The 71596-nt window shown below is 43.9% G+C and overlaps 3 protein-coding genes and 1 non-coding gene across 31 annotated transcripts; 2 read left to right on the plus strand and 2 right to left on the minus strand.

The window, feature by feature from the left end:
• Positions 1 to 6204: 6204 nt before the first annotated feature.
• LOC110522642 (transmembrane emp24 domain-containing protein 10) lies at positions 6205 to 21344 on the plus strand. The gene is made up of 5 exons (XM_021601114.3): positions 6205 to 6412; positions 12069 to 12189; positions 12750 to 12823; positions 18677 to 18803; positions 19214 to 21344. Exons 1-5 carry the CDS (start codon positions 6236 to 6238, stop codon positions 19333 to 19335), a joined length of 621 nt encoding a protein of 206 aa, XP_021456789.1. The 5' UTR covers positions 6205 to 6235; the 3' UTR covers positions 19336 to 21344.
• A 619-nt stretch (positions 21345 to 21963) lies between these two features.
• Positions 21964 to 28509, plus strand: LOC110522643 (translation initiation factor eIF2B subunit beta). Its single transcript, XM_021601116.3, has 8 exons — positions 21964 to 22265; positions 23449 to 23569; positions 23966 to 24117; positions 24947 to 25110; positions 25921 to 26016; positions 26119 to 26256; positions 26493 to 26559; positions 28296 to 28509. Exons 1-8 carry the CDS (start codon positions 22094 to 22096, stop codon positions 28451 to 28453), a joined length of 1068 nt encoding a protein of 355 aa, XP_021456791.2. The 5' UTR covers positions 21964 to 22093; the 3' UTR covers positions 28454 to 28509.
• A 509-nt stretch (positions 28510 to 29018) lies between these two features.
• On the minus strand, positions 29019 to 29317 carry LOC149984185 (signal recognition particle RNA). Its single transcript, XR_016495659.1, has one exon.
• Positions 29318 to 32416: 3099 nt separating this feature from the next.
• On the minus strand, positions 32417 to 52969 carry zc3h14 (zinc finger CCCH-type containing 14). 28 transcript variants are annotated; one of them, XM_090233265.1, is made up of 18 exons: positions 52539 to 52969; positions 51853 to 51895; positions 51578 to 51692; positions 51379 to 51419; positions 50596 to 50749; positions 49942 to 50320; positions 49463 to 49668; positions 49039 to 49139; positions 48737 to 48892; positions 47658 to 47741; positions 44537 to 44658; positions 43537 to 43760; positions 41534 to 41757; positions 39176 to 39311; positions 38868 to 39013; positions 34301 to 34380; positions 34005 to 34111; positions 32417 to 33015 (listed from the first exon to the last, which is right to left on the minus strand). In XM_090233265.1, exons 1-18 carry the CDS (start codon positions 52572 to 52574, stop codon positions 33012 to 33014), a joined length of 2358 nt encoding a protein of 785 aa, XP_090089391.1. In that variant the 5' UTR covers positions 52575 to 52969; the 3' UTR covers positions 32417 to 33011. The 28 variants fall into 28 exon arrangements, with proteins under 28 accessions (XP_090089391.1, XP_090089418.1, XP_090089412.1 ...); XM_090233292.1 differs by having other exon boundaries at positions 47658 to 47738; positions 49463 to 49659; positions 49942 to 50317; positions 52539 to 52964; XM_090233286.1 differs by having other exon boundaries at positions 49463 to 49659; positions 49942 to 50317; positions 52539 to 52964.
• Positions 52970 to 71596: the final 18627 nt, after the last annotated feature.

The following is a 71596-nucleotide window of genomic DNA, read 5'->3' on the forward strand; positions in this document are numbered from 1 at the left end:
TTTTAACGAACAAGAACGAACTGGCAACAGACAAACAGAGAACACAGGTATAAATACACAGGGGATAATAGGGAAGATGGGCAACACCTGGAGGGGGGGGGGGGGTGGAGACAATCACAAAGACAGGTGAAACAGATCAGGGTGTGACACACACATCACAACATAACAACTTGTTCTCAACTGGCCTACCTTGTTAAATAAAGGTGAAAGGATTCTTACTGCCAAGGATTCTACTACCAAGGATTATACTGCCAATGATTCTACTACCAAGGATTCTACTGCCAAGGATTCTACTACCAAGGATTCTACTGCCAAGGATTCTACTACCAAGGATTCTACTACCAAGGATTCTACTACCAAGGAGTCTACTACCAAGGATTCTTACCCCTTCATCAATACATGTGTAAATATTGGACTATAAATTGTGCCTTTCTGTATTATACTGATTTCTAAAATGTTTATTATATTTTTACTGAGTCATTTACTTTATGTTCCTATTCTTACCTTTATTATTTCTTATTGCTGTTGCATTGTCGAGAAAGAACCTGCGAGTAAGCATTTAGTTGGACAATGTATACCATCCCGTACATAAGACTAATAACACTTGAAACTTGTGAGAGATGTCATAATCCTCAACATCTGGCTTGGATTATGACATTGGCCATGGAACCAGTAATTAGAGTCGTCATAACAGGTCATAACAGGTCATAACAGGTCATAACAGGTAATACCAGGTCCTAACAGGTCATAACAAGGTTGTAACAGGTCGTAACAGGTCGTAACATGTCATAACAGGTCGTTACAGGTTATAACAGGTCGTAAAAGGTCATACCACGTCAAAACAGGTCAGTAACCAGTCATAACAGGTTGTAACAGGTCGCAACAGGTCATAACAGGTCTATTACCTTATCATCACTCCCAGATGAAGACCAGGTCCATATACTATTTATATAAATATATCTATGGCTCTATAGAGGCAGGTCAGTAGCTTTATCTATGGCTCTATAGAGGCAGGTCAGTAGCTTTATCCATGGCTCTATAGAGGCAGGTCAGTTGCTTTATCTATGGCTCTATAGAGGCAGATCAGTAGCTTTATCTATGGCTCTATAGAGGCAGGTCAGTAGATGTATCTATGGCTCTATAGAGGCAGGTCAGTAGCTTAATCTATGGCTCTATAGAGGCAGGTCAGTAGCTTTATCTATGGCTCTATAGAGGCAGGTCAGTAGCTTCATCTATGGCTCTATAGAGCCAGGTCAGTAGCTTTATCTATGGCTCTATAGAGCCAGGTCAGTAACTTTATCTATGGCTCTATAGATGTAGGTCAGTAGCTTGATCGATGGCTCTATAGAGGCAGGTCAGTAGCTTTATCTATGGCTCTATAGAGGTAGGTCAGTAGCTTCATCTATGGCTCTATAGAGCCAGGTCAGTAGCTTTATCTATGGCTCTATAGAGCCAGGTCAGTATATTTATCTATGGCTCTATAGAGGCAGGTCAGTAGATTTATCTATGGCTCTATAGAGGCAGGTCAGTAGCTTTATCTATGGCTCTATAGAGGCAGGTCAGTAGCTTCATCTATGGCTCTATAGAGCCAGGTCAGTAGCTTTATCTATGGCTCTATAGAGCCAGGTCAGTAACTTTATCTATGGCTCTATAGATGCAGGTCAGTAGCTTGATCGATGGCTCTATAGAGGCAGGTCAGTAGATTTATCTATGGCTCTATAGAGGCAGGTCAGTAGATTTATCTATGGCTCTATAGAGGCAGGTCAGTAGATTTATCTATGGCTCTATAGAGGCAGGTCAGTAGATTTATATATGGCTCTATAGAGGCAGGTCATTAGATGTATCTATGGCTCTATAGAGACAGGTCAGTAGCTTAATATATGGCTCTATAGAGGCAGGTCAGTAGCTTAATCTATGGCTCTATAGAGCCAGGTCAGTAGATGTATCTATGGCTCTATAGAGGCAGGTCAGTAGCTTTATCTATGGCTCTATAGAGGCAGGTCAGTAGCTTCATCTATGGCTCTATAGAGCCAGGTCAGTAGCTTTATCTATGGCTCTATAGAGCCAGGTCAGTAACTTTATCTATGGCTCTATAGATGCAGGTCAGTAGCTTGATCGATGGCTCTATAGAGGCAGGTCAGTAGCTTTATCTATGGCTCTATAGAGGTAGGTCAGTAGCTTCATCTATGGCTCTATAGAGCCAGGTCAGTAGCTTTATCTATGGCTCTATAGAGCCAGGTCAGTAACTTTATCTATGGCTCTATAGATGCAGGTCAGTAGCTTGATCGATGGCTTTATAGAGGCAGGTCAGTAGATTTATCTATGGCTCTATAGAGGCAGGTCAGTATATTTATCTATGGCTCTATAGAGGCAGGTCAGTAGATTTATCTATGGCTCTATAGAGGCAGGTCAGTAGCTTTATCTATGGCTCTATAGAGGCAGGTCAGTAGCTTCATCTATGGCTCTATAGAGCCAGGTCAGTAGCTTTATCTATGGCTCTATAGAGCCAGGTCAGTAACTTTATCTATGGCTCTATAGATGCAGGTCAGTAGCTTGATCGATGGCTCTATAGAGGCAGGTCAGTAGCTTTATCTATGGCTCTATAGAGGTAGGTCAGTAGCTTCATCTATGGCTCTATAGAGCCAGGTCAGTAGCTTTATCTATGGCTCTATAGAGGTAGGTCAGTAGCTTCATCTATGGCTCTATAGAGCCAGGTCAGTAGCTTTATCTATGGCTCTATAGAGCCAGGTCAGTAACTTTATCTATGGCTCTATAGATGCAGGTCAGTAGCTTGATCGATGGCTCTATAGAGGCAGGTCAGTAGATTTATCTATGGCTCTATAGAGGCAGGTCAGTAGATTTATCTATGGCTCTATAGAGGCAGGTCAGTAGATTTATCTATGGCTCTATAGAGGCAGGTCAGTAGCTTTATCTATGGCTCTATAGAGGCAGGTCAGTAGCTTCATCTATGGCTCTATAGAGCCAGGTCAGTAGCTTTATCTATGGCTCTATAGAGCCAGGTCAGTAACTTTATCTATGGCTCTATAGATGCAGGTCAGTAGCTTGATCGATGGCTCTATAGAGACAGGTCAGTAGATTTATCTATGGCTCTATAGAGGCAGGTCAGTAGCTTAATCTATGGCTCTATAGAGGCAGGTCAGTAGATGTATCTATGGCTCTATAGAGGCAGGTCAGTAGCTTTATCTATGGCTCTATAGAGGCAGGTCAGTAGCTTTATCTATGGCTCTATAGAGGCAGGTCAGTAGCTTCATCTATGGCTCTATAGAGCCAGGTCAGTAGCTTTATCTATGGCTCTATAGAGCCAGGTCAGTAACTTTATCTATGGCTCTATAGATGCAGGTCAGTAGCTTGATCGATGGCTCTATAGAGGCAGGTCAGTAGATGTATCTATGGCTCTATAGAGGCAGGTCAGTAGCTTTATCTATGGCTCTATAGAGGCAGGTCAGTAGCTTGATCGATGGCTCTATAGAGGCAGGTCAGTAGATTTATCTATGGCTCTATAGAGGCAGGTCAGTAGATTTATCTATGGCTCTATAGAGGCAGGTCAGTAGATTTATCTATGGCTCTATAGAGGCAGGTCAGTAGATTTATCTATGGCTCTATAGAGGCAGGTCAGTAGATTTATCTATGGCTCTATAGAGACAGGTCAGTAGCTTTATCTATGGCTCTATAGAGCCAGGTCAGTAACTTTATCTATGGCTCTATAGATGCAGGTCAGTAGCTTGATCGATGGCTCTATAGAGGCAGGTCAGTAGATTTATCTATGGCTCTATAGAGGCAGGTCAGTAGATTTATCTATGGCTCTATAGAGGCAGTTCAGTAGCTTGATCGATGGCTCTATAGAGGCAGGTCAGTAGCTTGATCGATGGCTCTATAGAGGCAGTTCAGTAGCTTGATCGATGGCTCAATAGAGGCAGGTCAGTAGATTTATCTATGGCTCTATAGAGGCAGGTCAGTAGCTTGATCGATGGCTCTATAGAGGCAGGTCAGTAGCTTGATCGATGGCTCAATAGAGGCAGGTCAGTAGATTTATCTATGGCTCTATAGAGGCAGGTCAGTAGCTTGATCGATGGCTCTATAGAGGCAGGTCAGTAGATTTATCTATGGCTCTATAGAGGCAGGTCAGTAGATTTATCTATGGCTCTATAGAGGCAGGTCAGTAGATTTATCTATGGCTCTATAGAGGCAGGTCAGTAGCTTGATCGATGGCTCTATAGAGGCAGGTCAGTAGATTTATCTATGGCTCTATAGAGGCAGGTCAGTAGATTTATCTATGGCTCTATAGAGGCAGGTCAGTAGATTTATCTATGGCTCTATAGAGGCAGGTCAGTAGATTTATCTATGGCTCTATAGAGGCAGGTCAGTAGATTTATCTATGGCTCTATAGAGGCAGGTCAGTAGATTTATCTATGATTCAGGTAGAAATGGCACATCAGTTTCATGTACGTCGCATTTTGCCAGAAGAATAAAATAAAATAAAATGGTTATTGTCACATGCTTGGTAAACAACAGGCGTAGACTAACAGTGACATGCTTATTTACAGGCCCTTCCCAACAATGCAGAATACAATAAAACAATTGAAATAATAATAGTAGAAGAAAAAAAATGTGTTACACGAGGAATAAATACACAATGAGCAATGATAGCTTGGCTATATACACCGTACACGTAGTCCCAGTACTGAACCGATGATAACTTGGCTATATACATGGGTTACCAGTACTGATCCGATGATAACTTGGCTATATATATGGGTTAACAGTACTGATCCGATGATAACTTGGCTATATACATGGGTTACCAGTACTAATCCGATGATAACTTGGCTATATACATGGGTTACCAGTACTGAACCGATGATAACTTGGCTATATACATGGGTTACCAGTACTGATCCGATGATAACTTGGCTATATATATGGGTTAACAGTACTGATCCGATGATAACTTGGCTATATACATGGGTTACCAGTACTGATCCGATGATAACTTGGCTATATATATGGGTTAACAGTACTGATCCGATGATAACTTGGCTATATATATGGGTTAACAGTACTGATCCGATGATAACTTGGCTATATACGTGGGTTACCAGTACGGAGCCGATGTGCGAGGTAATTAAGGTAGATATGTACATATAGGTAGGGGGTAAAGCGACTAGGCAACAGGATAGATAATAGACAGTAGCAGCAGCGTATGTGATGAATGTGGAAGTGTGTGTGTGGTGACGGTGTGCCAACAGTGAGTGTGTGTGTGTATGTATGTGTTGGAGTGTCAGTGTAAGTATGTGTGAGTGCGTGGGTAGTCTAGTGTGTGTGCATAGAGTCAAAAAAAGAGTCAATGCAGGTAGCAATTTGGTTAACTATTTAGCAGCCTTGTTTAGCAGTCTTATGGCTTGGGGGTAGAATCTGTTCATGAGCCTTTTTTTGAAGGGTCGGGCTCAATTCCGTTTCAATTTCAGTCAATTCAATCTTTCTGAATTGTCTGGAATTGAAATGGAATTGGCCCCAATCCAGATCTATTGTGGCAATATATAACCTAAATAAATAGTGGTTAAATAACATCAAACATGTGGTTAATGGCACTTGAGAAAACTGTCAGGGAGAGTGACATTCAGAGGTGTTGTTTGATGTACTAAGCGGGGGTAGTGCATTGAATAGAGCATAGGGTGCCATTGGAGAAGCAACCGGAGTGGAGTGATGTAATTCTCCCGGATTCGTTCATCTCTGAGCTGCTGCTGACAAGATAATAATAGTTTTTGGGATCTTCAGAATACCCCAGTATCTGTGAATGTGATATGGCCTGTTATATAATACTGTTGAGGATTAAACATTTACTGTACTGTCTGGTTAGGTTATTGTGTAATCTATCTGTCTATCGATCCATCCATCTGTCCAGCCACGGTTGTCACTAGTTACCACAGGCACAAAGTCATAAACCCAATTTCTACAAGTTATCTTTTTAAACTATGATTTAAACCTAACCCTGATATGAATCCTACCCTTAACCACATTTATAACCTCATGCATAACTCCATCCTTGAATACATTTGTAAGATGTAACCCATTTTGACTTTGTGGCTGTGGTAACATCCTTCCATTTGGTCCCTCACAGACCTCCTTTGCGTTGCGGCGCTATGGAGAGATCCGAGGCAACTCAAACTGCAGTAGCTTTCTAAGCTGTTGCGCATGTTTATTTCGGCTAGTAGCCATGGCTCGGTTCGCTACCCTGCTTCTTTTACCGGTTCTCATTGAATCGGTATTATCAATTTCATTCTTTTTACCGGTGAATTCAAGGAAATGTTTACGGGAAGAGATCCACAAAGACGTGCTGGTCACGGGGGAGTATGAAATCAGCGACCAGTCCAACACAAAGACCAACCTGAAGGTGAGTTTGATGCTGTTGCAATAACGGTACTGACGGCTAAGCTAAACTAACTAGCTACTAATTGTTATTTACATTGAAAGGCCCAAACGCAGTTTGTTCATATCATTTTTTTGATGAGAAGTGACTTTAAAACAATACGTGGAAATGCAACCGTGTTCATATAAATTGCTATTCATAACAGCTGGCTAGCTAAACGTCTTGTTGACAGCTGCTGTTATCTTGCTAACTAATGTTAGCCTGGTAGCTAAATGTTAGCCTGGTAGCTAAATCTTAGCCTGGTAGCTGTTATGGGTGTAAGATGGCACAGTGATGCCATCTGTTGGTAAATGTTCATTACTGCAACTCTTGTGTTTTACCGGGGTGCTTCAGATACCCGGATGGGTTGTGATGTACTGAACAAGACTGGTTACTCGCATCAATGCCTCTGTCTCGTCATTTAGCATTCAAACATGGTGTCAGAGTCGGATAACTAACCATGCTTTCCGCAAATTAGAGTCACCTGCTCTGGTTTACAAACAAATGCTTATTTGTGTAAAATTTCGCCCGGAATTGGCCTTAAGCTAGAGTGAGTTTGCTAGTTAGCTTCAGTGTTGTTAGCATCGGTTAGACATGGCAGCGAACATTCCCCCTCCCGCCGTTATGAAGCTCAGCGGGGATTGGAGCACGAACTGGGATACGTTTAGAGGTGAATGGGAGGACTACGCGCTAGCAACGGGACTTCTGGAAAAGGAAGATGAGGTAGTGGCTGCCACTTTGAGGACTATAATGGGAACTGAATGCCGACACGTATACAAACACAACCTGAACCTAACAGCAGCACAGCAAGGTAACGCTATAGCTATTCTTGATGCTCTTGAACATTACTTTACGCCAGCAAAGAACGTCATCTACGAGCGTTATGTTTTCGGTCGTTGCAAACAGGAGGACGGGGAGTCCATTGACAGCTTTGTCACTAGGTTAAGGGAAAAGGCAGCTACATGTGACTATGGTGCTTTAAGAGATGAACTGATCAGAGATACGATTGTGCTTGGCATAACGGATGAGGGCACCCGCAGACGTTTGCTGAGAGAACGTGACCTGACGCTGGCCTTGGCAGTGGAGACATGCCGTGCAGCAGAGCTTACTGATATACGGATGAGGTCCATGGAGCTAGAAAGGCAACATACGGACAATGTAAATGCTACATTCAGGCAGCCAGTAAAGAAATTCCCCTTTGCCACAGCTAATGCTAATACTACAGCCAACTCTGCAGTAGACAACCCCAATACATGCCGATATTGTGGCATTTCTCATGGACGAGGAAAAGAACACTGCCCAGCCTATGGAAAATTATGCAAATCCTGTGGTACAGCTAATCACTTCGCAAGGGTCTGCATGAAAAGCAAGAGAAAGGAGGGTAAAGTGCACTCCATGGAAACAAACACAGATGAAGGGAACGACAGCACAGAGGATGTATATGCTAGCGAGTGCATAGGGGCAGTGAGGGCAAAAGGACAAAAGTGGTTTGTCACTCTGCTACTTAATAATAAACCACAGCAATGCCAGCTAGATTCAGGGGCCACATGCAACGTTATGAGCCTTAAAGACAAAAGGAGGCTTGCGCCCAGAGACAAACTCACACAGAGTAGCACCAAGCTGAAACTGTATTCAGGCCAGTTCATGACCTCTTTAGGCCTGTTTGTGACAGAGTGTGTTTTACGTGGCCAGAAATACACCCTTGAGTTTGAAATAGTTGAGGCTAGTCAACAGCCATTACTGTCAGGTTCTACATGCGAGCGCCTTGGACTTATTAACTTCACCATCCCAGCTGATCTTAACATTATTGACAAAGTCCAGGCTGGGCCCCTGAGCAAGGAGACACTCCTAAGCAAGTACCATGATGTCTTCAACGCACCGGTCGAGTCAGTTCCTGGGGAAGTCCACTTTGAGTTGGACGCAGAAATCCAGCCTGTCCAGTGTGCACCCCGCAATGTACCAGTGGCCATGAAAGCAGCTACGAAGGCTCAGCTTGACAAATACGAAGCAGATGGCCACATCATATCCGTCACCGAGCCTACGGACTGGATAAGTAATATGGTTATCGTCAAGAAACCAGACAAGCTACGGATATGCATTGATCCTAAACACCTCAACCGGGCTCTGCGACGTTCACATTACATTATGCCCACGTTGGAGGATGTTCTTTACAAGCTCCCAAAGGCCAGAGTCTTCACGCTCGTGGATGCCAGAGATGCCTTTCTGCAGTGCAAGCTCGACGAGCCCAGCAGCTACATGACCACCTTTTGGACACCCTGGGGCAGGAAGAGGTGGTTGAAGCTTCCGTTTGGTGTCTCCGTGGCTCCAGAGGTGTATCAGCGGAAACAGCATGAGCTGTTGATGGGACTTAGTGGCGTGGAACCCATAGCAGATGACATTCTCGTAGTGGGCTGTGGGGACAGTGATGAGGAGGCAGAATGTGACCATGACGCCAAGCTGCTGGCCCTGATGGTCAGATGCAGACAGGTCAAGCTAAGGCTAAGCATAAAAAAGCTTCAGTTTAAAGTGCCAGAGGTCCGCTTTCATGGGCACATCTTGTCCTCCACCGGATTGAAGGCGGATCCTGAAAAAGTGAAGGCTGTCTTGGAAATGCCCCACCCATCTGACGTGAAGGGAGTGCAGCGCTTCGTCGGATTCGTCACCTACCTGGCCAAATTCCTACCGCGGCTCTCTGAAGTGTGTGAGCCACTGAGGAGGCTCATGGACAAGGACACCATCTGGCATTGGCTCCCAAAACATGACGCAGCGGTGAGGGAAATAAAACAACTGGTCACCCAGACACCTGTACTGCGATACTACAATGTGTCAAAACCTGTCACGATTCAGAGTGACTCAAGCCAGTATGGACTTGGCTGTTGCCTCATGCAGGAGGGCCAGCCTGTGGCATTCGCCTCTAGGGCACTCACCCCAACAGAGCAGAACTATGCCCAGATAGAGAAGGAGTGCCTCAGCATTGTGTTTGCATGCCAACGCTTCCACCACTACCTGTACGGGCGCGACAATATTACCGCAGAGACCGATCACAAGCCCCTTATTGCTATATTCAGCAAGCCTCTCCTGAATGCCCCAAAACGACTGCAGAGCATGCTACTGGCCCTACAAAACTACAACCTCAAGGTGGTGTATAAGCCAGGGCCAGAGATGTATGTGAGTGACACGCTCAGCAGGGCTACTGCATCAGGCACTCACACACGCTCCATGCATGAACAACACGCAGTGTGCAGCTTGCAAACAGAGCAAGTGGATGTTGAACACATCAACCAGGCTGACTACCTTAATGTTACGGACCAGCGCTTTATACAAATCAGACAGCACACAGACAGGGACGGGCAACTCCAGGCATTGAGGTCTGTGATTCTGATGGGCTGGCCCGACTGCAGGGAAGAAACTGCTTTAGCCGTCAGAGAATATTGGCCAATCAAAGAGGAGCTCAGTGTTCAAAACGGAGTGATATTCAAGAGTCAGAGAGTCGTTATTCCCCGGTCTCTGCGCCCTGAGATGTTGGCACGCGTGCACTCAAGTCACATAGGAGGTGAGGCCTGTTACAGACAAGCACGTGACACACTGTATTGGCCAGGAATGCAGAGTGAAATTAAAGACTATGTCAGTAAATGCACAATCTGCAATGAATATGCCATTGAGCAACAGAGAGAGACGATGATGTCCCACGAGCTACCGATGCGCCCCTGGCAGATAGTAAGTCTAGATCTCTTCCAGCACAGTGGCAAAGACTTTCTGCTGGTAGTCGATCATTACTCAGACTTTTGGGAGATCGACCTCCTCCCCGACCTCTCAGCAGAGACAACGATCAAACGCTGCAAGGCTCAGTTTGCCCGCTATGGACAGCCAGATAGGGTAATTTCAGACAATGGACCCCAATTCTCCGGAGTTGAGTTCCGAAAATTTGCTGCAGGATGGGAATTCGAGCACGTCACTTCATCACCACGACACCCAAAAGCTAATGGGAAGGCAGAGTCCGCAGTAAAAATCGCAAAGAACCTCTGCAAAAAGGCTCTGCGAGAGGGCAAAGATGCTTGGAAAGCAATCCTGCAGTGGCGCAATACCCCGACAGAAGGCATGGACAGCAGCCCGGCACAGCGCCTCATGGCACGGCGCTTAAAAGCAGCTCTGCCAGTAGCCAGCACTCTCCTGGAGCCATGTGTGGTGACAGACGTGCTGGTGAAGCTACGTCACAGAAGACAGGTCTCCAAGTTCATCTACGACAAATCAGCAAAAGACTTACCTGAGCTCAGGGTGGGTGAAACGGTGCGAATGAAGCCACTACCAGGGGACCGGACAGGCCTCTGGAGACTCGGATCCTGTGTACAGAAAGTGGCACCACGCTCCTACTTGGTCGAAGTGAATGGATCACTGTACCGTCGTAACAGGGTTGACCTTCGGATTGCTGAGACAGCACCTACTCAGAACCCTGATGGTCAAAGGGGTCGCATGACAAAAGACAGAACCCCAGCAAGTCACATGGGGCCTGAGGCACTGGGCGAAGAGCCAGGGGATCACAGGTCGGCCGCTCCCTCACCCATCAATTCTCCCCTTAGACATTCAGGTGACACGCCTGTGCGGGAACCCGCAGTCCTCGCAGACAAGCCCCCTGTCTTTTCACGATGCGGGCGTCTGTCCCAGCCACCAAAAAGACTTAATCTGTAGGTTTCCCATCAGGGATTGTTGACAGAGATAAAAGTGAAGAGAATATCAAAATGTGTTGTTGTTCTGGAAAAAAAAAAAAAAAAAAAAAAAAATACTAAACTGTTCATGTTGGAAATTGTTACTAGGTTTGTTTTGTTAGTGAATTGACACCTCCTGTCCTATTTTATTAAAGGGAAGATGTTATGGGTGTAAGATGGCACAGTGATGCCATCTGTTGGTAAATGTTCATTACTGCAACTCTTGTGTTTTACCGGGGTGCTTCAGATACCCGGATGGGTTGTGATGTACTGAACAAGACTGGTTACTCGCATCAATGCCTCTGTCTCGTCATTTAGCATTCAAACAGTAGCTAAATGTTAGCCTGGTAGCTAATGTTAGCCTGGTAGCTAATGTTAGCCTGGTAGCTAAATGTTAGCCTGGTAGCTAAATGTTAGCCTGGTAGCTAAATGTTAGCCTGATTGGGCCTGTGACAGGTCCTTCCTGGTTCTTGCGCTTTTAAATGGTTTTTAATTGAAATAGCAGAATTGTACATATTTTTTTTTTAGCAAACAAAGTGTGTAATATTATTAAATACGTAAAAGGTATTTCAACTCAATTATTTTATTTCAATGTTTAGTATCAGTTGAGATGGTGAAAACTCATTTCAGGATGTTACACGTCATTCTTAACTCCCCTCATCCACTCTGTGAAACGTGTAGCTACCAAGTTAGCTAGCATGCAGTATAATCTTGCTCATGATGTCAACAAAGTGGATGCAGGGTTAGAATAAGACGTTGACAAACTCATACAAATCATAAAAGTCTATAATTTGCCTACTACTAAGTTAGCTGATGTTGTGTGTGAGAGTTGGGTATAAACATTGCCCGTTGCAACACTCATGCACCAGCTGTCAATACACGTGTTGTATTTTCTGCTTTTTATGTTGTTGTACTATATCACGTGTGTTTAACGTTAGATCACAGACTCGTCGGGACACATCCTATACTCAAAGGAAGGTGCAACGAAAGGAAAGTTTGCCTTCACGACAGAGGATTATGACATGTTTGAAGTGTGCTTTGAGAGCAAATCGCCCATGGGTAAGTCAAAGTGCAAAGTATTTATTTTGTGGTGCTTAAAGTGATGGTGATCTTTAACCTAGATGTTTGCAAGGAGCAGGCATTGTTCAATGCAATTGTTCGCCTAACTGCGTTACTCCACAAGTAGTCATTTGTTGACAGATTTGCCTGAGTACCCATCTGTTCTGGATTTCAGGCTATAGCTGGCCAAAACATGCAAAATTTGGGTCAGGGTTCTGAGAACACTACTCTGTTTAAACACTTAATGGAGGCCAGTCAGTCAACAACCAATAATGAAATGAAGCAGCAGGTGATAAGTTAGGACGGGAGAGGTTTATAGCTGGGTCACATTCAGTACCCAAACTCTGTTAAATGTTTCAGATAGAAATGGGAACATTGTTTGCGCTACGTAGCATATTTCTATCTGAATGAAACAAAACATTGTGTCCTGCCAAACACGGTCCATGTGACTGGAAGGAGTCCTTCCAACTTGTTTTATTGCTTGCTGTTATTGAATGAGCTGAGTAAAGCCATCCATGCCTGGTAAATGTAGTAAATAATGTATTTGTTCTGTCACCCAGGAACTGGGAGGATCCCCGACCAGCTGCTTAATCTGGACATGAAGCACGGAGTGGAGGCCAAGAACTATGAAGAGGTGAGTCGCTGGTACTGCTGCTGGTACTGCTGCTGGTACCGCTGCTGGTACCGCTGCTGGTACCGCTGCTGGTACCGCTTCAAAGTGAAACTGAAATGCACGCACACTCTTGCACCATTAAGGGATTGCTTATTTGCTTTGCAGGCCCAGTGTCTAGGAAATGTTACATGACAGTTGAAATTGTTTAAAGAAGCCCCTCTGAGGCCTCCCGGGTGGCGCAGTGGTTAAGGGCGCTGTACTGCAGCGCCAGCTGTGCCATCAGAGTCCCTGGGTTCGCGCCCAGGCTCTGTCGTAACCGGCCGCTACCGGGAGGTCCGTGGGGCGACGCACAATTGGCCTAGCGTCGCCCGGGTTAGGGTAGGGATGTCCTTGTCTCATCGCACACCAGCGACTCCTGTGGTGGGCCGGGCGCAGTGCGCGCTTACCAAGGTTGCCGGGTGCACGGTGTAGCCTCCGACTCATTGGTGCTTCCGGGTTGGATGCGCGCTGTGTTAAGAAGCAGTGCGGCTGGTTGGGTTGTGTATCGGAGGACGCACGACATTCAACCTTCGTCTCTCCCGAGCCCGTACGGGAGTTGTAGCGATGAGACAAGATAGTAGCTACTAAAAACAATTGGATACCACGAAATTGGGGAGAAAAAGGGGTAAAAAAAAAGAAGCCCCTCTGCACACTGGGCTGGAATTTGTTAATTTGGTGCCAACATTTTGGTAGGGACATTTCATCAGATTTTGAGGGACAAAATGTTTATTGTAATGTGATGGCAGAAAGTTTTCAGTAACCAGGTTTCCTTTCATTTTTCTTTTCATGCGAGTTAAGTCTGTCGGATAAAAATGTCCTGACGGGCCTGATGGAAACAGAAAATTTCACTGTGAACATTCCAAATGTCGACAAAACAATATATACTCTAGACAAGGTGGGATTTATTTTTTGTGTCTGTAAAATAAATTCTGAATGAAATGGCGGTGAAAACAACATATTTTATGCGCAAATATTGATATAATAACGAATATTGAAGTAAACTTGGAGTTACGCGATGACGTGGTGTGTGGTCCTCCCACTACGACTCGGGGAAAGGCATGCAGTTTAGTAGACTACGGATTAAATAAATGATGATGAATTTCACAAGTTGGTGAAAGTGCACGGTGATGATCGAGGGCCTTATTCTGGTGGTAATCGATGGTTGGCTGCCGTTTTGACAAATAAAAATTATCTAGCTCTTTTGTCCATAATAATCTCATGTACTGTAGGTAGTTTACCCTCACTGTATCAGCGAAGCTGTTGGCTGGAGCAGACATGCCAAGACCATAGTGGTCACATTCGCTATATAACGCAGTAGAGTTAAACTAGATGGAAACCCATTTAACTTGTTTTAAAAAAATATTTAAAAAAAATAATTGAATCACTAAGTTCTTTTTATATGCACTACGTCATCAAGCACAGCTTTTTATCCGCAACAAGTCAGTTTAATGGAAACAACATGGTTGGAAAATGCTCATTGTTTTTAATGTAGATTTTTTTTAGAATATTCGCGTGAAAAATCTGTCGTCAATTTGGATGTAAACCTAGCTAATGTAAAGTAAACGGATATAAAGTATGTCAATGGAGATATGCAATATATTTTATAAGATCATCTTCAGTGAGAACTAACAACCAACAAAATAAAAACTAGACAATCTAAAAAATGAAGAGGAAAAAAAAAGTTTGTGTCATGGGGCTCCCATTGAGATGTGTGTGTGTATATATATATATATATATATATACACACATTTTTGCAATAATGACAATTGCAACAATACTGAATGAACACTTTTATTGTAATTTAATTTTAATACATATTATGGGTTTTTGGATGGGTGTTCTTAAGGTGATTCCACAGGTTGGTGGTATTTTATTGATTTAGCCGTTGCTGACCCCATGCTGACATCTTTATCACAAATAAGACACCTTGCTTTCCCTGGTGCCAATTCCATGTAATAGTCCCACACTGGTGCTCTGCTTTTCTCTGCCATCTGTGAAACACACACACAGCTCTGAAGTGAGACTGATACTGAAGAGTCTGCTTAGGAGACAAATACTCTCAACTGTTTGAATAAAAATAGAGTTTAAGTTACCTGTGATGAATGTTGAAAACAAAAACTGTAATTTCTATATGCAGGAAATCCTATTTTAATAATAGACATGGTGAGAATTGACTACCAAAGTGCGAGTCATAATTCCCATGACACCTTCTAGCAAAATCTGAAAAGCGGTTCCTTCATTCATTTATGCCATAGGATATTTTTTAGATTCACTTAAAATAAGGTCTGTGTTTCGTGTAGGCTTACACCACCTTGCCAATTTTATAACTGTGTAGATATCCATAGGACAAGGTAACTCTGATCAATATTGGCTAAATATTAAACACCCTAACCTGCACCCTAACCTGCACGAAACACAGACCTTATTTGAAGTAGATCAAGACATTCTCTATGGAAGACATGAACGGTAAAATAACGAAGGAACCCCTTTCAAGTTCAGCCCCAAGTTATTACAGGAATTATAACGCGTCAACTATTTCTCTAAACCATATACCTTTGACTATTACGAGCCTGCTGCTGCCTACCACCCCTCAGTCAGACTGCTCTATCAAATATCAAATCACAGACTTAACTGTAATAACACACAGAAATACGAGCCTTCGGTCAAATCCGGAAACCATCACCTCGAAAACAACGTTTATTCCGTTCCGTATTTTATCTAACGGGTGGCATCCATGAGTCTAAATATGCCTGTTACATTGCACATAATGTCATAATTACGTAAAATTCTGGCAAATTAGTTCGCAAAGAGCCAGGCGGCCCAAACTGTTGCATATACCCTGACTCTGTGTGCAATGAACGCAAGAGAAGTGACACAATTTCACCTGGTTAATATTGCCTGCTAACCTGGATTTCTTTTAGCTAAATATGCAGGTTTAAAAATATATACTTGTGTATTGATTATAAGAAAGGCATTGATGTTTATGGTTAAGTACACATTGGAGCAACGACAGTCGTTGGTTGATTGTTTTTTTATAAGATAAGTTTAATGCTAGCTAGCAACTTACTTTGGCTTACTGCATTCGCGTAACAGGCAGGCTCCTCGTGAGGCAGGTGGTTAGAGCGTTGGACTAGTTAACTGTAAGGTTACAAGATTGGATCCCCCGAGCTGACAAGTTAAAAATCTGTCGTTCTGTCTCGTTCCTAGGCCCTCATTGAAAATAAGAATGTGTTCTTAACTGACTTGCCTAGTTAAATAAAGATTAAATAAAGGTGTAAAAATAAATAAAAAAATTGGCAAATCGGCGCCCCAAAATACCGATTTCCGATTGTTATGAAAACTTGAAATCGGCCCTAATTAATCGGCCATTCCGATTAATCGGTCAACCTCTAGTACAAACATGACTGGAGTCACGTTACCATGGTAACCTTAAAGGGGCAGGTTAATTTTTTAGTGGGGGTTAAAAGACCCAGGACACAAAAGATGAAATTAAACAATATACCACATTGCTTCTTACTAGTAATACATTTATTGTTTTAGGATCATTACAAAGCATGTTCATCTGTTTTTTGTGTGTTTTGTTGGTGTAATTTAAGTGGTCAAAAAAATATTTTGTCTGGTAAAAGAATCTGATTGGCTGGTAGATTAAAAGTAATAATAATCTACTTCCCACCGTGGCTGGTGGAGCAAAAAAAGACTTATTTTGATGCCTGTCGGCCACTCGGGAATATTCACTGTCTTCTTGGTTAGCCACTCCAGTGTAGATTTGGCTTTGTGTTTTAGTTCATTGTCCTGCTGAAAGGTGAATTCATCTCCCAGTGTCTGTTGGAAAGCAGACTGAACCAAGTTTTCCTCTAGGATTTTTCCTGTGCTTAGCTCTATTCCATTCCTTAAAATAAAAAAAATAAAAAAACTCCCTAGTCCTTAACGATGACAAGCATACCCATGAAATGATGCAGCCACCACCTTGTTTGAAAATATAGATTTGCCCCAAACATAACACTTTGTATTTAGGTCATAAAGATAATTTCTTTGCCACATTTGTTGCAGTATTATTTTATTGCATGTTTTGTAATATTTTTATTCTGTATAGGCTTCCTTCTTCTCACTCTGTCATTTAGGTTAGTATTGTGGAGTAACTACAATGTTGTTGATCCATCCTCAGTTCTCTCCTATCACAGCCATTAAACTCTGTAACCGTTTTAAAGTCACCATTGGTCTCATGGTGAAATTCCTGAGCGGTTTCCTTCCTCTCCGGCAACTGAGTTAGGAAGGACGCCTGTATCTTTGTAGTGACTGGGTGTATTGTAACACCATCCAAAGTGTAATTAATAACGTCACCATGCTCAAATGGATATTCAATGTCTGCTTGCTTTTTACCCATCTACCAATAGGAGCCCTTCTTTACAAGGCATTGGAAAACCTACCTGGGCTTTGCGATTGAATCTGTGTTTGAAAAAAACAACAACCCCAAAACATTATACTTTGACGTTAAGGGGTATAGGTATAGGCCAGTGACACAATTCATTTTAAATTCAGGCTGTAACACAACAACAAAATGTGGACAAAGTCAAGGGGTGTGAATACTTTCTGAAGGCACTAGAGTAAACACTGCATACACTGTTCTGCTACACTTGTATTGTGAATTGATAATCCACTCTACCCCACACGTACTGACTGAGCCCGAAGCTCATGCGTGGGTTGGAGGACTAGGCCAGTGTCTGTGTTAATGTGGGCATGCCTATGTGGGTGAACACTGTACAGTACATGCGTACTTAGCTACGCAGCGTCAACGTGTGGAGTTAGAGTAGAGCCTTGTTGGCAAGGAATAGAGCCTTGTTGGCAAGGAAACCAGGAAGTGCAAGTTGGCTAGAATCCCTGTCTTGTCTGTAACCAACGCAATGGCCTGCTACTGTGACGTCTGTCTGGTCACCTGGTCTGTCTGGTCAGCTTGATTTCACTTGTTCTCTATTTTTCTTACGCCTCGATTAGACCGTCAACATCATTGTGTTTTGGTAAACCAGAAGTACATCATTTCCAATGGAATACGACATCAGTTATTTATTTGATTGAATTGGTTGAGAAATGTGATTTTCCTGTTTTTCTGACATCCTCCATTCGTATATATATATATTTGAAACTGCCCTAGCCAAAATACAGATTTGTTTCAATATTGTCCTGATCCAATTTCTTTATAAACTCAGCAAAAAAAAGAAACATCGCTTTTTTCAGGACCCTGTCTTTCAAAGATAATTCAAAAAAATTAAAATAACTTCACAGATCTTCATTGTAAAGGGTTTAAACACTGTTTCCCATGCGTGTTCAATGAACCATAAACAATTAATGAACATGCACCTGTGGAACGGTCGATAAGACACTAACAGCTTACAGACGGTAGGCAATTAAGGTCAGAGTTATGAAAACTTAGGACACTAAAGAGGCCTTTCTACTGACTCTGAAAAACACAGTTGCTGAGTTTATATGTTTTAGCTGTAGCTTGTGGGAAGAGAAATTCTGTAAAACTAGAGAGAGGAGGGGTAAAGTGTTCTGCACACCAGACCAGATTGCATTGTGTTCCTGTTCATCTTGAACTACTGGGAACACTGGCACTGCTACTGCACAGCTCGAGAGTGACACCTACTGGACAAACTGGGACACAGTCCAACACAGTCCAAGCTTCCATCTAGAATTTCCTGATTTATAAATGTTCATCCCTTTCCTGCTGCACTGTCCAACGGAAATCCAATAAACCAATAAACGCCTACCGGCAAGGGATGAATTGTGGCGTTGCATTGTTTTGTTTTTTGTTGATTGACGGCTCTCTCGTCCACTCAGATCGCCAAAGTGGAGAAGCTGAAGCCCCTGGAGGTGGAGCTAAGGCGACTGGAGGACCTATCCGAGTCCATCGTCAATGACTTTGCCTACATGAAGAGGAGGGAGGAGGAGATGAGGGATACCAACGGTAAGAAGAGCACAGTATTGATAGTAGTAGTTCCATTTACTAGTCTGACATGGACTTGTGTTGTGTGTGATTGTGAACTTCTCGGTCCGTCCATTTTGAGAAATCTTCCCTTGACCATCAATACATATTTTTATGCAGAAGTTCAAGTTATACATGTGATTATTCTAATGCATAGTCGTAGCTATGTATGCATGTATGTATGTACTGTATGTACTGTATGTACAGTATGTACTGTATGTACTGTATGTACAGTATGTACTGTATGTACAGTATGTACTGTATGTACAGTATGTACTGTATGTATGTATGTATGTATGTATGTATGTATGTATGTATGTATGTATGTATGTATGTATGTATGTATGTATGTATGTATGTATGTATTTCTAACTCTGTTCTCCTTCTTCCAGAGTCCACCAACACACGCGTCCTGTACTTCAGCATCTTCTCTATGTGCTGTCTGATTGGCTTGGCCACCTGGCAGGTCTTCTACCTGCGGCGCTTCTTCAAGGCGAAGAAGCTGATTGAGTAGAGAGGCATCACCACTCCGCCCAGGGGGAGCAGCCAAATGCTACCCGATCAACCTTCACCCTCCTCGGACTATGGCTATGTCCAAAATGACACCCTGTATAGTGAACTACTTTTGACCAGAGCCTCCATAGGCTGAAGTTTTTGCCCGAAAGCCCGTAGACTCTAGTCAAAAGTTGTGCATTATACAGGGAATAACCAGGGCACCGTTTCGGACCTATCCAATAATGACAAAACAACTCTACTAGTTTCGGTGGTGTCAGACGGCACCAAGGGGTAGCCTATTCTCTGAAAACTATACACACCTGTGGCTCATTCAGAAGACTAAAATTATTCTAATTGTTTTTTTTTTTGTAAAGGTACCGGTAGAAATGTAGAATATACACAGATTTATCATCAGAGGGCGAGAATGTTCCATGTGTTGTTTCTAATTGACATTTCTCAGATTGTCATTTAATGTGTACAGTTTGATTTGGACTTATGTTTTTATTTTATTTTGTTGGGATGAATGGTTGCCCCCCCCCTTGAGAGAATGTCTATGGCCCTTTTTATATCGTTGTACAAAGTCTTGGCCATGCCAAGCGAGCTAAAGGCTATATATAGTGTGCTGGGCGTCGCCAAAACGGCACCCTATTCCCTATTATAGTGCACTACTTTAGACCAGGTCCCATAGGGCTCTGGTCTAAAGTATTGCAATAGGGTGCCATTTGAGATGTACCTTTATTAATTGAAGCCTTTATTGGACAGCAGGTGGAATGTGATGTAACTCAAAAGAGAGAAACTATGGCAACCACTGAACTTCTGTGCTTTGTCGGTTAATTCATTTGAATACGTGTTTGGTAACTAAATTTGACAGCGTCTTTTATTAGTTTGTTTTGATTTTGTAAATGCTATCGCAAGGCAGGTATTTTTTGGTGGAGAGGGTTTCATAAGTTATCAGGGAATGAATGGTTGGTTGTCTTAAATGGCACCCTATTCCATATAAAGTGCATTGGGCCCTGGTTAAAAGTAGTGCACTATTTAGGGAATTAGGCTGTAATTTTGGATGCGGTAAATATAATTTTGAAAACTAGGTCATTTCTAGAAGAACACTTTGTTGCTAGTTCTTACGTTTTTTTATTTCATTTTAAGATGTACAGAAGATAACAGCCACGCATCTACATTGCCATCTGAATGTGTTTTTTAAGTCCAGTAGTAGTTCCCTGTACGAATTGCTCTTCCTCTTTTGAGAACCCTTGAATCTGGCTATCAGAACCTGACTCACAAATGCATGTCAAACCTTTTGTTACTTTAAAAAAAGGGCAGACATGTATACTATCATCAACATCGGGATAGTAGGATTGTAGTGCCATTTTTACATGCCAGCTTTGCATCGGTGGTAGTTTTGTAGTAACATGGAAAATATCCTAACTCTTCCTTTGGATGTGTTCCATTTGAGCAGGTATTGTTTTTTTTTTGTTGTTTTGCAATTTCAGGGGAAATGATTTGCTTCTTTTGCCTGGTCCCAGATCTGTGTTTTTGCCCAATGGGAGTTGACAAAGCAAGACAACACAAACAGATCTGGGACCAGGCTATTGCTCATTGATTTTTGGGGATCGATTTAAAATTACAACACTTAACATCCAAGATCCTAGCCTGAGTGTCACACTCTTTGTGTTATCATGGCAACCCCTTGTCAGGTTTGGCGTGACAAGGACGGCGATTGAGGTAGTAAGAGTACACACCGATCTGCGACCAGGCTTTCAAGATCCATCCAACATTCTTTCGGACAGAATTATGGGGTCTGGTTTACATGAGGGTTTGGAGTTGGTTAAAATATATTCTAACTAATTTGTTTTTGTCACTGTCATTAAGCTACTGCATTAATCAATTATGTGGTGTACATCCATTTTCTTTTTAACAGTGAACATTTTCTATGTTTTCAGTCAATGATTTCTATGATTGAGATCAATTTGGAAAAGGTTTGTGTTAGGCTTTTATTCAATAAAATATTGGATGGATTTACAAAAAAAATGTTGCCTGAGATTTTGTGATGGGATGACCAAAGGACATTCACGCAGCATTATCACAGAACAATGAGCCAAATATTTCACCAGATGTGTAAATGTGAAAAATCCAGTTGGCGTTTCCACTCACTACCAAATATGGTGATGAGAGGAAGCCAAGTGTCCGGCAGTGGGTTTTAGCCGACATTCTGCATGTTCTCGTCGATTTAAAACATTTTAATTCCATATAGCTTTCTGTTTACAACACTAAAATATGCATCAGTGGAGTGCATTGTGCTGACTTTGCCAACATTTCTACAAAGAGCTTTGTTTAGAAAGAGTGCATGGGTGAATTGAGTTACTGCACAAGCGCTTCACAGAGAAGGAGTTCCCTAAGGCACCACCAGGATCTCACTAGCTCCTGCTTGGTTCTAAACATCTTTGTCATTATGGCATCTTCATAAGTGGATCATATATATATATATATATATATATATATATAAAAGATGAAGATGGAGCGATATAATATACATTTTATAAAGGTTACACGAGTACTGTCTACTTGTTACTGTCTAATAACTTATGAAATCTATGAAAATATTGTAAGATGTGCGTTTCTAATCATTTGGTCCAATCAGCATTGGACTAATATAATGACCCGGAAGCGCCTTCCTTCACGCACAATGTAGTTCCGGTTCAATTTCGCTCTTCAGTAAATGTGTGACAACATCAAATAGTTTTTTATACAGCATCTAGCAAGTGAATTTAAAAAACAATATGCCTGGGGCAGACAAGGAAACAGATCTTACGGAACGAATCGAGGCTTTTCTTGCCGATTTGAAGCGGGGAGGCAGTGGGACAGGACCCCTCCGAGGGTCGGGGGAAATGGCCAGAGAAACCACATATTTGCTTCGGAGAATAACAGCCCAAGCACGATGGAGCAGCGCAGGTACACGTTATAACAGCTGCACTCTAGCTAGTTTATTCGATGGCTAGATTAATGGTTTTCTAGTTCTCAAGCTAGCTATAAGTGTTTTTGTAAATTACATTTGACATTTGTGACCAACGTTTTATCCGCTATCAGACGCATTGTGATAGTAACTTTAGCCAGCTGTCAAAATCTGAACAGCCATGAAAAGCTGATGCAATTTTGAAACTGGTCAATGGTGTTATGTCTGAACATAATAGCACAGATATTTCACCGGCTTAAAAATGTGAAGCATCCGCTTGACGTTTCTACTCACTACCAAATATGGTGATGAGAGGAAGCCCAGTGGGAGAATATGGAGCGAAATGGATTTTGTCCGAAATTCTGCTAATTTTCTCATCGTTAAACATTTGAACTCTATACAGTTTTCTGTTTCCAAAACAGACTTTAACTTCAGACTTTGACTTTAACCTTTGCCAAAGTTTTAAAAAATGGCATTGTTTAAGAGAGCAAGGGTGAATAAAGTTAATGAACACCCGCACTTCATATAGTAGTCGTTACCTAACGGAAATATGCAAATAAATGCTAGAACGCGCCAATAGGAGCTCACTATCTCCTTGCCTATTCTGACCACTATGATTTAATTTGCTCCCATTGGAAACGACAGGCTGTGGTCTGTGGTCTATCTTGGGTTATTTCTAAAAGTCTTTGATAATAGAGCGCGCCAATTTGTAGTCCTAAAACCCGGAAATAAGTTATCTCTGGCTCGTCCAGCCATCCCTATGGGGAATAAATGATACATGCCGAAAATAAGGTCTGAGGTTAACACAGGCTTAGGAGGTCTTCTACATTTTGTTCTATGCGATAATACCAGTCAGTTAACATGACCTTTATGAATTATGAAGGCTTCTTTAAGTGCTTTGTGTTTTTTTTTTTTACATTTATCATTACATAAATTCTTCAAAATTCACAAAAAGTGAAGTTAGCTAATAAAGATTCTCATATAACAAAGCATATAAGATATCCTAAGCCTGTGTTTACCACAGACTTTATTTTCAGCGTTTTATCCGAAACCCCTAAAAAAACGTGAATAATATTCCCCGTAGGTGGAGTTGGTTCCTACAAAAAAACACCAAATACTATCTCTCTATTCACTTACCTGGAATGACGCGTGACAAAGAAATCCTCTTGTATGTCATAACAGGTGACCTGATGGAGATCATTCGCAATGAGGGAAGGAGAATGACGGCCGCCCAACCGTCCGAGACCACCGTGGGCAACATGGTACGGCGCGTGCTCAAGATCATCAGGGAGGAGTATGCCAGGTGAGAGAGATGGGGGATTCTGGGGAATGTTCCTTCAAAGAACAGGCTGACAGTTTGTAAATCAACATTGTTCATCTGGTGTCTGATACCCTTGTTATGGTTGTCCATATCATACCAATCTGTTTAGCTATTGTTCCACTCCTTACCAACCCTGTCATGCTAAACATCTTTTTGAGCATATGCCATGGAGTACAGCGAGTGGAACGTTAGCTAAACAGAATCTGGTTAATTATGTAATAGACGGACTTGTTGACGATCTCTCAGTTGCCACTCTACTCATGTTAAAGCCACCATCTGTACAATGTCTTGTTGTTCTATGGTCGTTTCAATTGAAATATACCCAGCTTGTCACTCTCTTCTCATGTCAACTATGTTTTTGTTTGTTTGTTTCCTCAGGTCCCGTGGTAGCAGTGAGGAGACCGAGCAGCAGGAGTCCCTCCACAAGCTGCTGACGGCAGGGGAGCTGAGTGAGGAGAACTTCAGACAACACTTTGTTCATCTCAAAGCCAACGTCATAGAGGCCATCAATGAACTCCTCACAGAGCTGGGTAAGATTCTCACGGATGGCACACACATATATTAACACCAACCGATATCAAATACTCTCCAGCAGCTGTTAAGCTTTTTCATTTATTTAATTTCACCTTTTATTTAACCAGGTAGGCCAGTTGAGAACACCTTTATTTAACCAGGTAGGCTAGTTGAGAACACCTTTATTTAACCAGGTAGGCCAGTTGAGAACGCCTTTATTTAACCAGGTAGGCTAGTTGAGAACACCTTTATTTAACCAGGTAGGCTGGTTGAGAACAAGTTCTCATTTACAACTGCGACCTCTGGTCAAGATAAAGCAAAGAAGTGCGACAAAAACAACAACACAGAGTTACACATGGAATAAACAAAACATACAGTCAATATTACAATAGAAAAAGTCTATATACAGTGTGTGCAAATGTAGTAAGGTTAGGGAGGCAATAAATAGGCCATAGTGGCGAAATAATTACAATTTAGCAATTAAACACTGGAGTGATAGATGTGCAGATGATGAATGTGCAAGTAGGGATACTGGGGTGCAAAGGAGCAGAAAATAAATAACAATATGGGGATGAGGTAGTTGGATGGGCTATTTACAGATGGACTATGTACAGGTGTAATGATCTGTGAGCTGCTCTAATAGCTGATGCTTAAAGTTAGTGAGGGAGATATAATCATGTCGCTTAACTGAAGCATAAGGAAAATAACATCTCAGACTGTGTGTTCTCTAGTGCTTGTAATCTGTACACTGCTTATTCCTAAAGATCCTATGAGAATATTATTCTTGGTCAAGCAGCACTGAGCTTACTGTTATATTCTCCTTCTTGTCGTCTTCCTCTCTCCCAGATGGCACCACAGACAACATCGCCATGCAAGCCCTGGAGCACATCCACTCCAACGAGGTCATCATGACTGTCGGCCGCTCGCGCACCGTGGAGGCCTTCCTCAAAGACGCAGCGAGGAAACGCAAGTTCCACGTCATCGTGGCCGAGTGTGCCCCCTTCTGCCAGGTATACGCCATCCTTTCATCCCTGAGTCACTCCCATCAACCCACCATCCAACTGTACCTCCATCCCTATCGGCCCCTCTCTCCCTGCATGCTTCTATCTATCATCCCTTCATCCATCCATCATCCCTGCCTCTATCCATCCATCATCCCTCCCTCCCTCTATCCATCATCTCTGCCTCTATCCATCCATCATCCCTCCCTCTATCATCCATCATCCCTCCCTCCCTCTATCCATCATCTCTGCCTCTATCCATCCATCATCCCTCTATCGATTCATCATCCCTACCTCCCTCCCTCCATCATCCCTCCCTCCATCATCCCTGCCTCTATCCATCCATCATCTCTGCCTCTATCCATCCATCATCCCTCCCTCTATCCATCCATCATCCCTCTATCGATTCATCATCCCTACCTCCCTCCATCATCCCTCCCTCCATCATCCCTGCCTCTATCCATCCATCATACCTGCCTCTATCCATCCATCATCCCTCCCCCTATCCATCCATCATTCCTCTATCGATTCATCATCCCTCCCTCCATCATCCCTGCCTCCCTCTATCCATCCATCATCCCTCCCTCCCTCTATCCATCCATCATCCCTCCCTCTATCCATCCATCATCCCTCCCTTCCTCCATCCATCCATCATCCCTCCCTGCCTGCCTCCCTCTATCCATCCCTCCATCCTTCTATCTATCTATATGTATATACAGTAGTGCTAAAGGAAGCAGGCATCTATTTAATTAATTTCTTCTCTCCATAATATTTCATGATTTAATATGCTACAGTAATGACCTTTGTCCCTCTCCCAAGGGTCATGAAATGGCTACAGGTCTCTCCAAAGTGGGCATTGAGACCACTGTAATAGCAGATGCTGCCATATTTGCAGTGATGTCCCGAGTGAATAAGGTGAGTTTGACTGTTGTTGTTGTTGTTTTTACTGTGATGTTGCTCTTTCTAAACTATTGATAGCTTGACTACTGTTAATGGACCAGTTGTGGGGGTTTACAGGTCATCATCGGCACACAGACGGTTCTGGCCAATGGCGGGCTCCGGGCGGTCAACGGAACCCACTCTGTAGCTCTAGCAGCCAGGCACCACTCTACTCCGCTCATCATCTGTGCTCCCATGTTCAAGCTCTCTCCTCAGGTATTCACAACCATATTCTGGCCTTTTCCAGGGAGTTTTTCCCCTTAGCCACCGTGCTTCTACGCCTGCATTGCCTGCTGTTTGGGGGTTTTAGGCTGGGTTTCTGTACAGCACTTTGTGACATCAGCTGATGTAAGAAGAGGCTTTATAAATGTCAGTGGATGTCAGTGAGCCATTTCTTCACCTGAAAGCTCCTTATCATTGAATGATGTTAATAGTTGTTTTCCTGTTCTCAGTTTCCCAATGAAGAGGACACATTCCATAAGTTTGTCTCCCCACACGAGGTGCTTCCCTTCACAGCAGGTAGTACTTTAATTGAGAACTTATTTCAATGTTTTATACTCTTGAGACTCTTTACCAAAGTGTCTGTAACACCAGAGGTAATCAACGCTTTGTCTGTGTAAAATACTGATTAAATGACTGATTAAAAAGAAAATGTCCTCATTTGTTTGTCTCTGTAGGAGAGATTCTGATCTCTGTCTGTTTGTCTCTGAAGGAGAGATTCTGACCTCTGTTTGTCTCTGTAGGAGAGATTCTGACCTCTGTTTGTCTCTGTAGGAGAGATTCTGATCTCTGTCTGTTTGTCTCTGTAGGAGAGATTCTGACCTCTGTTTGTCTCTGTAGGAGAGATTCTGACCTCTGTTTGTCTCTGTAGGAGAGATTCTGATCTCTGTCTGTTTGTCTCTGTAGGAGAGATTCTGACCTGTTTGTCTCTGTAGGAGAGATTCTGATCTCTGTCTGTTTGTCTCTGTAGGAGAGATTCTGACCTGTCTGTCTCTGTAGGAGAGATTCTGATCTCTGTTTGTCTGTCTCTGTAGGAGAGATTCTGATCTCTGTCTGTTTGTCTCTGTAGGAGAGATTCTGATCTCTGTCTGTTTGTCTCTGTAGGAGAGATTCTGATCTCTGTTTGTCTCTGTAGGAGAGATTCTGACCTCTGTTTGTCTCTGTAGGAGAGATTCTGATCTCTGTCTGTTTGTCTCTGTAGGAGAGATTCTGACCTCTGTTTGTCTCTGTAGGAGAGATTCTGATCTCTGTCTGTTTGTCTCTGTAGGAGAGATTCTGACCTGTCTGTCTCTGTAGGAGAGATTCTGATCTCTATGTGTCTGTCTCTGTAGGAGAGATTCTGATCTCTGTCTGTTTGTCTCTGTAGGAGAGATTCTGACCTGTCTGTCTCTGTAGGAGAGATTCTGATCTCTGTCTGTTTGTCTCTGTAGGAGAGATTCTGATCTCTGTCTGTTTGTCTCTGTAGGAGAGATTCTGATCTCTGTCTGTTTGTCTCTGTAGGAGAGATTCTGACCTGTCTGTCTCTGTAGGAGAGATTCTGATCTCTGTCTGTTTGTCTCTGTAGGAGAGATTCTGACCTCTTGTCTGTTTGTCTCTGTAGGAGAGATTCTGACCTGTTTGTCTCTGTAGGAGAGATTCTGACCTGTTTGTCTCTGTAGGAGAGATTCTGATCTCTGTTTGTCTCTGTAGGAGAGATTCTGATCTCTGTTTGTCTCTGTAGGAGAGATTCTGACCTGTTTGTCTCTGTAGGAGAGATTCTGACCTGTTTGTCTCTGTAGGAGAGATTCTGACCTGTTTGTCTCTGTAGGAGAGATTCTGACCTGTTTGTCTCTGTAGGAGAGATTCTGACCTGTCTGTCTCTGTAGGAGAGATTCTGATCTCTGTTTGTCTCTGTAGGAGAGATTCTGATCTCTGTTTGTCTCTGTAGGAGAGATTCTGACCTGTTTGTCTCTGTAGGAGAGATTCTGATCTCTGTCTGTTTGTCTCTGTAGGAGAGATTCTGATCTCTGTCTGTTTGTCTCTGTAGGAGAGATTCTGATCTCTGTCTGTTTGTCTCTGTAGGAGAGATTCTGATCTCTGTTTGTCTCTGTAGGAGAGATTCTGACCTCTGTCTGTTTGTCTCTGTAGGAGAGATTCTGATCTCTGTTTGTCTCTGTAGGAGAGATTCTGATCTCTGTTTGTCTCTGTAGGAGAGATTCTGATCTCTGTCTGTTTGTCTCTGTAGGAGAGATTCTGACCTCTGTTTGTCTCTGTAGGAGAGATTCTATCCAAGGTGAACGTGTACTGCCCAGTGTTCGACTACGTACCTCCTGAACTCATCACTCTGTTCATCTCTAACATCGGCGGCAACGCTCCCTCTTACATCTACCGGCTGATGAGTGAGCTCTACCACCCTGAGGACCACAAACTGTAATCAGTGTACAGAAAATGCTAATAAATGCTAATAAATAAAAAGGTTTATGCAAATGGGTTGCATTTGGTTTGTTTTCGTCTTTTTCAATGATTTGTGAAACCAATGATTTTATAATATGATTTGCTGCAAGTTTCAGAACTTTTTGTTTTCATACTTCATTGTAATTTTAATAGAATTTACAGAATGTTATTCCAAAGAAGAAAATAACTTCTTTACAATGATGTTGCTTAGCAGTATGAAGCCAGAACAGCGCCCACTACTGGAACTCTCGATGAAGTATTCAGAAAGATAGTTGTAGTTACGCCGGACCACCAGCAGGAGGTGTTTGTCACATCGTGGCTAAATCAGAGAAACGGGCGAAAGTGAAGCTAATAAATGAACATTATCGTTACAAATTGTTGTCACTGGACTGGTTAAATCAACGTTTCCATTTACTTTCAATTGATATTATACATTGACGTCTGTCTTCACGATACAAGTGTACAAATGTGTCGTAATAGCATATTTCTGTTTCATATGCAAACCAACAGATTCATAAAGATGTTTGGACGGAAAAAAAAGCTCAAAAAGACTGGGTCCCGCTGTATTGCTCAGGCTGCACTACAGCGTCTATTCACAGGCGCGATCCCACTACTGAGCGGCACGGGGGCTTTGGCCTGCTCCGTTTCCGACCTGGGCCGGTGCACCCCTCCTTAGACGACCTGGTGGTCCCGGGCTCCCCCAGGAGCACCATATCGATACCGAACTTAGTGCGGACACCCGATCGGCATAGTCCACTGGAGCTCAGAACTCCTGAGCTCAAACGATCCGCCAGCCTAAGCCTCCCAGCAACTTGGATTACAGGCGCACGCCACTGCGCCCGGCGAGAGAACAGAGGATGTTGAGGGCATTTCAAGTTAAATTCGTGACGTCAACCCACGCGTCACACGGCGTCTAGTGTGGTCAACAGCGACCTGTTGCGGTGGCATACGATATTGCAGTGGTGTTCAAATTTGGCTTGTCTTCCGTGTTGAAATCCTGCCCAGTTGTTGTGGGCGTACCTTTCGTAAGGTACATCTATTTACGTAAAAAAAAGAATAAAGTACTAACACTCGCACTTGTCTTTTCCTATTAGCACTGACTTTACAAATAATTACTTTATTGTTCAAAATATACTTACTATGACCGTGATATCTATGTGGTTGTCCGAGCTACCGTAAGGTGAATCCACTAACTGTAATAAATTGCTCGGGATAAGAGCGTCTGCCCAATGACGTAAATGTAAACGTAATGTATAACTATAAAAAAAAAATCTTTAGGAACTTTTGTCTCAGTAAACTCAATCAATCAAATGTATTTTATAAAGCCCTTTTTACATCAGCCGATGTCACAAAGTGCTATACAGAAACGCAGCCTAAAACCCCAAACAGCAAGCAATGCAGATGTAGAAGCACGGTGGCTAGGAAGAAACCTAGAGAGGAACCAGGCTATGAGGGGTGGCCAGTCCTATAACAGAACATGGCCAAGATGTTCAAATGTTCATAGATGACAAGGTAGCACGTCCGGTGAACAGGTCAGGGTTTCATAGCCACAGGCAGAACAGTTGAAACTGGAGCAGCAGCACGACCAGGTGGACTGGGGACAGCAAGGAGTCCTCAGGCCAGGTAGTCCTGAGGGCGCAGGTCCTCCGAGAGCAAAAAGAAAGAAAGAGAAACTCCGGTGCTAAGTCTTGTAACAGTTCATTCATTTTTATTGAAGGACAAAGATGGTAAATGATGTACGTTTTACTTGGTGTGAACTGGTTTCTTCACACTAAGTGATCCTGAAAAGGACATGATTTCCATATTATTGGTTTCCATAGTAACGATTTCCATATTATTGGTTTCCATAGTAATGGTTTCCATATTATGTAATGGTGTACAATAGCTTAGAGTGGCAATCTGAGCTACACTACATTACCAAAAGTATGTGGACACCTGCTCGTCCAACATCTCATTCCACGATCATGGGCATCAATTTGGAGTTGGTGTCCCATTTTTGCTGCTACAACAGCCGTATTCCCTCTTCTGGGAGGGATTTGCATCCATTCAGCCACGAGAGCATTAGTGAGGTCGGGCACTAATGTTGGGCGATTAGGCCTGGCTCGCAGTCTGCGTTCCAATTCGTCCCAGAGTTGTCCGACGAGGTTGAGGTCAGGGCTCTGAGCAGGTCAGTCAAGTTCTTCCACACCAATCTCAACAAACCATTTCTGAATGGACCTTGCTTTGTGCACAGGGGCATTGTCATGCTGAAACAGGAAAGGTCCTTCCCCGAACTGTTGCCACAAAGTTGGAAGCACAGAATCGTCTAGAATGTCATTGTATTGCCCTTAAGGTTAAGATTTTCCTTCACTGGAACTAAGGGACCTAACCCAAAATCATGAAAAACAGCCTCAGACTATGATTCCTACTCCACCAACCTTACAGTTGGCACTATGCATTGGGGCAGGTAGCATTCTCCTGGCATCCAACAAACCCAGATTAGTCCGTCGGACTGCCAGACAGTGAAGCGTGATCCATCACTCCAGAGTCCAATGGCGGCAATCTTTACGCCACTCCAACGGACGCTTGGCATTACGCACGGTGATCTTTGGCTTCTGTGCGGCTGCTTGGCCATGGAAACCCATTTCATGAAGCTCCCGACGAACAGTTATTGTGCTGACGTTGCTTCCAGAGGCAGTTTGGAACTCAGTAAGGAGTGTTGCAACCGAGGACAGGCGATTTTTTACACAACTCACTTCAGCACCCAGTGGTCCCGCTCTGTGAGCCGAATCCACTCATTTGAAGAGGTGTACACATACGTGTGTGTGTGTGGATATATACGTACACACACAAAAATACAACAAAATATTTTTACTGAGTTACAGTTCATAGAAGGAAATCAGTCAATTGAAGTAAATTCATTAGGACCTAATCTATGGATTTCACATGACTGGGCAGAGGTGCAGCCAAGGCCCACCCATTGGGCAGCCGGGCTCCTCAGCGCCCACCCACTGGGGAACCGGGCTCCTCAGCGCCCACCCACTGGGGAACCGGGCTCCTCAGCGCCCACCCACTGTGGAACCGGGCTCCTCAGCGCCCACCCACTGGGGAACCGGGCTCCTCAGCGCCCACCCACTGGGGAACCGGGCTCCTCAGCGCCCACCCACTGGGGAACCGGGCTCCTCAGCGCCCACCCACTGGGGAACCGGGCACCTCAGCGCCCACCCATTGGGGAACCGGGCTCCTCAGCGCCCACCCATTGGGGAACCGGGCTCCTCAGCGCCCACCCACTGGGGAACCGGGCTCCTCAGCGCCCACCCACTGGGCAGCCGGGCTCCTCAGCGCCCACCCACTGGGCAGCCGGGCTCCTCAGCGCCCACCCACTGGGGAACCGGGCTCCTCAGCGCCCACCCACTGGGGAACCGGGCTCCCCAGCGCCCACCCACTGGGGAACCGGGCTCCCCAGCGCCCACCCACTGGGGAACCGGGCTCCTCAGCGCCCACCCACTGGGGAACCGGGCTCCTCAGCGCCCACCCACTGGGGAACCGGGCTCCTCAGCGCCCACCCACTGGGGAACCGGGCTCCTCAGCGCCCACCCATCGGGGAACCGGGCTCCTCAGCGCCCACCCCTCATCAGACGATCCCGTCAGAGCCTGGTTCCTCTCTAGGTTTCTTCCTTAGGTTCCTGCCTTTCTAGGGAGTTTTTCCTAGCCACATTGCTTCTACATCTGCATTGTTTGCTCTTTGGGGGTTTTTAGACTGGGTTTCTGTATAAGCCCTTGGTGACATCATCTGCTGAAGTAGAAAGGGCTTCCTAAAATACATTTGGTTGATGTTCAGTGTGGAAACAGCAGGTCCAGACAGTTCTAAGCGGTGGCACCCAGTCAGTCCAGCAACGTAATGATCGGTCTCTCCCTCAACTGAGCCTGGGGACGAGGTTATGAAAATACACAGACCAGCAAATTTGACATGGAGTATTTTAATATACTTTCAACATTATCAAAAACTAATGTCAGTTTCACAAAATGAAATAAAAATGAAATTAAGGACCGACCAAGATCGTTGATAATTAAACCGTAAAGAGAATAAAACAATAACTAAACAGTATAACCACATCTTCTACAACAGGAATCAACAAGATTCAGCCACGGGGCAAATTTATTTTCCTAAAAAAAAAAAAAAATGTTCAGGGGGTCAGAACATAAAAACAATTGTAGACTGCAAATTGACAGCAAGAAGCCCAAATGAATATATTTGACTAAAACAATTACTTCCAACTTTGCTTACATTTGTATACAATCAAATCTCTCCATTATGCATTGGAATAGTCTGGAACACATTCCCAAAGTTTTTTAAAAAATCACTTGAAGCTGAAATGCTGGTGTTTTTACAGTCTTATGTCCAACAGTAAACACTTTATTTTGCTCAGAAAACTTGGGGGGGAGGGTCAAATAAAATCACTTGCGGGCCAAATTCAGCCCGTGGGCCACCAGTTGGAGAACCCTGTTCTATAGCTTCACATCATCTTGACTCGGTCAGTCTCAGGTACTCTTGTCGTCTAGCTAGGAAGATTACAAGGACAATAAAGAAGAGCATTAAGGACCAAATAGGACACAGTTTGGAGTTTGACAAACGGAGATTGAAAATGGCGTCTCATGAAAGTTACTCGGACTCGAAGTACCAGTAAAAGATGTTGCATCATCCTTTTGTTATGTGTTCGATATGTAATGCCTGGTTACCTGTTTTGGGTAGGTAATGCTAGGTTACCTGCTCTGGGTAGGTAATACTAGGTATGTAATGCCTGGTTACCTGCTCTGGGTAGGTAATACTAGGTATGTAATGCTTGGTTACCTGTTTTGGGTAGGTAATGCTAGGTTACCTGCTCTGGGTAGGTAATACTAGGTATGTAATGCCTGGTTACCTGCTCTGGGTAGGTAATACTAGGTATGTAATGCTTGGTTACCTGTTTTGGGTAGGTAATGCTAGGTTACCTGCTCTGGGTAGGTAATACTAGGTATGTAATGCCTGGTTACCTGTTCTGGGTAGGTAATACTAGGTATGTAATGCCTGGTTACCTGTTCTGGGTAGGTAATACTAGGTATGTAATGCCTGGTTACCTGTTCTGGGTAGGTAATACTAGGTATGTAATGCCTGGTTACCTGTTCTGGGTAGGTAATACTAGGTATGTAATGCCTGGTTACCTGTTCTGGGTAGGTAATACTAGGTATGTAATGCCTGGTTACCTGCTCTGGGTAGGTAATACTAGGTATGTAATGCCTGGTTACCTGCTCTGGGTAGGTAATACTGGGTATGTAATGCCTGGTTACCTGCTCTGGGTAGGTAATACTAGGTATGTAATGCCTGGTTACCTGCTCTGGGTATGTAATGCCTGGTTACCTGCTCTGGGTAGGTAATACTGGGTATGTAATGCCTGGTTACCTGTTCTGGGTATGTAATGCCTGGTTACCTGCTCTGGGTAGGTAATACTGGGTATGTAATGCTTGGTTACCTGCTCTGGGTAGGTAATACTGGGTATGTAATGCCTGGTTACCTGCTCTGGGCCTTGGTCCACTTGAGGGCGTGTCTGGGAGGGACCGTGGCAGTGGGGTGGTAGAAGGTGCAACCAGTGCGTTTACACTGGGCTCCAAACCGACAAGGCTGACAGGAGACAAGAAACCAGTCAAGAAACATAATCTTGAAGTTAATACAGCAACATTTTGATCAGCACTCAAGACATTCCTTATTTCCTTACTAGTGTCTAATGAAAGATTGTATAACAAACAGCTCAAAACAGGTATTTGAGGACAAACTCCTTTCAACCTCATGGTTGTAGAGTATTGTTCTGACCTTGGGGTGGTAGAAGAGACAGTCCATCTTCTTACACTCTGGGAAGAAACGGCAAACGCTGCTGGTCTGGACTGGAGGCACTGTAATTAAACCAACAACCCATTAAAACACTGCTAGTCTGGAGACACTAATTAAACTAACACTGCTGGTCTGGAGACACTAATTAAACTAACAACCCATTAAAACACTGCTGGTCTGGAGACACTAATTAAACTAACACTGCTGGTCTGGAGACACTAATTAAACTAACGCCCATTAAAACACTGCTGGTCTGGAGACACTAATTAAACTAACAACCCATTAAAACACTGCTGGTCTGGAGACACTAATTAAACTAACACTGCTGGTCTGGAGACACTAATTAAACTAACACTGCTGGTCTGGAGACACTAATTAAACTAACAACCCATTAAAACACTGCTGGTCTGGAGACACTAATTAAACTAACACTGCTGGTCTGGAGACACTAATTAAACTAACGCCCATTAAAACACTGCTGGTCTGGAGACACTAATTAAACTAACAACCCATTAAAACACTGCTGGTCTGGTCTGGAGACACTAATTAAACCAACAACCCATTAAAACACTGCTGGACTGGAGACACTAATTAAACTAACGCCCGTTAAAACACTGCTGGTCTGGAGACACTAATTAAACTAACGCCCATTAAAACACTGCTGGTCTGGAGACACTAATTAAACTAATGCCCGTTAAAACACTGCTGGTCTGGAGACACTAATTAAACTAACGCCCATTAAAACACTGCTGGTCTGGAGACACTAATTAAACTAACGCCCATTAAAACACTGCTGGTCTGGAGACACTAATTAAACTAACGCCCGTTAAAACACTGCTGGTCTGGAGACACTAATTAAACTAACGCCCATTAAAACACTGCTGGTCTGGAGACACTAATTAAACTAATGCCCGTTAAAACACTGCTGGTCTGGAGACACTAATTAAACTAACGCCCATTAAAACACTGCTGGTCTGGAGACACTAATTAAACTAACGCCCATTAAAACACTGCTGGTCTGGAGACACTAATTAAACTAACACTGCTGTTCTGGAGACACTAATTAAACTAACACTGCTGTTCTGGAGACACTAATTAAACTAACACTGCTGGTTTGGAGACACTAATTAAACTAACACTGCTGGTTTGGAGACACTAATTAAACCAACAACCCATTAAAACACTGCTGGTTTGGAGACACTAATTAAACTAACGCCCGTTAAAACACTGCTGGTCTGGAGACACTGTAATTAAACTAACGCCCGTTAAAACACTGCTGGTCTGGAGACACTAATTAAACTAACGCCCGTTAAAACACTGCTGGTCTGGACTGGAGACACTAATTAAACTAACGCCCATTAAAACACTGCTGGTCTGGAGACACTAATTAAACTAACAACCCATTAAAACACTGCTGGTCTGGTCTGGAGACACTAATTAAACTAACGCCCATTAAAACACTGCTGGACTGGAGACACTAATTAAACTAACGCCCGTTAAAACACTGCTGGTCTGGAGACACTGTAATTAAACTAACGCCCGTTAAAACACTGCTGGTCTGGAGACACTAATTAAACTAACGCCCGTTAAAACACTGCTGGTCTGGTCTGGAGACACTAATTAAACTAACGCCCGTTAAAACACTGCTGGTCTGGAGACACTAATTAAACTAACGCCCATTAAAACACTGCTGGTCTGGAGACACTAATAAAACTAACACTGCTGGTCTGGAGACACTAATTAAACTAACGCCCGTTAAAACACTGCTGGTCTGGAGACACTAATTAAACTAACGCCCGTTAAAACACTGCTGGTCTGGAGACACTAATTAAACTAACGGCCATTAAAACACTGCTGGTCTGGAGACACTAATTAAACTAACGCCCGTTAAAACACTGCTGGTCTGGAGACACTAATTAAACTAACGCCCGTTAAAACACTGCTGGTCTGGAGACACTGTAATTAAACCAACAACCCATTAAAACACTGCTGGTCTGGAGACACTAATTAAACTAACGCCCGTTAAAACACTGCTGGTCTGGAGACACTAATTAAACTAACGCCCGTTAAAACACTGCTGGTCTGGAGACACTAATTAAACTAACACTGCTGGTCTGGAGACACTAATTAAACTAACGCCCATTAAAACACTGCTGGTCTGGAGACACTAATTAAACTAACACTGCTGGTCTGGAGACACTAATTAAACTAACGCCCATTAAAACACTGCTGGTCTGGAGACACTAATTAAACTAACACCCGTTAAAACACTGCTGGTCTGGAGACACTAATTAAACTAACACCCGTTAAAACACTGCTGGTCTGGAGACACTAATTAAACTAACGCCCGTTAAAACACTGCTGGTCTGGAGACACTAATTAAACTAACGCCCGTTAAAACACTGCTGGTCTGGAGACACTGTAATTAAACCAACAACCCATTAAAACACTGCTGGTCTGGAGACACTAATTAAACTAACGCCCGTTAAAACACTGCTGGTCTGGAGACACTAATTAAACTAACGCCCGTTAAAACACTGCTGGTCTGGTCTGGAGACACTAATTAAACTAACGCCCATTAAAACACTGCTGGTCTGGAGACACTAATTAAACTAACGCCCATTAAAACACTGCTGGTCTGGAGACACTAATTAAACTAACACTGCTGGTCTGGAGACACTAATTAAACTAACGCCCATTAAAACACTGCTGGTCTGGAGACACTAATTAAACTAACACCCGTTAAAACACTGCTGGTCTGGAGACACTAATTAAACTAACACCCGTTAAAACACTGCTGGTCTGGAGACACTAATTAAACTAACGCCCGTTAAAACACTGCTGGTCTGGAGACACTAATTAAACTAACGCCCGTTAAAACACTGCTGGTTTGGAGACACTAATTAAACTAACGCCCGTTAAAACACTGCTGGTCTGGAGACACTAATTAAACTAACACTGCTGGTCTGGAGACACTAATTAAACTAACACTGCTGGTCTGGAGACACTAATTAAACTAACGCCCGTTAAAACACTGCTGGTCTGGAGACACTAATTAAACTAACGCCCATTAAAACACTGCTGGTCTGGAGACACTAATTAAACTAACGCCCGTTAAAACACTGCTGGTCTGGAGACACTAATTAAACTAACGCCCATTAAAACACTGCTGGTCTGGACTGGAGACACTAATTAAACTAACGGCCATTAAAACACTGCTGGTCTGGAGACACTAATTAAACTAACACTGCTGGTCTGGAGACACTAATTAAACTAACGCCCGTTAAAACACTGCTGGTCTGGAGACACTAATTAAACTAACGCCCGTTAAAACACTGCTGGTCTGGAGACACTAATTAAACTAACACTGCTGGTCTGGAGACACTAATTAAACTAACACTGCTGGTCTGGAGACACTAATTAAACTAACACTGCTGGTCTGGAGGCACTGTAATTAAACTAACGCCCATTAAAACACTGCTGGTCTGGAGACACTAATTAAACTAACGCCCGTTAAAACACTGCTGGTCTGGAGACACTAATTAAACTAACGCCCATTAAAACACTGCTGTCTGGAGACACTAATTAAACTAACGCCCATTAAAACACTGCTGTCTGGAGACACTAATTAAACTAACGCCCATTAAAACACTGCTGTCTGGAGACACTAATTAAACTAACACTGCTGGTCTGGAGACACTAATTAAACTAACACTGCTGGTCTGGAGACACTAATTAAACTAACACTGCTGGTCTGGAGGCACTAATTAAACTAACGCCCATTAAAACACTGCTGGTCTGGAGACACTAATTAAACTAACGCCCGTTAAAACACTGCTGGTCTGGAGACACTGTAATTAAACTAACGCCCGTTAAAACACTGCTGGTCTGGAGACACTAATTAAACTAACGCCCGTTAAAACACTGCTGGTCTGGAGACACTAATTAAACTAACGCCCGTTAAAACACTGCTGGTCTGGAGACACTAATTAAACTAACGCCCGTTAAAACACTGCTGGTCTGGAGACACTAATTAAACTAACGCCCGTTAAAACACTGCTGGTCTGGAGACACTAATTAAACTAACGCCCGTTAAAACACTGCTGGTCTGGAGACACTAATTAAACTAACACTGCTGGTCTGGAGACACTAATTAAACTAACACCCGTTAAAACACTGCTGTTAGATACAGACAAAGGTAGAAGACATCAAATAAAAAAAGGTAACATCTCAACTGATAATATTTACACATTTAATAACCAACATATATACAAAACATCCTAATCTAATGCTGCGCTCATAACATCTCGTAAAAATATATGTTGTTTTTCTTTAACACTATAATTTGAATACGAGTATGACAGCAGTACTTTGAGTTTATGGTTGACCCAGCTGGTTCGCCATTAGCGATCGGCGTTCAAATCGGTTCAAAGCACGTGAATGCACACGACTTCGTTGCTTCCAGTTCACACGTACTGTTTTCTGAGTTTCCCCCACATGTCATGAATGCAGCACAAGGGGGAGGGGCTTAAAGGGGGTGTGTCTGTACCTGGTCTGACTGGAGGGGTGTAGGGGGCAGGTCCTCTGCGGCTGACGTGAGTGAAGGGACAATCTGGTTTGGAACACTTGCCGTCAAACTTACAGTTGGGATGGACGAACAGGCATTTGTCCCCAAACTTACAGCTGGGGAAAGTTCTAGACACAAGAGAGAGGGGGACGGAGGAGAGAACAACAGATTAGTCAAGCCAATCCAAATCCAAATAAATGTATGTAGTTTTAGGGTTTAAAACCCCACAATTCCACAAAACAGACTAAAATGCAGACAGTGTTTTGATTTTCAAATCAGGCTGTTCTTACTTGCACTGAGTGGTAGGGTGGTGGTAAACGCACTCATCTCCACTCTTACAGACGGGCCAGAACTTACACCTCTCCAGAACCTTCTGTCTCTTCACAGGACCCGCCTCCTCCTCCTCCTCAGTCTCCATCCCTAACTCTGAAACCGAGGAACGACATGATGACAGAGTTTAGATGAGGGCCGGCTTTCCAGACCAGAAACCACTCCGTAGAAAGATACCCAGAGATCTAGGTCGATGTTTCTTACAAAAAGCACACCAAACACAACATTGACTCGTACCTTATCCAGCACTGTTTAAGCTGTTTAGTGAGAACCTTGGTCAGCCTAAAGTCTCCTTACCTCACCAGAATCGCTTTCCATTGAAAAAAAAAAATACAGATTTCTTGTAGTTTGGTCGCTGACATTGACAGTAGAAAACTGGTCACTTAAGACAACGTTGAAACCCTAGAGGAGCTGTAGTGTAGTTGACAGAAAGTGTCAGTGTGGTAGCCCAAGCTGTTATACAGAGACAGCCAATCAGAACAACATCTGGTGTGGTAGCCTCAGCTGTTATACAGAGACAGCCAATCAGAACAACATCTGGTGTGGTAGCCTCAGCTGTTATACAGAGACAGCCAATCAGAACATCTGGTGTGGTAGCCTCAGCTGTTATACAGAGACAGCCAATCAGAACAACATCTGGTGTGGTAGCCTCAGCTGTTATACAGAGACAGCCAATCAGAACAACATCTGGTGTGGTAGCCTCAGCTGTTATACAGAGACAGCCAATCAGAACAACGTCTGGTGTGGTAGCCTCAGCTGTTATACAGAGACAGCCAATCAGAACAACATCTGGTGTGGTAGCCTCAGCTGTTATACAGAGACAGCCAATCAGAACATCTGGTGTGGTAGCCTCAGCTGTTATACAGAGACAGCCAATCAGAACAACGTCTGGTGTGGTAGCCTCAGCTGTTATACAGAGACAGCCAATCAGAACAACGTCTGGTGTGGTAGCCTCAGCTGTTATACAGAGACAGCCAATCAGTACAACATCTGGTGTGGTAGCCTCAGCTGTTATACAGAGACAGCCAATCAGAACATCTGGTGTGGTAGCCTCAGCTGTTATACAGAGACAGCCAATCAGAACATCTGGTGTGGTAGCCTCAGCTGTTATACAGAGACAGCCAATCAGAACAACATCTGATGTGGTAGCCTCAGCTGTTATACAGAGACAGCCAATCAGAACATCTGGTGTGGTAGCCACAGCTGTTATGATCAGTCACTAGTAATAATGACAAGTGGAAGTGCTTAACCATTGAAAAAGCCTTCACAATTGTAATACCCGAGTGTCAATGCTCACACCCGGGGCGGCAGCGTAGCCTAGTGGTTAGAGTGGAGGGGCGGCAGCGTAGCCTAGTGGTTAGAGTGGAGGGGCGGCAGGGTAGCCTAGTGGTTAGAGTGTAGAGGCGGCAGCGTAGCCTAGTGGTTAGAGTGGAGGGGCGGCAGCGTAGCCTAGTGGTTAGAGTGGAGGGGCGGCAGGGTAGCCTAGTGGTTAGAGTGGAGGGGCGGCAGCGTAGCCTAGTGGTTAGAGTGGAGGGGCGGCAGGGTAGCCTAGTGGTTAGAGTGGAGGGGCGGCAGCGTAGCCTAGTGGTTAGAGTGGAGGGGCGGCAGGGTAGCCTAGTGGTTAGAGTGGAGGGGCGGCAGGGTAGCCTAGTGGTTAGAGTGGAGGGGCGGCAGGTAGCCTAGTGGTTAGAGTGGAGGGGCGGCAGGGTAGCCTAGTGGTTAGAGTGGAGGGGCGGCAGCGTAGCCTAGTGGTTAGAGTGGAGGGGCGGCAGGGTAGCCTAGTGGTTAGAGTGGAGGGGCGGCAGGGTAGCCTAGTGGTTAGAGTGGAGGGGCGGCAGGGTAGCCTAGTGGTTAGAGTGGAGGGGCGGCAGGGTAGCCTAGTGGTTAGAGTGGAGGGGCGGCAGCGTAGCCTAGTGGTTAGAGTGGAGGGGCGGCAGGGTAGCCTAGTGGTTAGAGTGGAGGGGCGGCAGGGTAGCCTAGTGGTTAGAGTGGAGGGGCGGCAGGGTAGCCTAGTGGTTAGAGTGGAGGGGCGGCAGCGTAGCCTAGTGGTTAGAGTGGAGGGGCGGCAGCGTAGCCTAGTGGTTAAGAGCGTTGGACTAGTCACCGGAAGGTTGCAAGTTCAAATCCCCGAGCTGACAAGGTCGTTCTGCCCCTGAACAAGGCACTGAAAATAAGAATTTGTTCTTAACTGACTTGCCTAGTTAAATAAAAGGTAAATAAAAAATAAACACCCTAATACTAAATTATAGAAGCAAAAATAATTGATTTTATTTATAACAATTTTGCCAATAAATAAATGAATAATTAAATCCCTTTACCATCAGGGTATTGTGGTTCCCCCTGCAGTCTGTGGTGGATGCTGAGTTTGGGTTTTGTTCCGAGGTGGATGGAGGGGTCAGGCATGGTGGTCTTGGCTGGTTTAGGATAACTGTCATCCGCTTCCATGTCACAGTCTCCTAGGTTACCCAGGGGGCTAGGAACCCCATCCAGGGTCACAATGAACTTAGGACTGGCTGACCCCGCGGCTTCAGCCTTCTCACTGCTAGGAGGGAGGCAGAGGAGAGAGGGAGGGAGGAAGGCAGAGGAGAGAGGGAGGGAGGAAGGCAGAGGAGAGAGGGAGGGAGGAAGGCAGAGGAGAGAGGGAGGGAGGGAGGAAGGCAGAGGAGAGAGGGAGGGAGGGAGGAAGGCAGAGGAGAGAGGGAGGGAGGAAGGCAGAGGAGAGGGAGGGAGGGAGGAAGGCAGAGGAGAGAGAGGGAGGGAGGAAGGCAGAGGAGAGAGGGAGGGAGGAAGGCAGAGGAGAGAGGGAGGGAGGGAGGAAGGCAGAGGAGAGAGGGAGGGAGGGAGGAAGGCAGAGGAGAGAGGGAGGGAGGGAGGAAGGCAGAGGAGAGAGGGAGGGAGGGAGGAAGGCAGAGGAGAGAGGGAGGGAGGAAGGCAGAGGAGAGGGAGGGAGGGAGGAAGGCAGAGGAGAGAGGGAGGGAGGAAGGCAGAGGAGAGAGGGAGGGAGGGAGGAAGGCAGAGGAGAGAGGGAGGGAGGAAGGCAGAGGAGAGAGGGAGGGAGGGAGGAAGGCAGAGGAGAGAGGGAGGGAGGGAGGAAGGCAGAGGAGAGAGGGAGGGAGGGAGGAAGGCAGAGGAGAGAGGGAGGGAGGAAGGCAGAGGAGAGGGAGGGAGGGAGGAAGGCAGAGGAGAGAGGGAGGAACAGACAGACAGAAAAGCATTATGACAGTTTTGTTTACTTAGCTTGTTTTCAGTGAGCCATGCTGCAACAACAACGTATAAATAAAATATCTGAGCCAGCCCACTACGAGTGACGTAGAGGGCAGCCCACTACGAGTGACGTAGAGGGCAGCCCACTACGAGTGACGTAGAGGGCAGCCCACTACGAGTGACGTAGAGGGCAGCCCACTACGAGTGACGTAGAGGGCAGCCCACTACGAGTGACGTAGAGGGCAGCCCACTACGAGTGACGTAGAGGGCAGCCCACTACGAGTGACGTAGAGGGCAGCCCACTACGAGTGACGTAGAGGGCAGCCCACTACGAGTGACGTAGAGGGCAGCCCACTACGAGTGACGTAGAGGGCAGCCCACTACGAGTGACGTAGAGGGCAGCCCACTACGAGTGACGTAGAGGGCAGCCCACTACGAGTGACGTAGAGGGCAGCCCACTACGAGTGACGTAGAGGGCAGCCCACTACGAGTGACGTAGAGGGCAGCCCACTACGAGTGACGTAGAGGGCAGCCCACTACGAGTGACGAAGAGGGCAGCCCACTACGAGTGACGAAGAGGGCAGCCCACTACGAGTCACGAAGAGGGCAGCCCACTACGAGTGACGTAGAGGGCAGCCCACTACGAGTGACGTAGAGGGCAGCCCACTACGAGTGACGTAGAGGGCAGCCCACTACGAGTGACGTAGAGGGCAGCCCACTACGAGTGACGTAGAGGGCAGCCCACTACGAGTGACGTAGAGGGCAGCCCACTACGAGTGACGTAGAGGGCAGCCCACTACGAGTGACGTAGAGGGCAGCCCACTACGAGTGACGTAGAGGGCAGCCCACTACGAGTGACGTAGAGGGCAGCCCACTACGAGTGACGTAGAGGGCAGCCCACTACGAGTGACGTAGAGGGCAGCCCACTACGAGTGACGTAGAGGGCAGCCCACTACGAGTGACGTAGAGGGCAGCACACTACGAGTCACTAAGAGGGCAGCCCACTACGAGTCACTAAGAGGGCAGCCCACTACGAGTCACTAAGAGGGCAGCACACTATGAGTCACTAAGAGAGCAGCCACTATTAGTCACAAAGAGGGTAGTCACTATGATATACCTGGCTGGCTGCACCATGCGTGGAGTAGCTGGCTGGATCTCCTCCTTGACCATGGCTCCCAGCCTGCTCCTCATAGGCACGGTGGTCTCCTCCCGTCTGCTCCTCATAGGAGGTGCCACTTCCTCCAGTTCCAGTCTACTCCTCATAGGAGGTGCCACTTCCTCCAGTCCACTCCTCATAGGAGGCGGCATCTCCTCTAACCCCAGCCTACTCGTCATAGGCACCTAACGGGATCACAACAGATAATAAGATATTCAGGTTGGATTGTGTTATACTCAATGACTTTTAAAAATACAGTCGTTTACTCTCTATGAGATCACAATAGAGGGGTTACGTGTATCTTCATGTCTCAATCCATCTGCCTAGGTCTCACAAAAACACTTTGATCAACAAACTAATATGACCCCTCTATGGAAAGATGACTCACGAACACGAGGATGTTCTCCATTTTGCTCTACGACCCTCACAATGGAGGCTGATTTAGACCTGGGACACCAGGTGTTTGCAATTAATAATCAGGTAGAACAGAAAAGAAGCAGGCTCCGGACCTCACAGGGTCAGAGTTGAATACCCCGGTCCTAGATTCAGGACAGACACTTCAAAACCATATGATGTATTGTTTGTTTAGTTATTCAATGCGTTTCTCTGGTCTATAGTAGTAAAGGCCAAATTCTATAATTTTTCAAACAATAAAGTTAAACAATTGTAAATGAGAACTTGTTCTCAACTGGCCTACCTGGTTAAATAAAAGAAAAATTAAATACCTAAAAGGGGTCCTAAAATAATAAATCAAATAGCTAAATTATCTATGGTATGACCATCTTAAAACAATTCCATGTGACCATCTTAAAACAATTCCACATGTTAGCCTAGTAGAACCCCTCCCGCCCCCCACCAGCTTAGAATTCAGGCTGCCTGAATGTATTTCCATGCTGACATGGAGGGGGGGAGGGGGGGTTTAATGGAGACTATTCGTTATGGTCATCATCATCATCATCACCCTGTCCAGTTGTCCCAGTCTGTTGCGGACAGGAACCAGCTCCTCCTCCAGTTCAGGCCTCCTCACGATGAAGGAGCGCGTGTCAAACGGCTTCAGGACACTCCCCTCGGCCACTTCCAGAGCTACACAAGGACCATGTGAGACACCAATATTCTGTTAGTACAATCACAAAGTCAGACGTGTGAGGCTGTCGGTCAGGAGTTAAACAGTCCTGCTCTCCAGTGTGTTAGTAGCGGTGAGCGATTAATCAAAATGCAGGTAAATGGTTTTTTTGTTGTTTGTTATTTAAAAACAACTAATTGACAAGACGTCAGCTACATGACTTGAATTTCATTTAGTTGTTATTTTTTTGTGAGCCCAACGTGCCGTTTTTCTAGAGAGAGAAATCAAATCATTCGCGAGAGAAATCGAATCACAAACTATGTGGGACGCTGGGCTGAAGGTAGTTGTACTTTTCATGATGCAAATATTCAACCTAATTGACAGTGCAGAAACGCGGTAATTAACTGCAATGACCCTGATCAATCGTGCCTGTTCTTTCCAGCTCGGACAGAGATGGATATACTTTTATGCCTGCTACTTTAAGTTAGATACACACACACACAGGCCGTATGAGAGAGGAATGTACACAACACGGGGAGAGAAAGGGGGAGAGAGTTTAAAAAAAAAAAGAAGTATATTTTGAAGAACTAGTCAAATTATTTTGTCAGACAGGCTAGCCCGCCTAAACACGCTATCTAAATAGGTTGACTAAAGACAGTACAGTATGGGGAACAGTGAGAGAACGTTGTCTGGCTGGCTGATACTTCCTGAGGAGAAACGAGAAGAATTTAAGGATGAAAAATATTTTATTATAATTAATTATTTTTCCCTTTTGTCTATCCAATGTGGACCTGGACAGAGACCACAGAATATTTTGGCAAATGAATGTTCACTATTTTTGGCTTTTCCATTAAAAAGCTCTAGAATAATTTGTCATAATTTCAATCTATTTAATATATATTTTTAAAGTATAGAAACCCATAATTTATTTTGAATTATTTTATAATCGAACCACCTTCAAAAAGCACTAATCACTCAACGTTGGACAAAACAGTCCTCAATCTACACACAATACCCCATAATGACAAAGCGAAAACAGACTAAGATTTTTTTGAAAATGTACTAAAAATAAAAAAAATAGAAATAGCTTAATTACATAAGTATTCAGACCCTATGTAATGAGAACTGATATTGGGCTCAGGTGCATCCTGTTTCCATTGCACAGTTGGCAGTGGAAGTCAGCACAAAAACCAAACCATGAGGTTGAAGGAATTGTCCGTAGAGCTCCGAGACAGGATTGCCTTGAGGCACAGATCTGGGGAAGGGTACCAAAACATTTCTGCAGCATTGAAGGTCCCCAAGAACACAGTGGCCTCCATCATTCTTAAATGGAAGAAGTTTGGAACCACCAAGACTTCCTAGAGCTGGCTGCCTGGCCAAACTGAGCAATCGGGGGAGAAGGGCCTTGGTCAGGGAGGTGACCAAGAACCCAATGGTCATTCTGACAAAGCTCCAGAGTTCCTCTGAAGATGGGAGAACCTTCCAGAAAAAAACCCCATCTCTGCAGCACTCCACAAATCAGGCCTTTATGGTAGAGTGGCCAGACGAAAGCCACTCCTCATTAAAAGGCACATGACAGCCCCCTTGGAATTTGCCAAAAGGCAACTAAAGGACTCAGACCATGAGAAACAAGATTCTCTGGTCTGGTGAAACCAAGATTGAACTCTTTGGCCTGAATGCCAAGCATCACATCTGGAGGAAACCAGGCACTGCTCATCTCCTGGCCAATACCATCCCTACGGTGAAGCATGGTGGTGGCAGCATCATGCTGTGGGATGTTTTTCAGCAGCAGGGACTGGGAGACTAGTCAGAATAGAGGGAAAGATGAACGGAGCAAAGCAGAGATCATTGATGAAAACCTGCTCCAGAGGGCAAAGATTCACCTGCCAACAAGACTATGCCCTAAGCACACAGCAAAGACAACGCAGGAGTGGTATCAGGACAAGTTTCTGAATGTCTGAGTTGCCGAGCCAGAGCCCGGACTTGAACCTGATCGAACATCTCTGGAGAGACCTGAAAATAGCTATGCAGCAACACTCCCCATCCGATCTGACAGAGCTTGAGAGGATCTGTCGAGAAGAATGGGAGAAACTCCCAAAACACAGGTGTGCCAAGCTTGTAGTGTCATACCCAAGAAGACGAGTATGTAATCGCTGCCAAAGGTACTTCAACAAAGTAAAAGGTCTGGATACTTATGTAAATGTCATAGTTTTTAAAAATCTGCAAACATTTCTAAAAATCTGTTTTTGCTTTGTCATTATGGGGCATTGTGTGGGAGAAAAAAAATGAGGGAAAAAAAACCATTTAATACATTTTAGGCTGTAACGTAACAAAATGTGGAAAAAAGTGAAGGGGCCTGAATACTGACAATAAAAGGCCACTAAAAAAAGTTGAGGGAGCGTGCAATTGGCATGCTGACTGCAGGAAAATCTACAAGAGCTGTTAGCAGAGAATTTAATGTTAATTTCTCTACCATAAGCAAAACGGCATATTTTAGAGTGGCCTTTTATTGTCCCCCAGCACAAGGTGCACCTGTGTAATGATCATGCTGTTTAATCAGCTTCTTGATATGCCACACCTGTCATGGGGATGAATTATCTTGGCAAAGGAGGGATGTAAACACATTTGTGCACAACATTTGAGAGAAATAAGCTTTTCATTCGTATTGGAACATTTCTGGGATCTTTAATTTCAGCTCATGAAACCAACACTTTACATATTGTGGCAACATTTTGATATTTCAGTTCAGTACAGTCCAGACTCGGACATCGCTCGTTCTGATATTTCTTAAACGTCTTAATTTTGGGGAATTTGTGTGTATTGTTTTGTTTGGCGTTACTGCTGATAGAGCTATATAGAAACATCAGCATTTCAAAATACGTCTACGCCACTAATAACATTTTATTTGATCGTATCAGAGCCGACCCAGACCCGTGACATCATTTCGAATTCTGGATCCGAACCCGCTGGAGCCTTGGTGGATCCGTAAAGACTTCTCGTTAGGATGTGACAGACTCACCTAAATAGTCACTGTGCTGCGCTCTCATGTTGTCTTCTGGCACGTCTAACTGCAGCCGAGAGGCCAGGGACCGAGACTGAACTACTGGGAGAGACCAGTACAGTCATAGTCAGGACAATGCAGTAATATTGATTATGTCATTGTTGGATTTGGAGATTGCAAAAAAGAAAATTTAAAAAAAGCATTTCACTGTAATAGTGCACGTGACACTGAAACATTCATGCTCCTTCTGTAATGAGGAGTCATGGGGCCCAATTCCAACTCCAACCCGAGACGGAGAGCTGAGTGGATTTGAAAAGTGTACTCAATATAGAAGTATAAATATAGAAGAAAAATATAGATTAAATACTCTTGGTAAATAGTGTGGTCTAAAGCTTATCATGAGATACTCTACCTCGGGTGAGCAAAACCTAGAGACTTCCTTACTGTTAGATTTCGTAAACCAACTGTTGTTTACAAATATACACAAACCGCCACCCCTCGTCTTACTGGAGGCAGCTGTTATATCTTGCCGATGCAGTGTAAACCCAGCCAGCTGTATTAATGTCATCGTTCAGCCACGACTCGGTGAAACACAAGATATTAATGTCCCGTTGGTAGGATATTTGTGATTGTAGCTCTATTTTGTTATCCAATGATTGTACGTTGGCTAATAGGACCGATGGTAATGGCAGATTACCCACTTGCCATCGGATCCTTACAAGGCACCCCAAAACCTACGTCCCCGATATCTCCGTCTCTTTCTCATGCGAATCACAGGAGTTTGGGTCTTGTCATGTGTCTGAAGTAAATACTTTGGGTCTTGATTCGTTAAAGAAAAAAAAACATTTGTCCAGTACGAGGTGAGTAATCGCTGTCCTGTAATCTAGAAGCTCTTTTCGGTCATAAATGACAGTCGCGGGAAAAATGTACAAAATAATTTACAAATAACACACAATAGCACAATTGGTTAGGAGACCGTAAAACGGCAGCCATCTCCATTGAACATATCTCTCAGATCTCCACAAGTACAGAGGGATTATGGGTAATTTGGGATTGGGCCTTGGAGTCTGATTTACCTAGCTGTCTGGGGGTCTTACCTAGCTGCCTGGGGGGCTGAGGCTCTGAGGGGGTGTAAGACTGCCCCCTGGGGACCAGGCCGTGGAGGTGCTCCTGAACCAGCTGGATGGCTGCGTTCATCTCGTCAGTGGTTGAACGCGTCCTGGGTGCCACCGGAACCGTCTGTCTCTGTGGTACTGGGGAAACACAGGTTCAATTAGTTCCTTTTGACAGTTTAGTCAGTAATAGGTGTCATGATAAACAGGACGACACATTACAGGTGGTAATTTCTAATAGTCAGGTGTGCTCTTACTTTAAGGCAGATTGACAGAGAGTTACGTACTAGGTAGGTAGGCTGCAGTCTTGTTGATAGAGATCTGGGCCTCAGACATAGCCCTCAGTAGCAGGTTCTTGTTGGCTTGTTTGGCCGGGGGCAGGGAGGGTCTAGAAACGCACCGAGACATGGGTCAACACAGACAACCCCCTGGGGGGGGGGGGGGGGGGGGGGGGGGTCCCAACACACAGACAACCCCCTGGGGGTACCATCACACAGACAACCCCCTGGGGGTACCAACAACGTGTAGCAGTAATGTGAAAGGAGGGATGTTGAAACCAGTTGCTGTCCTAAGATGTTCACTTTAACTAACTGGAATCAAGAGTCGCTGCTCAACACAACAAGAAGCAAAACATACAGAGTAGATGACCATGTGGAAAGGAGAGAGTAACAGAGGTAGACGGATAGTGTGTGTGTGTGTGCGTTCCCTTACTTGCGTTCTGGTTTGGAAGGCAGGGACACTCTGCTGGACAAGTTCTTGACCCCGTATCCTTCATCTTCCTCATCATCATCGTCCTCCTCCTCCTCATCATCATCACTGTCTCGACCCCCGTCTGCTGCCTGGTTCACCCGCACCACGGAACTCACCACCGGGGCTTTGCGCTTCCTCGAAGCCTCCTCCTGCTGCTGCTGCTGCTGCTGGAGACAACAAGGCCAAGAGATGGTTGGCGACAGAAACGGGAAAGCCGTACTAGTTTGATCCTTTTCAAATGATTAAGAAATGCATCCTTCTTTCCTTTTGCAGTAAGCAGAGATCTCATTGGTTGGAATGATTAAAGTAATAGGGTGGTTTCACCAATCTAAATCACTTCTCGATCTCTGATTATGTCAAGACAATGAGAAAGGATGTATTTATGTTGTATTGGAGCAAGACCCTTGACTTAATAAAGGTAATTAGTAAACAATCTGCACCCTGCTGCTGCCTCCTTCTCTGTACGTCCTGCTGTCTCTGCTGCTCCTACTGTCCAGGTGATAGCTGCTGTGCTGCTGCCTGCTGTGTGACCCCGAGGACCCCTCTGAGGACCTATAGGCGTCCGCCGACCTGCCTGTCCCCGAGGAGGACCTGCCCTGGGGCGGCCTGTAGATCTGAGCTGATGCCCGCCCTCCTCCTCCTCCGGAGGTGGATCCACGCAGGCGACCTGGGAGGACGCCCATGTCCACGGGGTCCTCGCCGATCAGGTCATCGTCTAGCTCGGGCTTGATGTCGATGACGGCCTCGGAGGAGGGAGGGTCCATCAGGGGCTTGACCGCGGAGGTGAGGCGGGACGAGGTTTTGTCTGAGGAGACCCTTCTGGACAGAATGACAGTGACGTTAGTGTGTGTGTGTGTGAGTATGAGCTGGGCTGTTTCACCCTGTTTGGTTGCAATAAAATGCCGAAGCTTCACGTCAATTAATTGATCCACATGTAGGTGTTGAGGTCTCGTCCGAGGAGCAACTTCTGAATTAAATAAATGTGTTAGGGGTCTTTCATATGATCCAAGCCAACTTGAACCATGCCGATTTCAGTGAGCATGGCCTTTCTTTTCAATATATAGCTAATCAACGTTTGAAAATCAACACCTTACCTGTGCTCATGGGCGGAGCTTGACACACGGGCCTCTGTCCTATCAGAGCGTGAGCTGGACACCGCAAGGCCCTTTGATTCCTCCCCCTTCCACTCACTCTTCCCTGACGAGGTGCCAGTGTCAGAGTACAGCTGAGGCCTCAGGGACGCGGGTTCTTGATACACACAGAGAGATTGTCAATTTAGCTATACAAGGGTAGAGATAGATAGAATACTGTCAAAGACCGCTCTACAACACATTCAAATAGCTAGACTACTTCATGCTATAGTGTTGTGACGTTCCTAGCCTTGATAAGACTGTTTACAATCCTCTCTTAGGGGTTGTTTGTTTTGGCATCGAACGACTCAAGGTCTTTCAATTCCCACTAGGGTGGGAATCTAGTGGCGCAGCAGGCTCCCGAGTGGTGCAGCGGTCTAAAGCACTGCATCTCAGTGCAAGGGGCGCCACTACAGTCCCTGGTTCAAATGTAGGCTGTATAACATCCGGTCGTGATTGGGAGTCTCATAGGGCGGCGCACAATTTGCCCAGCGTCGTCCGGGTTTGGCCGGTGTTGGCCGTCATTGTAAATAAGAATTTGTTCTTAACCTACTTGCCTAGTTCAATAAAGGTTAAACAAAGGTTAAATAAACACATAGGATGATAGACTTCAATACTGTATATCACCCTAGTAAAAATACAGTATATTTGGACTTTTTCAGCTAGGGAGCTGGTTCTCCTTTTGTGGTCACTGGAACTTAGCTACTGCCCTCAGCTTCTCCGGGACTCCATGTAACCTGAACTTACCTACTGCCACAGACCTCAGCTTCTCTAGGACTCCATGTAACCTGTAACAACAACACACCATACTTAGAACCATTGAAATAGAAAATACAAAGTTACACCCAAAGAATCCTCTCAACTCAAGACACTTGCTGTAGCTGCCAAACAGCGAGACAATAACTTTAGAATATCTGGGACCAGGCCTAGCTGGTTGCATAAGTACCAGACAGTAAACTTGATGGTATTGTTGCCGAGGAAGAGGGACAGGTCATCAGACATCTGCTGGGAAGTCTTCTTGTTGGCCACCATCACCATGATATAGTCTGGTAACTCTTCGTCTAGGGGGAGAGAGAACAGTCAGAAGAATGTATTATATTCTAGAACCCTTGGTAGAAGGTCAAGATCCATAGAAATATTATACTTGTATTTATATATAATGTCAACAGCAGTCAGATTAATTGCTGCAGATCAGAAGCTGATGTCAATATTCACACTTACCAACATAGGCACCGAGTTCTTGAAGCTTCCCCTTGATAGCAGCCTGGGAGAAAATAACAATATATTGTCAATTGCTAGTCTTAGGCCAGAAAACAACTTAACTACTAGGTACCAGTACCGGTTGAAAATGTAAAGCAGCAATCAGCAGTAGAAACAATAACAGTGTCTATTCCCCACCCCTGTTTGAGTAATAAACTGAAATATTGGACATTTAAATATCAAAATTTAGACATAACTGAAGCAGTATATGTGCGTTAGAAACCAAATTTTTCGGCCAGAAAGCTCCGATTCAAACTCCCATTCTACACACTCCCGATGTTGTGTCCCAAAGCTACAGCTCTGCAAGCTTTAATGTCAAAATGTGTTCGTTAAACTCCATATTTGGTGAGTTACAGCGCAACTAACGTTAGCTATCCTCAATTTACCACCGGTATGTAGTTAGCTAACGTTACTTCTAAACAAAAGTTCTAAATAAATACAAATTTACAAAACTCCTATTCGGCACCTCAGAACTGTTATGGACGTCCAACATGTGAGTTGCAGTACTGGGTACCTTAATAGGCATATTTATTTGGGTTGCTTGTAAATTTGTACAAATTCTCTCATGGGTTTAGCGAGCTAGCTAGAGTTAGCTACGCTAACAGGATGGCTAATAAGACGAATAGCTAGCATCGAAATGACCTCACCCGTATTTTCTTGCTTATCTCTGTACCGATCTCCATGTTTGCGTGTGCTGTACCTAATACAATAAGAGTCGTTATTAATTTAAAAAATAGGTTATTATTCACTAAACCAACACGTCCTGCCTACAAAAACACTAACGCCACTGTATGTTAAATGCTAATGCTAATAGCAAACACATTCGCAATGCAATGTGGGATGGTGGCGTTTCCGGTAGCATAAGGACGGGGCACAGCCCAACAGACTGTTTTTCAGCTTTTTTTTTAAAGACTAGCAATTTTTATTGTGGGTGAAAAAAGAAGAACAAAAATACAATAATGAGCTACCATTACTTAGGCTTCATTTTTTTTTTTTTATCCCTAAATCACTCGCGATATTATTTTCATTTGTTTCCTCTGCTCTTTATCCCGAGAGGAGGAAGTCCCGTTCTCATTATACATCAGTGAGGAAGACCCTTAATGTCCGGAATTCATTTAGCCATTTCATTGTAGTCATTGTGATCTATAGACTTGTTATATCTCGAGTGTTATCGTGTTCATTAACTGGTGATATTCATGGATTACTCATATTAATGAAGTCCGATTTAATTAACACATATTATAGTCAGTTGTTAACAGGTTATACATCTGGCTGTGTTGGCAAATTAACTATATCTCATCGGCCGAGCTGGGTGAGGTTGCCGGTTTGTCACAGTTCCGAAACGTCCAGCTCCGTCTAAAGAGCTCCAGAGTGGAGGTGTCATAATACCCATACAACCTAGCGGTCAAACAGATATGGTTACAGTCGTTTTTCTACCATCCATTTTTCCAACAGGGGATTTTAGAAACACTTAAAATAAGGTCTTTGTGTCGGGTAGTCTTTCCCTGGCATAACGTTTTGATAACCATGGAAATCTCTCTCAGATAACCATGCAAATCTCTCTCAGACAAGGTGACTTTTATCAAATATTCGTCTATGTTTACTCTCAGATTCAAGAATACTAATTAGCTTCAAAGTAGACATCGCGCATATCCCAGCAAGCTCCTGCATGTCATCTCTAGCTGACACCTTCCCCTAGCAGGTATTGTGTCCATTTAAAACTTGCACATGACAGTTCACAGAATTGTCAATTTAAAGACATACAGGACAGCCACTGTATTAATTACTACGTTTAGCTAACATTAGATAGTTAATCCAGAGAGATTCATACCTTTGCCTCGATCTGTTAGTCTCATCCAGATCATCATGGCATTTGTAGTTCTTTATGATGGCTACGTTAGCAGCTAATTAGCATGTCATTTTTTGGGGGGTAAACAGGGCAGAGAATGTTAATAAAAGTCACCATGTCCTAGAGAGATTTGCATCGTTATCAAAACGTCACGCCAGGGTAAACCATTTATTTTTTTATGTTTATTACATTTTTTAATTAAATATATTTGTTTTATTATTTGTATTTTACCCTCTTTTTCGATCATGTCTCATCGCTGTAACTCCCCAACGGGCTCGGGAGAGGCGAAGGTCGAGTCATGCATCCTCCAAAACAAAGCTCCTTATAACACCCACCCGCTTAACCTGGAAGCCAGCTGTTCCAGTGTTTGAGGAAACACTGTTCAACTGACTACCGGAGTCAGCCTGCAGGCCCGCGGACTGCCACAAGGAGTCGCTAGAGTGCGATGAGCCAAGTTTTATAACTTCTTCTTGCCCTAAACCCTCACCCCAATAATGATGATCATGACTTAATTTAAAGAAGTTGAAGAAATTTGTTAATGCTATTCCTTTTCTACATTACCGAAAAGGGTCATATTTTGACCTCAAAGACCCTGTTTATCATGAACAATGCCTGGATGGAAAAAAATGACATGAACAGATCGAACATTGTAGTATGAACAACGGCAAAGACAATCTAATTTACTACAGCACTTATTTGGGTAAAAAGGTATGCTATTTGGGCAAATGTTATGTTGACTTGACTTTCCACGTGAAACGTGTATCTAATGATTGTCAAAAAATACTTGAGTCACAAAAAAATACAGGTTAGGAGAATTAACTTAGCAGGTTAGAATAATTAGGTTAAGGTTAGGAAAAGGGTTAAGGTTAGTGCAAAAATGTTACACTTCTGACACTAATTGGTCAGAAAGCTGGACCCATTCCAGCCATGACCCTATACCCGCTACATTTTGCTTAAAAGGGAAATGTCACTATAAAAATGTAACCATTGGCCACTAGGGAGCAGACTGTGACTGTCATATATACAACGGTGTTGAATTTGTATGTTTACACAAGGCTCTATTATTATTATTATTCAACAGAACAGCACATTTCTGTCAGCTCATTTCAACAGCTCAACAGAACAGCACATTTCTGTCAGCTCACGTCAACAGCTCAACAGAACAGCACATTTCTGTCAGCTCATTTCAACAGCTCAACAGAACAGCACATTTCTGTCAGCTCACGTCAACAGCTCAACAGAACAGCACATTTCTGTCAGCTCACGTCAACAGCTCAACAGAACAGCACATTTCTGGAATTGTCATGCTGAAACAGGAAAGGGCCTTCCCCAAACTGTTGTCACAAAGTTGGAAGCACGGAATCGGTCTAGAATGTTATTGTATGCTGTAGCATTAAGATTTCCCTTCCCTGGAACTAAGTGGCCCAAACCAATGAAAAACAGCTCCAGACCATTATTCCTCCTCCACCAAACTTTACAGCCATGGAAACCCATTTCATGAAGCTCCTGATGAACAGTTCTTGTGCTGACGTTGCTTCCAGAGGCAGTTTGGAACTCGGTAGTGAGTGTTGCAACCGAAGACAGGCGATTTTTACGCGCTACACTCTTCAGCACTCGGTGGTCCCATTCTGTGAGCTTGTGTGGCCAACCACTTCACGGCTGAGCCGTTGTTGCTCCTACACATTTCCACTTCACAATAACAGCGCTTACTGTTGACTGGGGCAGATCTAGCAATTGTAGCAATTTGACAAACTGACTTGTTGGAAAGGTGGCATCCTATGATGGTACCACGTTGAAAGTCACTGAGCTCTTCAGTAGGCCATTCTACTGCCAATGTTTGTCTATGGAGATTGCATGGCTATGTGCTTGATTTTATACACCTGTCAGAAACAGATGTGACTAAAATAGCCTCATCCACTAATTTGAAGGGGTGTCCACATACTTTTGATAAACTCTCAAGAATGGGCAAGTCTTTGGTCTGGTCTGAAGTGTTTTCGTCACCACAAATATCAATCAATCAAATGTATTTATAAAGCTTTTATTACATCAGCCGATGTCACAAAGTGCTTATACAGAGACTAAAACCCCTAAAACAGCAAGCAATGAAGATGTAGAAGCACGGTGGCTAGGAAAAACCTCCCTAGAAAGGCAGGAACATAGGAAGAAACCTAGCGAGGAACCAGGCTCTGAGGGGTCAGCCAGTCCTCTACTGGCTGTATTGGGTATACCAGAGGAACCAGGCTCTGAGGGGTGGCCAGTCCTCTTCTGGCTGTATTGGGTAGACCAGAGGAACCAGGCTCTGAGGGGTGGCCAGTCCCCTACTGGCTGTACTGGGTAGACCAGAGGAACCAGGCTCTGAGGGGTGGCCAGTCCTCTACTGGCTGTACTGGGTATAGAGGAACCAGGCTCTGAGGGGTAACCAGTCCTCTTCTGTCTGTACTGGGTAGAGAGGAACCAGGCTCTGAGGGGTGACCAGTTCTCTACTGGCTGTACTGGGTAGACCAGAGGAACCAGGCTCTGAGGGGTGGCCAGTCCTCTACTGGCTGTACTGGGTAGATAGGAACCAAGCTCTGAGGGGTGGCCAGTCCTCTATTGGCTGTACTGGGTAGAGAGGAACCAGGCTCTGAGGGGTGACCAGTCCTCTACTGGCTGTACTGGGTAGAGAGGAACCAGGCTCTGAGGGGTGGCCAGTCCTCTACTGGCTGTACTGGGTAGAGTGGAACCAGGCTCTGAGGGGTGGCCAGTCCTCTTCTGGCTGTACTGGGTAGACCAGAGGAACCAGGCTCTGATGGGTGACCAGTCCTCTACTGGCTGTACTGGATAGAGAGGAACCAGGCTCTGAGGGGTGACCAGTCCTCTTCTGGCTGTACTGGCTAGAGAGGAACCAGGCTCTGAGGGGTGACCAGTCCTCTTCTGGCTGTGCCTGGTGGAAATTATAACAGTACATGGCCATTAAGGCCAGATCGTTCTTCAAGATGTTAAAACGTTCATAGAATAAAAGTCACAATGGATATAGCGGGTACGATAAGTCAGCACCTTAGGAGTAAATGTCACTTGGCTTTTCATAGCCGAGCATTCAGAGGTCAAGACAGCAGGTCCGGTAGAGAGGAAGAGAGAGAGAGAGTCGAAAACAGCATGTCTGGGACAAGGTAGCACATCCCGTGAACAGGTCAGGCTTCCATAGCCGCCGGCAGAACAGTTGAAACTGGAGCAGCAGCATGACCAGGTGGACAGGGGACAGCCAGGAGTCGTCAGGCCAGGTAGTCCTGAGGAATGGTTCTAGGGTTCAGGTCCTCCGGTAGAGGAGTGCGAATTAGAGGGAGCATACTTAAGTTCACACAGGACACTAGATAAGACAGGAGAATTTCACCAGATAGGACAGACTGACCTTAGCCCCCCCAGCACATAGGCTATTGCAGCATATATACTGGAGGCTGAGACAGGGGGGGGGGGGGACATTGGCCCCGTCCGACGATAACCCCGGACAGGGCCAACCAGGCAGGATATAACCCCTAACCAATTTGCCAAAGCACAGCCCCCACACCACTAGAGGGATATCAACAGACCATCAACAGTACCCTGAGACAAGGCTGAGCCCAAGAATATCTCCCCCCATCGCACAAGCCTGATGTGTTGCTAAACCGGACAGGATGATCACGTCAATCACTCAACCCACTCAAGTCAGTTATTTGCGAGAGAAAAAAATCCTGGCAAGACGTGATGCACCCCTCCTAGGGACTGCATGGGAGAGCACTAGCAAGCCAGTGATTCAGCCCCTGTAATAGATCAGAGGCAGTGCCTTGCCATTCACCTTCACACCCCTGGGACAGACTACACTCAATCATAGGACCTACTGAAGAGATGAGTCTTCAGTAAAGACTTAAAGGTCCAGACCGAGTCTGCGTCTCTCACATGGGTAGGCAGACCATTTAAAAAAAATGGAGCTCTATAGGAGAAAGCCCTGCCTCCAGCTGTTTGCTTAGAAATTCTAGGGACAATTAGTAGGCCTTGTGTTTTGTGACCGCAGCGTAGGTACATTATCTATGGCAGGACCAAAATCAGAGAGATAAGTAGGAGCAAGTCCCTGAAATGCTTTGCAGCTTAACAGTAAAACCTTGAAATCAGCCCAAGCCTTAAGAGGAAGCCAGAGGCTAGCACTGAATTTTTTTAAATAAAATTGTTTTTTTTTTTTTGGGGGGGGGGGGGGGGGGGGTTCTAGTCAGATATGAGTGACACAATGTGCTGAGTTTACGAATAACAAGGAATGATTAGTTGTGTAATATGACAAATCAGTCTGCCGAAGTGTTACTGTGAGCACCAGCATCCTGAGTACCACTACATTGTAGGAACTGAAGTCAATGGGGGCTGTTACAATACAACCTGGCTTTGTTTTTTTTTGTTGGTCTTTCAACACCTATTCAAATCTTACCCTACGAGGTCTGGTGTACTACTGGGTTTTACCTGACAATTAATTTCACCCACCTGGTGTCCCAGGTCTAAATCAGTCCGTGATCAGAGGGGAAGAATGAAAATCAGCAGTGAAACTGGCTTGGAGGTCCGGATGTGAGTTTGAAGGCCCTATGGCATAAGGTATGAAGCCTTTGTTGTAGAAGCAGCGTTGTACAGTAGTAGGACAGGGAATGTCAAACAGAGTCCAACTGTAGCGTTACAGCCCACCGCTTTCTCTTCAGAGGTTTATTTCACGGCTGTTTTCTGTTTTTCCTCAGGGATTAGCTTCCTGTTTTGCAGCCGCTCAATGCCACCTAACAATAACGGGAAGGATCTTGCTCTCTCCGTCTAGACAAGCGTCGGTCTAACACACTCTCTCCAGTTAGTCCATTCATGTGTCATATTGTTGTTGCCACCGTCAGCGTCTACCATATAAGACGCTGGTCCTTGTTCTGCGACTGATACACAGGGAAGGTTAATGGGTGTTATCTCAGATGTTTTAGATATCTAACCAGTAGCCGGAGCACAGAGACAATGTGAAATCTCAATTCATTTACGGTATTTTATTTTCTAAACCCATGCAGCTTATTGTGAAATCTTATCTCAGTCAGTTTGATTACAGTAACAATACATACAGTCGTATGAAACCAGTGAACTTCAATCAGATCAAACTCTATATCATCTACTGCATCTTTATGTAATACATGTATCACTAGCCACTTTAAACCATGCCACTTTGTTTACATACCCTACATTACTCATCTCATATGTAAATACTGTACTCGATACCATCTACTGCATCTTTATGTAATACATGTATCACTAGCCACTTTAAACTTTTCCACTTTGTTTACATACCCTACATTACTCATCTCATATGTATATACTGTACTTGATACCATCTACTGCATCTTGCCTATGCCGTTCTGTACCATCACTCATTCATATATCTTTATGTACATATTCTTTATCCCTTTACACTTGTGTGTAAAAGGTAGCAGTTGTGGAATTGTTAGGTTAGATTACTCGTTGGTTATTACTGCATTGTCGGAACTAGAAGCACAAGCATTTCGCTACACTCACATTAACATCTGCTAACCATGTGTATGTGACAAATAAATTAAATTCGATTTTGATTTGATTTGAACTTAAAACAATGTTCATCAGGACAATGTGTTTCTCGGTTGTTTATTGTGGTTATGAACACTAGAGTCCTTCGCTTCAGATTGGGGGTGGGGGGGGGGGGGTGTAAGTGCTTGGTCAAAGGCACAACGGTAGACAATGGCATCTAGGATTTGATACCACCAACCCTTCGGTTGCCAGTTCACTTCCTGACAGATTTTTCCCGTCGGACCAGGTATTTGAACTGTCAACCCTCCGGTTGCTGGCTCGCCTCTTAACTTTTAGGATACCTGCCACCCCTGACGAGGAACCTTCTAGAACCACCAGGAAATTGGTGGTTCTAGAACCACCTGTAACAGGAAATTGGTGGTTCTAGGACCACCTGCAACAGGAAATTGGTGATTTTAGAACTATCTGCAAGAGGAAATTGGTGTTTCTAGGACCACCTACAACAGGAAATTGGTGGTTCTAGAACTACCCGCAACAGGAAATGTACATTTCTAAGATTGAAGAAAGTATCGCCAAGAGAAAGTTAGTTGAAAAATCTATGGTGGCGGTTTGTATGAGGCTTTCCTGTAATGCCCAGTAATGGATAACAAAATCTTTGGTTATATCACATGATCTGGGTTACAATCTGTAGCCACATACAGCAGTGGTGCCTGGGTAAAATCGCTGGGGAAGCCATGCCAGAAAAGAAAAACATATTACAATCTATGTGTTGTTTGCTCATTAACCACAAGTTCAAATCCCTATCCATTGTTAATTTAGGAAAGGGACCATTTTAGCTAGCTAGCCGCCAGAGGACAACGACACAACGAGATGCAACAATTCACGTTTTTTTCTGTCAATGACATTTGGCTTCTGATGTGATGTGATTGCTGTGAAGTCAAATCCAATGTCACGCCCTGACCTTTAAATTCTCTATTTGGTAGGTCAGGGTGTGACTAGGGTGGGAAATCTATGTTTTCTATTTCTTTGTTGTTTTTGCCTGAGTATGGTTCCCAATCAGAGGCAGCTGTCTATCGTTGTCTCTGATTGGGGATCATATATAGGTTGTCATTTTCCGTTTGGGTTTTGTGGGGAGTAATTTTCTGTTTATCTGTTTTGTTACCTGACAGAACTGTGCGCGTTTGTTTTTTTCTACTTTGTTATTTTGTTGCGGTGTTCAGTTTATTAAAAAAATCATGAACGCCTACCACGCTGCACCTTGGTCTCCTTCTTCAACCCCACGAGAGTCGTTACATCCAAACTGACTTCACTTGACATTTTTTGGGGTGCGCATCATTCACAGTCGAGCTCACTCAGTTTAGCTCAATGCTGATGGGCTATTATTGTATACTTTTTTTGTAATCAAGGGAGGCCAAATGCTTGCTGGCTTCATTTGCATTCAATGCTACGGGCGGCAACAATATCATACTCGTTGTGACCAGACAACATCAGATATAGTAAGACAGAGGGTTCATTGCTTCGCTCGCTCGAATGCTTTCTCCGGCGAGATACATTCAGCCACTTGTGAATTGAAGGAAAATTATGAAACACAGTGAGACGAAATATAAATAAAATTTAAAAAATACAAAATTCTTAGTACATTTTTTGGGGAAGCATCCATGAATCCATGAATACTGGCCACGTTGTCTTGTGCTGTCAAACATATCAATAATTTGAATGGGGGGGTTAGGAGCCCCTTATAGGTCAAGTGAATTAAGACATCCAAGTCATAGAGAATCAGGTGAACCTAAGCCATTTTTCTGTTTGGATCTGGCACAACCAGGGAATGAAGATGCCAGTACACCACTTCACTACAGAAACCAGGGAATGAAGATGCCAGTACAGCACTTCACTATAGAAACCAGGGAATGAAGATGCCAGTACACCTCTTCACTACAGAAACCAGGGAATGAAGATGCCAGTGCAGCACTTCACTACAGAAACCAGGGAATGAAGATGCCAGTACACCACTTCACTATAGAAACCAGGGAATGAAGATGCCAGTACAGCACTTCACTACAGAAAACAGGGAATGAAGATGCCAGTACACCACTTCACTACAGAAACCAGGGAATGAAGATGCCAGTGCAGCACTTCACTACAGAAACCAGGGAATGAAGATGCCAGTACAGCTCTTCACTACAGAAACCAGGGAATGAAGATGTCAGTGCAGCTCTTCACTACAGAAACCAGGGAATGAAGATGCCAGTACAGCACTTCACTATAGAAACCAGGGAATGAAGATGCCAGTACACCACTTCACTACAGAAACCAGAGAATGAAGATGCCAGTGCAGCACTTCACTACAGAAACCAGGGAATGAAGATGCCAGTACAGCACTTCACTACAGAAACCAGGGAATGAAGATGCCAGTACAGCACTTCACTACAGAAACCAGGGAATGAAGATGCCAGTACAGCACTTCACTACAGAAACCAGAGAATGAAGATGCCAGTACAGCACTTCACTACAGAAACCAGGGAATGAAGATGCCAGTACAGCTCTTCACTACAGAAACCAGGGAATGAAGATGCCAGTACAGCACTTCACTACAGAAACCAGGGAATGAAGATGCCAGTACACCACTTCACTACAGAAAACAGGGAATGAAGATGCCAGTACACCACTTCACTACAGAAACCAGGGAATGAAGATGCCAGTACACCACTTCACTACAGAAACCAGGGAATGAAGATGTCAGTGCAGCACTTCACTACAGAAACCAGGGAATGAAGATGCCAGTACACCACTTCACTACAGAAAACAGGGAATGAAGATGCCAGTACAGCACTTCACTACAGAAAACAGGGAATGAAGATGCCAGTACACCACTTCACTACAGAAACCAGGGAATGAAGATGCCAGTACAGCACTTCACTACAGAAACCAGGGAATGAAGATGCCAGTACACCACTTCACTACAGAAACCAGGGAATGAAGATGCCAGTACAGCACTTCACTACAGAAACCAGGGAATGAAGATGCCAGTACACCACTTCACTACAGAAACCAGGGAATGAAGATGCCAGTACACCACTTCACTACAGAAACCAGGGAATGAAGATGCCAGTACAGCACTTCACTACAGAAAACAGGGAATGAAGATGCCAGTACAGCTCTTCACTACAGAAAACAGGGAATGAAGATGCCAGTACACCACTTCACTACAGAAAACAGGGAATGAAGATGCCAGTACAGCACTTCACTACAGAAAACAGGGAATGAAGATGCCAGTGGACCTCTTCACTATAGAAACCTCTTCACTATCTCTGCCTCTGTCACGGAGTGAAGACGTTTAGGGACCGGGGAGAAAATGCAATAACAACAAAAAAAAACTGGAAAGATTTTCCGTGCAAAATTTGATTGACCAGTTGTAAGGAAATAGAAAGCTGTGAAAACGATCCAACATGTTTCTGATAAGACTTCAGTCCAGCTTGGATGCATATTTTACGTGGTTGAAATACTATCAGCTGTTATGATGCTGATAAAGAAAGCACCTTTACAGACGTTCCCTAACTGCACATTCATTCTCTCAAGATGCTGAAATAAATAAATCGTATTTCTCCATTCCTGTTTACAACTCATTTTCTATTCAACTCGTCTTTCATTCATACAATATTTACTGATCCTAAATCATAGCCGCGGGATGTAGGGGCACTTAAGGTGCTCCAGCACCCCCTGAAAAAATCATACGCTACTTTTGACCACACTGGCCCATGGAGTGGTAATCTAATCTGAATACGAACTCAATAATACCACATGATATCCTACAGCTTTCCCTGGCCAATGATTCATTGTCTTTTCGAGGTGTTGATATATTTAAAGTATCCTCAGCGCTACTCAAATGACCCCTCTCTGATTTAGATCACTCTTATTTAAGCAGCATCTGGCTTGGACCGTGCCTCCATCTGCAAAAACATTGTGTGTGTGTGTGTGTGGTGTCACAGGTCTTTACAGTAAATCTTTCACCAACATCACAGTCACACCGTCATCAATCCCTCAGGAGAGTCTGCAGTGTTTTCACTGCCTTTTCTCTCTCTCACACACACACACACACACACACACACACGCACAAACGCACGCACGCACACGCACGCACGAACGCACACACACACACACACACACACACACACACACACACACACACACACACACACACACACACACAGACACACAGACACACTCTCTCTCTCTCTCTCCGATCGCCTCTGTCAGCTGAAACCGAGCCTCAGCTGAGGATGTTTCTGACAATTCAATCATGACAGTAGATTTTCCTCCCGTATTGTGCATGACCCAATGACGCCTGCCTTTTCTGGACCATGTACCCTGTCAATGGAAGTGATACTCTGCAGTCGGACTGGCAGGTTCATGTTTATGTGAGAAGAACCGTTTCTTTTGCTGTCCGCCCTTGACTCACAAACAACGCTCTAGCTCTAGCCCCTCGGTCAATCACACGGGCTAATGGTTGCTATCGGCGAATGCAGAAGAAGCAGACGAATCCAATGCAAAGTCTGTAGTTGAAACAGACAATGTTTAAGAAGCGCTAACCGGTGTGATGATGGGAAGCAAGAGGAGCATCCAGTTAATGACAAAAAATACGAGTGCAAAAAGTTGTACACAATGGTCAGTTGTTGTCTAACGAGTACGAAAAATGTTTAACTCAATTTTAAGAATTTGGGCATTACATAGGCCAGAAGTATTTGTATAAACTCTGAAAGTTCAAGGGGTTTTGGGAAGAGCATTCTACATTTCGAAGAAACACTGACGTCGAATGTGTGTGAGGTAATTTTGACTTGGATGTCGACTGAGGACAGCCCTGTTTGGGACCTGGAACCCGTGAAGGGTTAAAACTAGCAAACTATTAATTGGTTTACATTTGTTCAGCGAGGCATCTGTTCCTTAGGTTACTAAAACAGACTGTTGTTGTTGTACTCCCCCATTTGCGAAACAACATATTCAGTCTGGTCTAACCACATTATATTTTCATTAACCTGGCAGAGAGATGACACACTTCTGATTTACAGCTGGTCCTCCTGCTGCTGCCAAACCCTGGGGGAGAAACGCGTGTGTGTTGGATCACCTTACGCCTTTAACCCTCCAGTCAGGACAAATCAGCAGATGATGGATGGTTCACGGCCTTGGTGTGAACACTGTGTTAACTAGTATATAGACGATGGATGGTTTACGACCTTGGTGTGAACACTGTGTTACCTAGTATATAGACCATGGATGGTTCATGGCTTCATGACCTTGGTGTGAACACAGTGTTACCTAGTATATAGACCATGGATGGTTCACGTTATTCCAGTGTCTTTACTGCCGTCAGGACAGCTTTGTTCAGAGAGTTGGAAAGAAACAGTTGCGTCTTGTAGAAATCAGAGAGTCGAGAGCGTCCGTTCTCTTAGAACCCATGTGCCTCCTTTCAAGATGAGGAGCAGCTTCGTATAACAGACACACGTTAGTGCGATTTGTTTTTTAATATAAAAATCATTAAAAAAAATGTTTTATTGAACAAATAGTTGCAAAAAAACTGATTTTTAATCAGGTCTGCCATAACAATATCCCCTGGCTCAAGATCGTCAAGTAAGTCACTCTGTTCTTCCAGCTGTTTGCTTACTTACTCTGTCACCCCACGCTACACAAAGAAATGACACGCAACCTTGCAGAGTAATACCTATTAGAAATGTTGCTGTGTTGTTGTGCTTGTAGTTAGACCATGTTCGTGCTCTGGCCAGTAGGTTACATGATCTCTCTGTAAAGCCTTGACATTCTAGCTCTCATAATTTTGTGTTTTTTTTGGCTTCTCATTGAGGAAACTCAGCCAGCAGTACACGACGGAGACCCACATCCTGCTGATTGTCGTAACTTGAAAACCCAAATTATTTGATTTGATTCAGAGTCTAAAAGGCAAGGTCTTGAAGAGAGAGGCTTTAGTCGAAGTCTCATCAGAGACATGATAAACTGTTGACATTTTCCCCCAGCACTGACTTATGCGTCTGAGATGCATGCACCTAACGCAATGTCAACAACTGCATCAAAACACGGGCGTTTTGGGAGGCCAGTATAGGGGGGCTGATCTACCCCCAAACTCAGAGCGTTATAGTGAACAGTTCTTCCTCCATCTCACTAATGGCAGTGCTGGTCAGGTCTGTCTGGCATGCGATGCTGACAGATATACCCATGGACAGCAATATAACATATACAGTTGTCTTAATATAAGGCAAGGCATAATATGCAGTATAACTCTGACTACACATCTACCACACTGGTGACCAACTACTCTATTGGACAAGTAAATAACAGTTAAACCTGAAATAACAGCCTTGTCAGAGAACCATGTTAAACCTGAAATAACAGCCTTGTCAGAGAACCATGTTAAACCTGAAATAACAGCCTACTCAGAGAACCATGTTAAACCTGAAATAACAGCCTTGTCAGAGAACCATGTTAAACCTGAAATAACAGCCTTGTCAGAGAACCATGTTAAACCTGAAATAACAGCCTTGTCAGAGAACCATGTTAAACCTGAAATAACAGCCTTGTCAGAGAACCATGTTAAACCTGAAATAACAGCCTACTCAGAGAACCATGTTAAACCTGAAATAACAGCCTTGTCAGAGAACCATATTAAACCTGAAATAACAGCCTACTCAGAGAACCATGTTAAACCTGAAATAACAGCCTTGTCAGAGAACCATGTTAAACCTGAAATAACAGCCTTGTCAGAGAACCATGTTAAACCTGAAATAACAGCCTTGTCAGAGAACCATGTTAAACCTGAAATAACAGCCTTGTCAGAGAACCGTGTTAAACCTGAAATAACAGCCTTGTCAGAGAACCATGTTAAACCTGAAATAACAGCCTTGTCAGAGAACCATGTTAAACCTGAAATAACAGCCTACTCAGAGAACCATGTTAAACCTGAAATAACAGCCTTGTCAGAGAACCATGTTAAACCTGAAATAACAGCCTTGTCAGAGAACCATGTTAAACCTGAAATAACAGCCTTGTCAGAGAACCATATTAAACCTGAAATAACAGCCTTGTCAGAGAACCATGTTAAACCTGAAATAACAGCCTACTCAGAGAACCATGTTAAACCTGAAATAACAGCCTTGTCAGAGAACCATATTAAACCTGAAATAACAGCCTACTCAGAGAACCATGTTAAACCTGAAATAACAGCCTTGTCAGAGAACCATGTTAAACCTGAAATAACAGCCTTGTCAGAGAACCATGTTAAACCTGAAATAACAGCCTTGTCAGAGAACCATGTTAAACCTGAAATAACAGCCTTGTCAGAGAACCGTGTTAAACCTGAAATAACAGCCTTGTCAGAGAACCATGTTAAACCTGAAATAACAGCCTTGTCAGAGAACCATGTTAAACCTGAAATAACAGCCTACTCAGAGAACCATGTTAAACCTGAAATAACAGCCTACTCAGAGAACCATGTTAAACCTGAAATAACAGCCTAATCAGAGAACCATGTTAAACCTGAAATAACAGCCTACTCAGAGAACCATGTTAAACCTGAAATAACAGCCTACTCAGAGAACCATGTTAAACCTGAAATAACAGCCTTGTCAGAGAACCATGTTAAACCTGAAATAACAGCCTTGTCAGAGAACCATGTTAAACCTGAAATAACAGCCTACTCAGAGAACCATGTTAAACCTGAAATAACAGCCTTGTCAGAGAACCATGTTAAACCTGAAATAACAGCCTTGTCAGAGAACCATGTTAAACCTGAAATAACAGCCTTGTCAGAGAACCATGTTAAACCTGAAATAACAGCCTTGTCAGAGAACCATGTTAAACCTGAAATAACAGCCTACTCAGAGAACCATGTTAAACCTGAAATAACAGCCTTGTCAGAGAACCATGTTAAACCTGAAATAACAGCCTAATCAGAGAACCATGTTAAACCTGAAATAACAGCCTACTCAGAGAACCATGTTAAACCTGAAATAACAGCCTTGTCAGAGAACCATGTTAAACCTGAAATAACAGCCTTGTCAGAGAACCATGTTAAACCTGAAATAACAGCCTTGTCAGAGAACCATGTTAAACCTGAAATAACAGCCTTGTCAGAGAACCATGTTAAACCTGAAATAACAGCCTACTCAGAGAACCATGTTAAACCTGAAATAACAGCCTTGTCAGAGAACCATGTTAAACCTGAAATAACAGCCTTGTCAGAGAACCATGTTAAACCTGAAATAACAGCCTTGTCAGAGAACCATGTTAAACCTGAAATAACAGCCTTGTCAGAGAACCATGTTAAACCTGAAATAACAGCCTTGTCAGAGAACCATGTTAAACCTGAAATAACAGCCTACTCAGAGAACCATGTTAAACCTGAAATAACAGCCTTGTCAGAGAACCATGTTAAACCTGAAATAACAGCCTTGTCAGAGAACCATGTTAAACCTGAAATAACAGCCTTGTCAGAGAACCATGTTAAACCTGAAATAACAGCCTACTCAGAGAACCATGTTAAACCTGAAATAACAGCCTTGTCAGAGAACCATGTTAAACCTGAAATAACAGCCTACTCAGAGAACCATGTTAAACCTGAAATAACAGCCTACTCAGAGAACCATGTTAAACCTGAAATAACAGCCTTGTCAGAGAACCATGTTAAACCTGAAATAACAGCCTACTCAGAGAACCATGTTAAACCTGAAATAACAGCCTTGTCAGAGAACCATGTTAAACCTGAAATAACAGCCTACTCAGAGAACCATGTTAAACCTGAAATAACAGCCTACTTAGAGAACAATGTTAAACCTGAAATAACAGCCTTGTCGGAGAACCATGTTAAACCTGAAATAACAGCCTACTCAGAGAACCATGTTAAACCTGAAATAACAGCCTTGTCAGAGAACCATGTTAAACCTGAAATAACAGCCTTGTCAGAGAACCATGTTAAACCTGAAATAACAGCCTTGTCAGAGAACCATATTAAACCTGAAATAACAGCCTTGTCAGAGAACCATGTTAAACCTGAAATAACAGCCTACTCAGAGAACCATGTTAAACCTGAAATAACAGCCTTGTCAGAGAACCATATTAAACCTGAAATAACAGCCTACTCAGAGAACCATGTTAAACCTGAAATAACAGCCTTGTCAGAGAACCATGTTAAACCTGAAATAACAGCCTTGTCAGAGAACCATGTTAAACCTGAAATAACAGCCTTGTCAGAGAACCATGTTAAACCTGAAATAACAGCCTTGTCAGAGAACCGTGTTAAACCTGAAATAACAGCCTTGTCAGAGAACCATGTTAAACCTGAAATAACAGCCTTGTCAGAGAACCATGTTAAACCTGAAATAACAGCCTACTCAGAGAACCATGTTAAACCTGAAATAACAGCCTTGTCAGAGAACCATGTTAAACCTGAAATAACAGCCTTGTCAGAGAACCATGTTAAACCTGAAATAACAGCCTTGTCAGAGAACCATATTAAACCTGAAATAACAGCCTTGTCAGAGAACCATGTTAAACCTGAAATAACAGCCTACTCAGAGAACCATGTTAAACCTGAAATAACAGCCTTGTCAGAGAACCATATTAAACCTGAAATAACAGCCTACTCAGAGAACCATGTTAAACCTGAAATAACAGCCTTGTCAGAGAACCATGTTAAACCTGAAATAACAGCCTTGTCAGAGAACCATGTTAAACCTGAAATAACAGCCTTGTCAGAGAACCATGCTAAACCTGAAATAACAGCCTTGTCAGAGAACCGTGTTAAACCTGAAATAACAGCCTTGTCAGAGAACCATGTTAAACCTGAAATAACAGCCTTGTCAGAGAACCATGTTAAACCTGAAATAACAGCCTACTCAGAGAACCATGTTAAACCTGAAATAACAGCCTACTCAGAGAACCATGTTAAACCTGAAATAACAGCCTAATCAGAGAACCATGTTAAACCTGAAATAACAGCCTACTCAGAGAACCATGTTAAACCTGAAATAACAGCCTACTCAGAGAACCATGTTAAACCTGAAATAACAGCCTTGTCAGAGAACCATGTTAAACCTGAAATAACAGCCTTGTCAGAGAACCATGTTAAACCTGAAATAACAGCCTACTCAGAGAACCATGTTAAACCTGAAATAACAGCCTTGTCAGAGAACCATGTTAAACCTGAAATAACAGCCTTGTCAGAGAACCATGTTAAACCTGAAATAACAGCCTTGTCAGAGAACCATGTTAAACCTGAAATAACAGCCTTGTCAGAGAACCATGTTAAACCTGAAATAACAGCCTACTCAGAGAACCATGTTAAACCTGAAATAACAGCCTTGTCAGAGAACCATGTTAAACCTGAAATAACAGCCTAATCAGAGAACCATGTTAAACCTGAAATAACAGCCTACTCAGAGAACCATGTTAAACCTGAAATAACAGCCTTGTCAGAGAACCATGTTAAACCTGAAATAACAGCCTTGTCAGAGAACCATGTTAAACCTGAAATAACAGCCTTGTCAGAGAACCATGTTAAACCTGAAATAACAGCCTTGTCAGAGAACCATGTTAAACCTGAAATAACAGCCTACTCAGAGAACCATGTTAAACCTGAAATAACAGCCTTGTCAGAGAACCATGTTAAACCTGAAATAACAGCCTTGTCAGAGAACCATGTTAAACCTGAAATAACAGCCTTGTCAGAGAACCATGTTAAACCTGAAATAACAGCCTTGTCAGAGAACCATGTTAAACCTGAAATAACAGCCTTGTCAGAGAACCATGTTAAACCTGAAATAACAGCCTACTCAGAGAACCATGTTAAACCTGAAATAACAGCCTTGTCAGAGAACCATGTTAAACCTGAAATAACAGCCTTGTCAGAGAACCATGTTAAACCTGAAATAACAGCCTTGTCAGAGAACCATGTTAAACCTGAAATAACAGCCTACTCAGAGAACCATGTTAAACCTGAAATAACAGCCTTGTCAGAGAACCATGTTAAACCTGAAATAACAGCCTACTCAGAGAACCATGTTAAACCTGAAATAACAGCCTACTCAGAGAACCATGTTAAACCTGAAATAACAGCCTTGTCAGAGAACCATGTTAAACCTGAAATAACAGCCTACTCAGAGAACCATGTTAAACCTGAAATAACAGCCTTGTCAGAGAACCATGTTAAACCTGAAATAACAGCCTACTCAGAGAACCATGTTAAACCTGAAATAACAGCCTACTTAGAGAACAATGTTAAACCTGAAATAACAGCCTTGTCGGAGAACCATGTTAAACCTGAAATAACAGCCTACTCAGAGAACCATGTTAAACCTGAAATAACAGCCTTGTCGGAGAACCATGTTAAAACATACATGAAAAAATCTCTGCTGCTCGTATCTAAGACTTTTGTGTCAGAGACACTGGCTGCCTGTTCCTCATGCAGCTCCACCCTCTGCAATTCTCCTCCCTCTGCTAGCTACACTGTGGCGCGACCACGACTAGCTGAGTGACTAGCTGCCCTCTCGCTCCTCCTCGGTTGTATGCAGTGCTTGACTTGGGCAGGAGCTCACTGGAGCTGAGTACCAGCACCTCAACTTTGCTACTGTTAGAGCTCCTGTTCCTCTTATAGAATATTAGCTCAACAGTATTGTGGCACTCTTGCCCCTGAATGGGGCGGCAGGGTAGCCTAGTGGTTAGAGCGTTGGATTAGTAACCGGAAGGCTGCAAGTTCAAATCCCCGAGCTGTCGTTCTCCCCCTGAACAGGCAGTTAACCCACTGTTCCTAGGCAGTCATGAAAAATAAGAATTTGTTCTTAACTGACTTGACTAGTTAAATAAAGGTAAAAAAATATGAATAGTACTGGCACCTATTTCAGTCCAAATCAAACACTGGTCGTATGTTTAAACTTCATCTGGCCGAGATGAATCGTGGGGGATGTCACTCTCCTTCCAAAAGGTTTATCTCAGGCAGCCTGTTGTTCAAATAAAACTTAATTCTCTGGAACATGGTGAACACAACTAACCTGGTTAGCTATTGCTAACGTTAGCTAACTATCCAATCAAAGATGATGTACATCTGATCCAACACTCCCTCTCATTAGTTATTATTACCATAAGTAAATCATAAGTAAGCAGGACTAACATCAAGTTAGCTAGCTAACATCAAGTTTCATGAAGTGGTCAGCATATACACAAGTGTTGGGAGACACTGCGCCCTTGATGCTGAGGGTGAGATTTGATAGCAATTTCTTACGACAAGTTTAGTACCTGTCAGAGACTATGCCACCCCTGTTGCTCACTACACTCGGGATCCGG

Source organism: Oncorhynchus mykiss, chromosome 4, assembly GCF_057628025.1.
Source record: "Oncorhynchus mykiss isolate SJ-2025 chromosome 4, ASM5762802v1, whole genome shotgun sequence".
NCBI lineage: Eukaryota > Metazoa > Chordata > Actinopteri > Salmoniformes > Salmonidae > Oncorhynchus > Oncorhynchus mykiss.

Excerpts from the sequence above, each read along its gene's own strand:
- LOC110522642 (XM_021601114.3), top strand. The coding sequence starts at position 6,236 with ATGGCTCGGTTCGCTACCCTGCTTCTTTTACCGGTTCTCATTGAATCG. Across the intron at positions 6,413-12,068 it reads ACACAAAGACCAACCTGAAG|ATCACAGACTCGTCGGGACA; the intron begins GTGAGTTTGATG and ends GTTTAACGTTAG. Across the intron at positions 18,804-19,213 it reads GGAGATGAGGGATACCAACG|AGTCCACCAACACACGCGTC; the intron begins GTAAGAAGAGCA and ends TCCTTCTTCCAG.
- LOC110522643 (XM_021601116.3), top strand. The coding sequence starts at position 22,094 with ATGCCTGGGGCAGACAAGGAAACAGATCTTACGGAACGAATCGAGGCT. Across the intron at positions 25,111-25,920 it reads AGTGTGCCCCCTTCTGCCAG|GGTCATGAAATGGCTACAGG; the intron begins GTATACGCCATC and ends CCCTCTCCCAAG. Across the intron at positions 26,017-26,118 it reads TGATGTCCCGAGTGAATAAG|GTCATCATCGGCACACAGAC; the intron begins GTGAGTTTGACT and ends GGGGGTTTACAG.
- zc3h14 (XM_090233265.1), bottom strand. The coding sequence starts at position 52,574 with ATGGAGATCGGTACAGAGATAAGCAAGAAAATACGG. Across the intron at positions 51,896-52,538 it reads AGATAAGCAAGAAAATACGG|GCTGCTATCAAGGGGAAGCT; the intron begins GTGAGGTCATTT and ends ATTTTCTCCCAG. Across the intron at positions 44,659-47,657 it reads GCAGCACAGTGACTATTTAG|CTCTGGAAGTGGCCGAGGGG; the intron begins GTGAGTCTGTCA and ends GTCCTTGTGTAG.